General features: G+C 43.4%; 2 protein-coding genes across 3 annotated transcripts in view; both read left to right on the forward strand.

The window, feature by feature from the left end:
- The first annotated feature begins 25,349 nt into the window (after positions 1 to 25,349).
- Positions 25,350 to 58,916, forward strand: LOC139661243 (pleckstrin homology domain-containing family H member 1-like). The gene is made up of 30 exons (XM_071539669.1): positions 25,350 to 25,413; positions 30,450 to 30,633; positions 37,660 to 37,722; positions 38,536 to 38,685; positions 38,780 to 38,863; positions 39,259 to 39,340; positions 39,737 to 39,919; positions 40,576 to 41,372; positions 41,864 to 41,942; positions 42,865 to 42,956; positions 43,188 to 43,335; positions 44,668 to 44,804; positions 45,382 to 45,492; positions 45,804 to 45,890; positions 46,327 to 46,485; positions 47,669 to 47,749; positions 47,994 to 48,173; positions 48,908 to 49,019; positions 49,965 to 50,077; positions 51,366 to 51,542; positions 51,852 to 51,949; positions 52,062 to 52,239; positions 52,914 to 53,069; positions 54,274 to 54,371; positions 54,756 to 54,897; positions 55,161 to 55,303; positions 55,764 to 55,893; positions 56,240 to 56,323; positions 56,993 to 57,139; positions 57,718 to 58,916. Exons 2-30 carry the CDS (start codon positions 30,490 to 30,492, stop codon positions 57,868 to 57,870), a joined length of 4,308 nt encoding a protein of 1,435 aa, XP_071395770.1. The 5' UTR covers positions 25,350 to 25,413; positions 30,450 to 30,489; the 3' UTR covers positions 57,871 to 58,916.
- A 2,783-nt stretch (positions 58,917 to 61,699) lies between these two features.
- The window catches only part of slc25a21 (solute carrier family 25 member 21), an 82,946-nt gene continuing 72,556 nt past the window's right edge, over positions 61,700 to 72,089 (forward strand). The window contains exons 1-2 of one of the 2 annotated variants that reach the window (XM_071539700.1): positions 61,700 to 61,794; positions 61,891 to 61,985. In XM_071539700.1, the coding sequence (XP_071395801.1) occupies positions 61,916 to 61,985 (70 nt within the window). In that variant the 5' untranslated portion in view covers positions 61,700 to 61,794; positions 61,891 to 61,915. Of the gene's footprint in view, positions 61,795 to 61,829; positions 61,986 to 72,089 lie in introns of those variants that run through there. The other variant, XM_071539691.1, reaches the window with a different exon arrangement.

The following is a 72,089-nucleotide window of genomic DNA, read 5'->3' on the forward strand; positions in this document are numbered from 1 at the left end:
TTGAAACATGCGTCTTGTTTTTGTTGGTGGATATCATTTTAATCTTTGCTAATAATGCAGAGTATGTGATCAGTTTAACATGTGTGTATGTGTATGGGGGTGGGTGTGGCTAGGAGAGCCAATGGCTAGCTCAACGTGACCTGAGAGTAGTCACACAACAGACCTCTAGTCTCCAATCACAGATGTAATCATTCAAGCAGTGTAAAAATAAACTCAATTTAATGATCCTGCTATAGGAGAGAAAGCTAGAAACTGCTGTGATATATATACTGAGATGAAATGGTAAAATATCACTTGTCTACATACATCTGGTTCACTGTCACTCCCCTTTGGTATGGCTTTCAGCACAACTAGGCCTTTCATACTAGCTCTGATCAAACTGTTGAGACTGCACTGAGATCATATGTGTTGAATTTGAACTTCTTTGATAAATTAAATTTAATATACCAATAATCATGCAGCATTCTAACTCTCAGGATAGTTCAGCAAAGCCAAATGACTTATCTTCATTGTGGTCTTTAAGTCATTTGGCAAGCAGGCACAAGGAAAAGAAAAACAAGTTCTCTTTACAGGAATAGGGAAGGATCTCCTCATCTATCTATGAGGCATCAAAGCGATGACAGGCGAAAGGAGAGACGAGGGCAGGGGGGCTGTGAGGCCGCGTGCCACGGCATCCACACGGATTCTCCATTTGGCGTCGTCGACACGTGAAAATCCCGCATGCGGTGCCCAGGGCGCACACTCAGCCCCGCTCACGATACACAATCAGCCCCCATCTCCTCCTGCGCACCGCACCCATGGCCGCCCTCTGAGGACCTGAAACAGGAGACTGTGTCAGCAGGAGTGTTCCTCCTCCCCCCGCACCCCCACTCCCTGGCCTTTGTCTCTTCACAATGTAGAGTAGTACAGTGTGCTCCGACACCTACAGATTCCCCTCACACCTCCTCAGGGAATGGACAGATCTTTAGAAGCTGTGATTCAGGTTCTCTCTCTCTGTGTGTGTGTGTGTGTCACTGCCAGGCAGTGTTTGTTTTTACCTGCTTTAACCTCTTTCCTTGTCTTTTCACAACTCACACTGACCGTGACACACTTTCCTCATACGTCAGGTCTAACTGGTGCAATTTATTTTAAGTTACAGAATATAAATGATAATATAATCCTATAATTACTTCACTGACTGAATATGTTTATATTATGTTATTTATTACCAAGGGTCATCAATCTTATTATTACACTGTATTAATAACCACAGAGAATTTCCACTGAGGTCTAAACATGGCTGAGCCCCAAATTCTTAAGTTCTCTTAAGGGGCGGGGTTTTCCCAGAGGGTTGCCTGTGCTGGGCCCTGATTGGCCGATAGAGACAGTTGCATGGCGGTGAGTGACAGCCTGTCAGAGGGGATCCATCGGGGGACAATGTGCCCAGTGAGAGGCTCAGAGGTCAGCCTGCTAACAACGGCTCCACCGATGGAGGAAGTTTGTTTTCTCGTGAGGAGCCGCCCTTTCATGTGTGCCACTCATTATCAGAGCGCGTGCCCCCCGCTGCCCCGAACAAGGCTCTGTGTGTGTGTGTGTGTGTGTGTGTGTATGTGTGTGTGTCTGTGTGTGAGTGTGTGTGTCTGTGTATTTTACCAAAACCCCTTTATATCTTCCAGTGACCCTGTTTTGCCAGAAGTAGAGCGCATACAATTGGGAATCCCTCTCAGATTGACCTGAGCTGATCATGACTGGCCTGTGTTTTGTTTGGCATCAAAAAAGGCAGGAAAAAGGGCAAATGAATGCCCTTGTCTGTTTTAACTGGCCAACCTCCATCACTTTCTGTAGTTTTCCTATTGCTCTCCCAAAGCTACAATAACCACAGCAAGCATCTTTTCAATTATTTCCAGCTGTCTCTCTTCCAAGCTTTTACATAATCACTGTTGCAAAGGGACATACATCTTGAGTAACACTTTGTAGATATGGCATAGTTCCTGGAATGTAGCTACCCTTGGGGTGATGTCAATAGGGCCAGATATTTAGGAGTTGCTAGAGAGCAGTAAAGTCAGTAGAAACAGTGGATGTCCTGTGGAGGAACAGACGAGTAAAGATCAATAGCGAGAAGATAGAGAGGAGTGTTATATGGAGGAGAGCTCAGATAGACACAGGCCTCTTGTGTTGGAGATGAGAGGAGGACTGCGGGGCCGGGGCCGTGTGAATTCATGTTGTTTGTGTGAGTCTGTGTGTGCGTCTGTTTGAGCATGCACATGTGAGACTGCCTGCACGCCTATGTGTGTATGTATGTGTGCATGAGAATGTGTGCATGTGTATCCGTGCATGTGCGTGGGTGCAATGCATGTGTGTGCGTATGGGTGCATTTGGTATGTGTGTAGATCAGATGTGGCCTTTTCTCTGCAGCATCCCTGGAGAAGAAAGCGGCTCAGTGTCCTCATGCTGTCCTGGGTCTATCGTCTAGTCTGGTCTGGTCTGAAGCTGGGCCTGCATGGCTGGGGCTCTGTGTCTCTGCACGCTGAAGCCCGGCCTTGTTCCCAGCTGTTTGTTCAGCTGGCCCACCAGCGGGGACACCAGGGACTCAAAACCCCCCTCTCAGGCCCGGTCGGACACCTCCGCCGCCGCACCCACCCAGGTCACCAACCTCCTGACCCCTCACCCGGGGGTTATTTGCTCTGAGGCCATCGTTCAAGAAGGGCGTTTTGTTCGGCCCTCATTTGGGCCGCAGTCCCTGGCTTAGGCCCTTGTCATCAGTGCCATTGATCTGCTCCAAATGAGCTGATTAGGGGGCCTGTGGTTTGTCCTGTTGAGTGGGCTGGGCTGAGCTGGGCTGAGCTCGGCGGGGAGGGGGCGGGGTGGGGGGTATGTTTCTGGGGGTACGGGGATGAGGGACAAGGGTCAGAGTGCATGCAGAGCAAACACAGTTGGGCATTCACGCTCGAAGATGCAACATGAAATTAGTGGTTGTTTGAAGAGGATTGGATCATGCCTGTTTGGTTGTGTTTGTTATGTCAGGTCTAACCCCTGTGGTTTCGGTGATGCTGCAGGCGTCCCAGCGCTCTCAGATCAGCGTTGTCTCTGACAGCGCTCTCTTTGATTTTCACTAATGAACATCATAGACTGCTTTCACCATGCCCTTTCACTTTTTCAAGCCTTCTTACAGGCCTTATGCATGGGTTGTGTATGTGTGTGTGTGTGCCATTCTCTCTTTGAAGCTGTTTTTTAAAGGTTATGTGACGGTTTGTGTGCGTGCATGCAGAGATATAGTAGGCTATGTGTGCCTAGGTGCATGCATGCGTGCGTGCATGCAACATTGTCTGTGTGCGTGCATGTGTGTGTGTTTTCATGTGTCTGTCAGTGTGTATCTGCATGCTTGCACGTCTGGCTGCAACTGCATGTGTGTGTATGTGAGCATGTGTGGGTGCATGTCTGTGTACATTCATGCATGTGTGTATGTTAGTGTTTGTCTCTCTTTATCAGAGAAGAGGCCATATAATTACAGTCTTAGTGTAATCTAACACTCCCACCACTCCCTGTATAAACTGAGAGTCCTCTCCTCCTTCTAGGTCAGGGATTAAGGACGAGGCCCTGGTGAATGAGCAGCACATAACTCTGGGACACACACAGGATCAGGCCCTTAACACTCGTCTGGGGGACATCAATAATGTCAGAGGATTGGGGTTTGTCTAAGACCCAAAGATAAGGAGACGGGGCAGTTAATGACAGACCAAGAGGGGTTATCTACAATTACTCAAACAATTAGTCCTGAAAGCATAAACAGGGGAGTAGTTATTTGAAATAATGAACAGTATTGTATATCAGTGTAATGTGGACACAATGCGCACATGCATGCTTTGAGAGTCACTTCATCTATCTGATCTGAAACGAGACTGGGGAATACAATGAGGCTTTTGTTTTGTGCTTGTTTACTGCAAGCTGATATTTTCCACAAATTGAGCTAGTTTATGGCGCTATGGTGCAAAAACTTTTCTTCCAGTGGGATAGTGAAACAGCAAATGTGTTGGAAGGAACGTCATGTAATTACCCAGTGCAAATGAAGCCGTCTTCTCCTGCCAAAGCTCTTTTTCAGCTGGGCCTCTGTGCTATGCTGTGTCATAGGTCAAAGTTTACAGGGTTAGGGTGGATGCTGTGTCCAGCCCAGCAGCCAGTGTCCTCACATCCATCTTCATTAGAGGTCTGGAAGTACTCAGTGACCAGTCCTCCCTCCTCCTCCTCCTCCTCTTTTCAAAACTATCTGTCCATTTCTGATAAACAGCTACATCAGGAGAGAGGGCTTAGCAGTGTCAACACAGAACTGCATGACACGATCCACCAGGGAGATGCACTCTGCAGTAAACAACACCCACTGCTTCAAAGACTGCGTCTCTACAGGGACATTAAGATGGAATTCATTAAATGAGTCATGCAGACTTTCAATACTGTTTGTAATTAGCTAATTTCTGTTTTGAATTTTATTTAGATGTTGCATTGCTAACATTATTAGCGATGGTTGATGATGACAGCATAACTTAGCCTTGCATAAATCCTCAGATGAAGGCATTGCAACAGCCAATGTGTTCATCAACAGGCAGACAGCACACTAAACTATAGATTGCAGATGTAAAAAAAATGTGCTGCCTTCAGACCAGCTGCAAGTTGTCACTTTCCATGCATACATCACACAATGTAATGCCAAATTAGAACAGACTAGAAAAGGGGGTTTCTTAAAGGTACACCCTTAAATAAGGAACACATCTGTGAGTCTAGTTTGGGACAGCATAGATTTATGCTACCTTTCAATACAGCATATGTTACAAACAACATATCTTATGTCAGTGCTGCCATTAATGCATGCTGTGTTGAAAAGTATCACAAATGTGTGTTATCCCAACCTAGGCTCACAGATTTGTTGAAAATAACACAGTGTATACACTGCCTTTTTGGCAGGTAAGCTCTATGATCAACATAGTGTTGTGCAACAATAACTGGTATCAGTTTAACTTCTGTTTTCATCATTTAGGGTGCTACACTTCTTTTGAGATTATGTAAAACTAGTTTGTGTGGTTCATTACTATTGCAAATAAACATTGCGCTGAAGCAACTGTAGCAAACTGTTGCAAACTAAATAACTCCTTGACAAACTGATATGAAACTGCTACCAATCTTCAATATCTACCACCTACTGATAGACCACAGTCCCACGGTGGAGATTTTGAACTTGCGTCACACTCAGGGTGGGAAACTCTACAGCAAGTACAGTCCAGCTCTGTCCTACTGTTGTGTATCAAGATGCAAATCATACAAATGTCAGGAATTGGACAGACAGAGATAATTTCATCCATCCCCCACTGAAAAATGTATTAGGTATGTAGGTCCCTACTTATGTCCTTACTTGTATGTTGAATAAATCTAGTTACATGCCAATCTTCCAAGTATAGTTTCCCACCCCAACTGTAACCTAAGTTCAAAATGGCTGCCATGGAAATAAGGTCCCTAAAAAAAAAGACCCTATCTGCCAAAATGTCAGTGTGTTCTTCCAAACCTTTTCAGCCTTCAACCTAATAAATGAGAACTTCATTCTCTTGTCCCGGGAGAGTGGCTCATGAAAACATGAGTGCTCTTGTCATGTGGTGACCCACTAGCCAACTCAATTTGGCTCCCAACCCATAGTTTAGGAAACCATGAACTACTAGACCATAGTGGAGCAAACCAGATCCAAACTAGACTAGACTAGATTGGATCAGACAGGACTAGACCAAACCAGACCAGACACAACACATGTGAGGAGACTGTCCCTCTTCCTCCCCAAGGTCTTTATCAGAACAATGACATCACTGTAGCTTTTGTCTGTCTGTGACATTACTAAATCTGTGGTGAGGATGGGGGTGGGAGGGCAGAAAGTAGAGGAGAGATGAAGGGAATCAAGAGAAAGAGTGAAGCAGTTCAAGAGAGAATACGCAGAGAGAGCGGGAGAGAGAGATACAGAGAAAGAGAGAGAGGTGGAAAGACAGATACATTGAGAGAGACAGGCAAAGTTTTAGAGAGAGAGAGAGAGAGAGTAAGAGAGCCTCGAGCTGTGGCTTGGCTGAACTCACCATGAACCTCGGCAGATTTATTTTCTCCGGAGCCTGTTGCTCTCTCGAAGGGGGCCAGATTTACATGCCTCTCCCTGGGCTGCTGTGAAGCTGGACTGGGGAGCGGAGGATGGAGGGATGAGCGGGCTGGATGTGATGGAAGCTTTTTGCAGGTTACGGAGGTGAAGGAGGGTGGGAGAGGAAAGAGGGGTTTCGCATTAAGGGACGCAGGGAGTCCACTTGCTGATTTGCTGGCTTGCTGGCTCAGTTCTCTCGTTGGTGTGTTCCCTGGCCCTCAGTTTCATGTGCCCTGGTGGAGCGTTGCTTACCAGCTCTGCTTCCTAATTAGAAACACTCCCTCCATTAACCGGGGTGTTTCATTTTAAACCCAGTCGCTGCTATTGACAGGGTTGGTGTGAGCCGATGGAGGCCCGGTCTCACAACTCGCCCCCAGGAACCTCTGCGGTGACATATGTGTCTTTGTTCCCTTACCATGAAGGTTATGTCATTTCTAACACTGTTTTTATATTATGTACTGCTTGACAAAAACAAAAACACAGACTCAGATCAACATGTACACACACACAAACACATCTACTTCTGACAAGCCTCCTTATCCATTTCAGGTATCACAACACACATTTTTTATTATATTAAAGGAAAAATCCACCGTAAAACACTTGATAAAACAGCTATTGGCGACGTACCTTGCATTCCTGGGCCCATTTTGTTGTTTGGTGGTGTATTTTTCTTATTCCCTCTGATAATTGGCCAAATGTAGGCAGTAAATCAGTAAACCAGATTTTGATGTCAGTCCCTCAGAATCAAAGAGCAAGAGCTTCTTTCTAGATTTACCATTTTGCACTGACATTCAACAACCATACAGGGAGAAATCCATCTGTTATGACCTTTAGTGGCTATTGATGGAGGAGGGAAAGCAGAAGAGGCAGAGAAACCGACAATAATGCAGTGCAGCCACAAGACATGCTGTGTTTTGAGAAACTCTCACTTTTTCACAATTGGAAATTCTCGCTCTCTTGTGCTATCACTATCATTATTGTTATTGCTCTCTCCACCTACATGTCTAACCCACAGCTGAAAGCAACAATTTCACGCCTGTTGTCTGGGGGTTGTTGAAAGTCATTCTGGGAAATGTAGGACGTAGAACTGAAGTTGAAGTAGACGAGGCAGTTTGAGGAAAAGTGGGCACATCATAAAAGTTAATCACAGCCACAAAATAACTCCTGGAATGCCCCGAATATCACAGATTCTAACATTTAATATCTAGCACTGTAAGAGCTTACGAGGATGAATTTTTACTTTAAGGCAAGTAGAAGATACTCTTCCATATAATGTCTTGTTGGAACACCATGGCAATTGTCCGTTTTGTATCCAAAAATCTACTAGACACTAATTTGAGCGGGATTTCCGCTTTTGCTCCGACTGTACCACATGTAACTGTAGACTATAATGCAGTATGCAAGCTCACACTCGAGCCCGCTGTGGAAGAGAGGGCCGGGGAAGCTATTAGCTAGCTGTCCTGCACCTCTGGCTCAACTCTCCGTGAACTGCTGGTGGAACCGGGGGTCAGCCACATTGGGTTTCATATCATTTCTCCTCCCCCTACTCCTGCTGTTTTTGCTGGGGGTGGGGGCGGGGGTTGTGGGGGGTTTGGGAGGCTGGAAGGTCCTCAGCTCCTGACCCCACAGCCCAGGGAATTGGCTGTTCCCTCTGTCTGACAGGTAACGCTCAACACCCCTGGAGGAGCGGCCCAGCCGTGACCCAGAGAGTGAGGAGGTGTGAGGGCGAAAGCGGAGACAAGAGATAGAGGTAAGGCATTAGACTTGAGCCCTGTTCGCACGGGACTAATATGGCCTGGGGTCGTCCAGTGATTTGAAGTAATTGCAGCTATCTTCTGGGATTTTAATCCCCTACGGAACTGACATGTCTGTAATTTGTAGAGTAAAAATTCCAGTGAAAATTATCTGCCATATTTTGGTGAAGGCCCCCCGATGATGCTAATCCTGTGCGAACTCTTGGTAATTTCAGCCGTAATTTGTTTTTGGCAGCGATTTATTTTTCTTCTTCTTCTAGAGGCTTAATCTTTCTCCTGTCATGAAAAATTGAGGAAGTGGTGGAATCTATAGAGGAAGGTTTTGAATGCATTTTTGGCACAAACTTTATGTTTTAATTTGCTAAATCCAGCAAGAAAGTGATGAATTGTATCATCTTGACCTTATACAACTGTACCCAGGGCACAGCAAATTTCATTATCCCATGTGAATGCATTTCACGAAACACTAGTGAAATATAGTAAATGGTAATACTAGTCCCATGCAAATATAGCTTTTGCCATATGTGTACAGATACAGTACTGTACTTGGGCTTTAGACCTGTAGACTAGTGCGGTCATGTGTATAGAGTATATGAAAGAGAGTAGAGGCAGATGGAAGATGATTTTACAAGTGACATTTCAATCATAAAGTCATCCAACACCCCATTATTACAGTCATGCACACTCCCAACGGCACCCAAACCACTCACATACTGTACACATACTGTACTGTGTGTACTTACAATACACATACGTGTGCGCACACATGCACACACACACACACTCCAGCACATTTGAGGCAAGAGTAGGAGGAGCAGATCAAAGAAGATGTGGTTAAAAAAGAACACCCAGGGACACCCACCTCCACATAAACAGGGGATCTCCTTACCAAAAACAAAGAGGCCTGAGCAGCCAGCCCACATCCAGCGGAACAGGGAGGGTTGGGGAAGATGGGAAGGAGGGAGAGAGGGAGGGGGGGGGGGGGAGAAAACATGTTACACAGGCGGAAAGGTAGAGCAAAATCATTCATTACTGTAATTACAACCTGAGCCCACTTACTCTTTCATTCAACGAGAGGAGAGGAAAAAAGAGAAGAAAGGGGGAGGAGGGAGAGGAGAGATTAAACTGTGTTTCGCCCAGAGAGGTGTTTAACACACGCTGGGAGATAACTTGTCCTATTTCTTTCTTCTTAACACACTCATGCACACGCACACACACACACACATACATGCACACATTCACAGAGGACACACTCTACAGGGGTTCCTTCCTTAATCAGTAAGAGTGATGTGGTTTCTGTCAGTAAATGAAATGAGCTATGAAAGGCCTGTCTTAAGTGTCTTCATCACAGTATTTATTTTCCCTCCCTGCTTTGAGTCAGGATGTCCCTCCCTACCTCCCTTTACTCACTACCTCCAAAGCAGAGCAGTGTTTGGACCTTTTATGGGTTTGCCTACTGGTGAAACATTTCTTACTTTGTCTGCAGTGCTCACCTTTGATATCGCTGTCTCCAGATTTCATTCTGGACAGTATGTGGGATTGTTTCAGTGGTAAAACAGCTGTGTAGTTTGTGTATTGTTTTAATTTAATCATCAAAACTGCGCTGACAGGTTTCTCTCTTCAGCTTTGTAAAATACAATGTTTTGACATGATATAACTTTATTTGTACAAATAGAGTAGGTCCGCACACAGAAATATGCTCCACCTCTGAAATTTGTTTGAACATTTTTTGTCCAGCACTGATTAGAAACTTGGATGTGTGTATCAAAACATTTCTTTGGATTAACTTTATTTTTACCCATGAGGCAATTCATTGTATTTCAATTATACAAACAACACACAACATTATCAAAAATAGCAGATGCAACAAGAAGCAACAATAGCTCAAAGGAGAAAAAAAAATGTAATATAGCAAAAAAGTATATAGGCAGAAGTTTGTTTTTCGTTGTAAAATGGCTATTTCCTATATCGCTTTTACATGACTGATTATAGAGTTTGATGGCTCGGGGCACAAAGGTATTGCTGCATCTGTTTGTGGGGCATTTTATGAAGTAAAATGACTCACTTTGTGAGCTCAGCTTCCAGATCCTTGTCTTTTACAGCCTCTCCTCAATGTGTTTACCTTGTTCTCTTGTCCTTGTCCCTCAGGACCTCTTAAACACTGCCAGTGTCCCTCTGGGGAAACAAACGTGACAGAGAGGAAGGGAAACAGTAGCCTAATGTGATCTGAAGACAACGACAACAATGCCTGGAAAGTTCACTTACCGAGCCACCTTCAATGGCGGTTTCAGCTGAAGCTATTTCCAGTCATTCAGAATACCTACAGGTGTTTCATCCATGCCAGGAAATAAGCCTCAGGCATCTTGTAGCATTCATTCAGAAATATGATACTGTAAATACATAGGAAAGTACATAACCTACGTGTTACTGTGTCTATGCATGTGTGGGTGTCTGCATGTGTGTATATTATTAAGTACCCTGTGTGTGTGTGTGTGTGTGTGTGTGTGTGTGTGTGTGTGTGTGTGTGTGCGCGCGCGTGTGTAGGTGTGTGTGTGTGTGTGTGTGTGTGTGCATCTGTGTGTGGAAAAGTGAGAGAAAAAGAGAGACTTTGAAAGAGAGAGAGAGAGACAGACTGTAACACTGTAACATTTACATTTAAATAATTCTTTGAACTAGAACTAAAACTGATGACAACCAGTGCTGGATAATTTATGGTGTTTGCATCCATGATACTGCATGTAGGCCAGTGTGTTAGTGTGGGTCATAAGCCTCAGTTGGAGTCTCTGCCCCACTGATTTTCTACAGAGCACAGGGTTTGAAATTCTTCACCCAGAGAGGCTGCGTGTATTTCTGTTCACAACCACTGCAGAGACAGAGCACAAGTGGCACCTAGTGGACAGACCTAGTACTGCAACCTCACTGTCACTAGCCATGTACAGTAGAAGGGCTGCTGGGAGAAGGCTTTGCTTGGTTCCTCGCTGACGTAGTGGTACAGATACGTAACAGATACGTGTGACCTAGCAATAATAGATACAGACAAGCTGGCAGACAGACAGGTAGGTAGTTAGGTAGGTAGATAGATGGATAGATAGCAACATTAAGCAACTAACAGAGTTCCCTAAATAGTTGGTTCCCAAATTGCACTGGTCACGAAAGTTGCAAAATTATTTAATGTAGAAAGGGGAACAATCTTGAAAATCCCAATAACGGACAAACTGCATTGCCAAAGAGGAAAAGTGGTCACAAGTCAAAGCTCACCAACCAGCACTGACACTGACACAGACACTTAACAGGACAGTTGCTAAGCATCACAAAACTATGGCGTCAAAAATTACCACAGCACTGAATAAACACCCATGTCGCAACAAAAACTGTATACTGTGAGCTTCACAAAGCTGGTGTTTGTGGCAGGGCTGCCTTTCAGAAACCTGTGATACATAAAGATGCATAACATGGTGTAAGGAGCACAAAACCTGGACTCCTGAGCAATGCAGAAAAAATAGCATCAAATTAGCCTTCTTTCACCCTTTTTCCTGCATCCGAATGAATTTGTATTTGGCTTGCCTTCAACCTACAATATCTGTTGCCAACTGTTAAACATGGTAGTGAATCTTTAATGATAATGGTAGCCACCTAATGGGAGTCATTAGGTCCCATGATTGCTCTGTGCGGTCACATAACGGCTAATGAAAATTAGGCCTATTTTCCAGAAGCAAGTGCACTCTATGCTGCAAACTGTTCTCCCATGATGTCCCCATATTCTGAGATGATAATCCCCCCATACATACTGCAAAACAAATTCAAGAGTTGTTTCATGAACACGAGGATGAAGTCAAATACCTTCCATGGCCTCCACTATCACCAGATCTTAATAAGATCTCCAAGAACTGGAGACTTTGCCTCTTGAAGAATGGCCTGATATCCCACTACACACAATTCAGGACTTGCATGGCAGCCTTCCAAGGAGGATTGATCCTGTTTTGAAGGCAATGGGTGTCTACTCCTTATTAGGCACTTGATATTCATATATTGCCAGGTGTTTCTGTTTTTGTACACCTCCTGTACATACATGCTGCACATGGTTTGACAAATGATGCAATACTTCACCTTTTTTCAGAGAGAGTATCTAGTGGTCAGAACATCTGTGTTCGTCTGTGTGTTTGTCTTCCTTTGACCTGGAACTACTCCTCTTCCTTCATAGATGTTGAGCCCCCACGTCTCTCTAAACAGAATCCAAGTCTCAATGGCTGATTGTAGCTACTCCTGCCAAGCTAGGCCTCTGATCCTCTCGCCTTCCACCTGAGAAACTGCTGGTTCTGCTATGGCCCATTTGGTTATATATATAGACACACGTGTGCATACCATCTATATAAAAACGCATATGTGCCGTGTAAATACAGATACACACACGCACACACACACAAACGTCCAAGCGCACATGCAGAAGTGTACAGCAGCCTCTCGCCTTCCGCTGGTGGTGCAGCTGGGGCCCAGATGTGTACTGTACTCTAGGTGCTGCTGAGCGCAGGATGTTTTGCATTCCCCGTGTGGAACATGTGAGGCGTTCCTGTGGGCCGTCCGTCTGGCTGCATTAGCCCGTGTGTCATGGGGATCTGTTTGCCTCGGCCCCTTGTCGGCTGGCTCCAGGGGTTTGGGCACGTCCGTTAGCATGCTAATTCACGGCAGATGTGGGGTGCTGAATCAGGTGGTGAGAGGAAACCCCGGCCAGGCGGGAGGGAGACACAGGCTGCCCTGTGTGGCGGCCCAGCCCAGCACAACACAACACAACCCTCCCTGGCTGACCCACTCTGCTCCTGCATTAGTCTCAGCTGCTGTGGAAAATGGTATTGTATGATGTATATACAGTATGTCATATGATGGACATTTTCATACAAAGCTTACAATGACACGAGTGCACGCGTTTTTAGTACGGGTGGCCCCAATGGTAACCAAACCCTAAACACAGGCAGTGTTAGTGTCATGCTCTACTCATTGAGCTACAAAACCACAGAATGCTCACAAAGGCCCAATCTGTAATTGCAGTGCCGCACCCCCTTTTGAAACACTGTCACCCCATTATTGGCTTTGTTTACATTGTAAATTATTGGACTGAAGACATGAAGACACTTTGAAATTTGCTGTATGAGCTGTTTTATGCTAGGACTGACCAGATGTTTTACGTGTACTTTGATGCTGTTAAATGTTTCCTTTCATGTTGAAAAAATAGACTAGAATTTTGAAAGCAAAGTTTCAAAATTATTATTTTCCATCTGCAAGTCAAACTCTGGAACAACAAAACCATAGATGGTTGAATAAATACCAGATTGTATTATTTAATCACTATGAATGGTGAACACACACGACCATCCCTGCCTAGTCCCTTCTGTTCCTGGATTAGTCTCGGTCGGTGTGGAGAATCTGCACTTAAGGCGGCACGAACGCCATTCGTGCACACTTCTGTCGGCACAAATCCCAAAGAGGAAGTCAGAGAAACACAGAGAGGCAGAAAAACAAGCAGGAACTTATTAATATGGCAGATTTTATGTGTAACAATGAAGAAGTGGTAGATGTGTAGTATGGAATGATTGGATGAATGTGTCATGGTGAATCTCCGTGGTTTTTGTAGCTGACTTGTTGTATGACTGGCCCCACTTTTTCAAATGGCTCCAGCCACAGTTCTGGCTGCAGTGGAGGGGTGGTTAAGATGCAATAAACACAGCAACTGAGCATAAAGTGGCAACTTTGGCACAGTACATACTATGTACAAGCACAGCCACAGCACCAGCATCCACCCTAATCCTGGTTTGACTCATTCTATCCAAACTTGTACCTCTTCCCCTGCCTGTCCTTCGTCACTACGCAGTATGCTGAAGTCCCCATCCTTTCCCCCTGGACTTTCTGACCCACTGTCCCTGTGATCTAGTCCATCAATGTCAGTCACTTATTATCTAGTCCACCTCTTACAGTCCTTCTCACTCAGACCCATCTCTGTCCATCATCAGGTCATCTCCCCAGCCCATCTTCCCCCATCAACCCCAATCCCCAATCTCTCTCTCTCCCCAACGCCTTCCTTACACTCCAGTACCATCTTCCCCAGGCCCTGTAATCCAGTCCCCCTGCCACTCTACCCCAAAACTGGCCTCTGCATGTGCCGCTCCCCTTGTTCCCGTGCCAAAGTCCCACGACCATACAGCCAATTCCTCATACACTCAATTCCAATCTTTTCTCCTCGGTCCCTTGGTCCCCCAGGCAAGTCTGCCGTTGGTCGGCCTCTCCACAGCTGGCCAAGAACAGATTCCAGCCAGACCCGAGCAATTGTGGCCCTCACACCACCTGCTATAGGGTCATGGCCATAGGGTGTACTTAGGATGTACTGTGTGTGTGTGTGTGTGCGTTAATGCACATGTGTGTGCATGTATGTGTGCCTGTGCGTCTGTGTATAGGCGTATGGGGGTAGAGGATGCTTTAACACACACACATAACTGACACAGCATGGGGCTCCATTGTGTCCTAATCAGTATACCAGGAACTGAATAACCAGTATGTCCTCCATCCTTCGCTCCAATTGACTGAATACGACAAGATAGGGAGAGCTGGAATTCTCCTTTGATCAAAGCGTCCGTTATTCAATGGGATGTGGCATTGCTGGGGGTTTAGAGTGGGAGGAGGCTTGTAGGCCGAGTGCAGGGAGAGAGAGAGAGTGTGCTCAATTGTCTTGTCCCTTTCTTTTTTTTGGGATGCAGACCCCCGCTGCGAGGCCGATACCGAGGTCGCGACCTTTTGCCCCCCCCTTCCCCTGCGTCGCCGGGGCAGTTTACGGCTCATACTTGAAGGACGCTGGCTGTCATGTCTAACTGTTGAACAACCCCCTTTCAAAGATTCACCCACACTAACTGCCTGACACACAGAAGCACTTCTTTTTCTCTCCACCCTGGTTCGTTTAGGGAGTTGGAGGGTGAGGTTTTGGGAGGCGTGGGTTGGGGGGGGTTTGAGAACTCATTTGTTTGAGCTTGAGGAGGAACTGGTGGAGAAGTAGATTAAAGAGACACCAAAATGACAAGAATGGGACAAAGGAGAAATTGACCATGTCAGTGTGAGTGTGTGTTAGTTGTGGCAGCATCTGCTGCTGGGAGTGTGGTGATAGTTCTGTAATAAAGACCGGGTGTTTTCTGAGAATTGGAGGAGGGGTGAAGGAGAGGGGGAGCTGTTTGTTTCATGGTTTCTGAGAGTCTCAAAGGCATGTGTGACTGTTAAAGACGTGGTGTTATTGACCCTATTGTTAAGTCTGTGTACAGCCAAGCCATCAAAGACACTTGAGGAGAACATTTGGTCATTAACAGAACTGTTGTATTTGACAGCTGTACAACATATTTTCCTTTTGGAAGTGCTACAGCAAGTAATGTTCTCTTTGGTTGCTATCATGTTTTTCAAAGGGAAGCTATAGTAAAGATGGTTCATACAATTCATCTTTTCCATTTACTCATGTAAAGTGAGGAAAAATACCAGTGTTTGGTTCCAAAATGAGATTTGAAAAACATGACACAGAGTGTTGCAGAATGATTACTAACATAACATCAAAACAAATTATGGTACTTTTTGAAGCATTGTAGGTAATCTAAGTCCTTGGTTGAGAAAATGATAACACTACAGACTGGATATATTCATTAGTCAGACAAATTAGCTAGTTTTCCACTGAGAAAAAATAACATAAAGGTTATTTCTCTAAGAAACGGAAACATTCCAGAACTAAAAACATCTACAAAACTAAATAGAATATTAAGGCTAATAAAATGTTGCATCTGAAATAATATAACTGATACATGTTTCTAAAGTTTCATATCAACTGGCAAACTGTGTTGAAAAGTGTTTGAGTGAATTAGTAAGTGCATCTTAGCAAGGTTTTATTGCTGCAATAATTCAAAGGGATGTAAATTTTAAATATGGCATCAAGCTGCCATTAGCGGGCTCCAAGCATATGGGGCAAATTATTTGACAGTGAGAATAAGCTTGATTCATCATTTTGGAAGAGTTCTCTGAGCCCGTCCCAAACGTGCATGTGAAGTTGGGTTGCTCCAGCAACAAGCATTTTGCTTGACTTCCTGTTTGTGAGTCTTTGCTGTCAACTTCATTTGTGCACCATGGCCAAAAACGGTTTGGGTTTACATAGGCTAACTGTAATCTAGGAAGTCCATATATGATGTGTGCAAAATTTTGATCAAATTGGATTGGATCAAAAATCATGCATATGCATACAGAAAGTGCATGGGCCCCTAAAAATGAAAACTAGTTAGAGCTTTTGACATACAATACAAAAATTGAGAAAATCCATCTATCACTGATTTTGTGATTAAGATCAATTTCCCATGAATCTCATCTTTTGCTTGGATTTGTAAGCACAAAATGTGTGACTCAGAACCTTCTTACAAACAAACTTTCCCTGTGTAACAGAATGGCTGCAGTTCTGGCGGTCCCTTGTGGTCAATAGTGCAAACAGTGACATGAGTGACACTACACTTACTGTCCAGCAGAGGACAGCATGCACATCTGAAACTATCAGGACAAAATGAAACGCTGCGGCTCCAACAATACAGCATACCCATTCATCAAAACCCACGCACTGTTTCTGTCTCTCTCTCTCTCTCTCTCTCTCTCTCTCTCACACACACACACACACACACACACACATTCTCTCCCTCCCTCATTCACTTGGTCACTTGTATATTCTGTCTCCCTCTCTGTCAGTCTGCCTCTATGTTTCCCTATTTAGCTCTCTCCCTGTCAACTTTGCTAAAGTTGTGCACCGATAGACAACGCCACACACACAGGCAAACTGTATTATGGTCTGGTTGGAGCTGTGCAGTATAGAGCTGTTTTTCCTCTCCTCTGTTTAGTGCTGTCTGCTCAGCCTGAGTCTGCTAAAGCCATCACTCTGCCCCCCTCTAACCTACGCCCTCTGTTTTTCTGCTCACTCCAAACTAGCATTCCGCCTTACTCTTTCCCTCCTTTCCTCTTTCTCCTCCTCTCCTCTCCTCTCCTCTCCTCTCCTTTCCTTACTCTTCTCCTTATCCCATCATGTCTCACCTCCTTTCTCATCTTCCCTCTACTCCTGTCATCTTCGCTCTTCTCCCGTCTCCTCCACCTCTTCTCTTCTTTCCTCTCCCCCTCCTTTCCCTTCGCTTATCTCTCTTCCCTTCTCTCTCTCTCTCTCTCTCTCTCTCTCTCTCTCTCTCGCTCTTAATTCTTCCTTTCCTAATCTATCTTATTCTCCTTTTCTGTAGCTGAATGCTGTCAGAGCCATTGACTAACCCAGGGATGACATCAGCGTCCAGCTCACTGAGATGAAAGAGAGACACCTGATCTGTCCCACAAAAGACAGCCAGGGTGGGATGAAGGAAATGTGTGTGTGTGTGTGTGTGTGTGTCTGCTTGTATGTGTGTGTGTGTGTGTGTGTGTGTGTGTGTGAGTGAGTGAGGCTCTTGAGTTGGTCTCTCACTAGGCCTATTCATATTTCTCTCTCTGTCCCTCTGAAAGAAGACTTCATCACAGCAGCTATCCTGAGGCAGTATGAGTGTTGAACTTTATGGGTCTGGGCTCTAAAAATCAATAATACTTCATTATTTTATTGATTTTACTTGTACTGATTGTTTGGCACTCATCACTATTGTATTAACTGTCCTTGCCTGGTCATTGGGTATAATGGGTATAAGGGTTATGTGTGCCTGATGTCCCCATCTTGTTTCTATCTTGAGCACACTGACACAAATTCCTACCAATCTTGGTTGATATGGCAGTAAACTATTGAATCTTGAATCTTGAATCTTGAATCTTGAATCTTGAATCATGTATGGCCGCTTACTCCATTTTTTTGCCCCCTTGATCTGATTTTCAAGGGCATTTGGTCCTTTTTGTGGCAATTTTATTGAACTATGAAATAATACATTTGTACTGGCAAATAAACACTCAATTTGTGCCGTTAAGATTTGTTTTATTTTAAATCATATCCCATCATGTAAACGGAGACACCCAGAACACACTGGAAACAAAACCCTGGTCATAGCCTTCCATGAATCACCTACGGTGGCCCACAGGGGACAGTATTTGCATTAATTAATGCATGAATATATGAGTCAAAGAAAAATTGAGGAAAGGGTGAACTGCACATGAACGGCATTTTACGAACTTTCAAGGGCATTCATTTCTGACCCTGGTGTGTATGAATGTGTAGGTATATGTGTGTGTGTGTGTGTATGTGTGTGTGTGTGGTGGGTTTACAAGTCATAGGCCTATCCTATTCCTCGTCCCTTGAAGTCATGTGCAGACGTCCGGTAGGTCTCTTTAACAACAAAGCCAGTTTGGTGTGTGTTTACACACAGCCGCCCTCTGTGTCTCCGCTCCTCCCCTCCAGAGGCTCTCTGGCAGATAACAAACACCTCTCAGCGCTGACTGACCAAGGGATTTATGGCCTGGGAGACGGCTGGTTTAGGGATATGCTTGTCCATTAACAGTTTCTCACCAGGAGGTCATTTTGTGCTGTTTTCTTCTCTGTCAAAATGTCAAACAGCAAGTGACAACTAACAAATTATGTTCAGTCTCTGCAGTAATAGGAATCTGGGATGAGTTGCAGAGACGATGCTTTCTGTATCTGTTTTCTGTTCTGTTCTGTTCTGTTAATATGTAATTTAGTAGACTCCAATAAAGCATTTTGAATGTTTGTGTGCATGTGTGTGTGCATGCACTTTTGCTGTACACGTGTGATGAGTGATGTCTTCATGCTAAATCAAGACTGTCACTGTGAATGTGTGTGTGTGGTATGTTTGGTCCACCTTACAAAAACAAGGATGTGTTGCCGCTAATCCCTCTGAGGCGCATTCACACTTTACTCTGTATTCTCTCTGGAGGAAAAAGGCATTACGCTTTCAACAGGTGGGACATGGCGAGGGAATACCCCATACGCTGTGTGAAGGTGTGTGTGGGCTTCACACCTTCTCTGAAAGCACACACCTCACTCTGTGCTGCCCTCACACCCACAACAGATGTACTCACACATCCGCACACACATCCCCAGAGGGACAGCAGGAGGAAGCGTCTCTTCCAGCTATGGTATGTCATTTAAACTTTGAAGTTGGAAAGGAAAACACCGCAGTATTGATAACACACACCGAATAAAAGTCTATTGAAGCATTAGTAGTTTTAACTCCATCAGTTAAATTCATGTTTTAGGATGGTGCTAGGTAACTAAGGGTGTTTCTTTGGATGGCACATAAACCTCACATCCTCTCTGGCCATATTTTCCTTTTCAAACATACAGTATCAAAGGCTTATCAGAGCAGGATCTTATCATCTCTGCATGCAAAACACTCTCACTGTTTGGCGGCTGACTCTGGCCCTGCCACAGGGCAGGACTGCAGCCAACTTCTCCCCTGACAAGTGAAGCCTGCAGGCTGGAGAGCCACAGTTTATACTGCTGGGTTTTCTCCATTACATGCTCTCATACTCTCCATTGTCCTCGAGCATTCACAGCTCCTCATCCATGGGGTTTCACAGATCATGTGACATTGCCTCATCCTCTGTTTGCAAAACGCCCTGCTTGTCTACCTCCACCCTTTTTTAAATTATTTTTCCCCCTTGTGACAAAGATTTCTAAACACACAAGCATGCTATCTGCAATTTCACTCACAATCTCTCTCTCACTCTCTCTGTCTCTGTCTGTCTGTCTCTCTTTCTCTCTCTCTCAGTTGATCTCCTCCAGTGTAAACAGAGAGTGTGTTGCGCCCGGATAGATCTTGTCTGTCCTCGGTGTTGACTGTTTTGTCTGTGGGAATCACCATGATGGATTGAGATCCCCTGATGCCTGCCTCGTCTGCAAGCGGACGTTTCCACTCACCTCCCTCACTCTGTTTTGACAGTCTGCAAACAGCGCTAGTGTTTGGTCTGGTGTGCGACCCCAGCCCCGGTCTTTCAAGAAAGACAGTGAATGCAGTGACACAGAATAATAGTATTTGGTTTGCTGCTTTACTGAAGATTTGATATTTTATTGTCTTGACTGGAATTTGTGGCAGTACAACTCAGACTTCATACAAGAAAAAAAACACATCCAACACAGAGCTTCAAACAGTCTGCCTTCCTGGGGTCATTGTTCCAGAGTCGGAGGGTCTCTAAGTGAACTGCATTGTGGTAAAAGAGACCACCCCATAGCCGTAGAGACAAACTTATTAAGTTATTTTATCTTGTATCCAGACTTCTCAGGGTTATTTTAGGAAATTATCTTACTGCACTGGCAGATAATTTCACCGGTTTCAACAAATTTGACTTTTTTTTCAGAATAATGTAACTTGTTTCAGGACATTTACTTGGTAAAAGTGAAATTGTCTTTGAGAAAGTTTTGTTGTTTCAAGATTTTCTTCATTGTTTTATGATGATGTCTTGAAAGAAATCATATTGGCATGTATCAAGTGAAATTTATTGAAACCAGCAAGATTATCTGCCAGTGTAATGAGATAATTTGACTAAAAATATCATGAAATAAGCTTGATACAGTATGTCTGGAAACAAGTTAAAATCACTGGACAGTTTGTCATTTTTTTGCAGTGCAGGTTCACTCCCAGCAACAGCTACCTCTACCATTGTCAAAGAGTCTTTGAGCAAGACACTGAACCCCTCCCTCTGGTGAAATGTGTATGTTTTCTCAGAGGGAAATGAAATACCGAATTGCATAATGTAATAAGGTGATGGAGTATGCTAAAAAAAAATCATAAACGACAGAAGGTGTTGTCAGAGTGAAATGCTCAGTATAACTGTGAATTCATGACCGCAGGACGTGAACGTGGCGAGTTTCACAGCTTTAGTCAGGGTGGAAAACTATATTCAACAATTGTGGTGTGGCGGTTTGCGGATTGGCTGTGATTTGCACCCCAACTGATTGTAAACATTTTGGCTGGATCACCTATAGTAAATCTCTCTCCACAAAGCATGACCGCGGGATTCTGCATCGCAATTTAAATCTTTACACTGTTTCATCGAGCTGGTTGGGAGAAGACACGCATGCATGCACACACACTCATACGCACTGACATGGATAAGCTCATGTTCAAACACACGCGCTTATGTACACACTCACTCACGCGTGCTTGCTTGCTTTGTAGACACACACACACACACGCATGCACACACTGTCACACACACATACAATCACACGTGGAGCTTTGTGAAATGAGTGTTATTGTGAAGTGGATAAACAGTCATCAATCCTTGGACCTGTGATTTAAGGATCATTGTCTGACCACACTCACACTGTCTGCCTCCAAAGCCACTGTCACCAGGCACTGGCTTACATCTCACTCACCAGCCTCATTTTCCAATAGCTCTTAAGTGCAGATGATGTTGACAATGTGTACAACGCCAGCTCAAACCCCTGCCTTAATGCCTGTTACACATGCCCAATATTGAGTCACACGTTGAGGAGTTTTTGTGTAAAAACTGGAAGGGTTTCTACTATTTTCTCTCCCAGCGGTGGCCAAAGGAGAGATGACCCCTACCTGCAACTTTAGCCTTTGTTAACATCAGCTCATACTGCAGCTCATCAAGCAGACCACACACCGAGCAAGAGGAAACACACCGTTGAAAAGAAAGAGAGAGGGGGGAAAGAGGCAAAGGAGAGAGGAGTTAACGGTCTTGTTATCACAGGGGGAGAAAAATGAAATGGTGAGTAGTTTTTTCCGCCATAAAAACTCATAATGTATGTCCACCGACTCCCCCTGTGTCAAATCTGTTATCCTTTGCATCTCTCATCCCCAGCGCTGTCCTCTCTCACGTTGTTGCTGTTAAAGTGAGTTTGGTTTATTTTCTTTTTATATGGAGTTTCCATCATGCTCCACTCCCTCTGTGGTTCCAGCGCGGCTGGCCAAATGGCAATAAAATGCTCAAAGGACATCAGAGAGGGAAAAGGAGACCTATTTGTTAGCCTAACAAAATCCACAGTAGTTAAATAACCAGTCAACATGTGAAAAAGGGGCAACGCTCAGCCTCAATGCTGTTGTGTGGACAAGACAAGTGGCCAAGTCCTAACAGCAGCTACAGCGGAGTATCTAACCAATGCCAGTGTCTTTGTAGGAGACGGTCAATAGCACTGCAGCCAGTCAATTGACCTTTGACAACTGAATTGAGTAACCTTTATTTATATGGGCAACACTCTGAGAGCGGAGCACTCTTTACAGATGTCCCCTGTATACAAGGCCAAATAAAGCGCTGTTGTTGTTGAAGTACTGAAATATGCAAAATACAAGAATTCAGAATGATAAAGAAGGATGCATTACAAAACAGGAACGCTGCTCAAATAAAAGCATAACGCTGCAAAATGCAAGCAAAGTCATTATAAAAACAAGAGCTCCCAACTGCTGTATTCACGCAAATTACGGCTCTAAAATGTGAGAGTGGAATGACTGAGTCTACGTTGAGATTTTCCTGTAGTCAGTTCCATTTGGACATGAGATGTATGAAAACTGAAAGCAGATTTTCCTTACTCTATTGTGGCCCGTGGAACTTCTAAAACTAAACAGTCCTGACAAACCCGCACGTCATTTGACCTACTGTCTGTGTGCCCCATAGTCTGACTCCCACCATTGAAGAAGACTTATGGCTGATGGACTACATGTGTGTCATCAAGGTCCAGTTTATCATCATAGTCCTGCTGGAACACATAGGACACCAAGGCTGGTTTCACAGACTTGGATTAAGCCTGTTTTATATGAAAGAAGTTGAATTGGGAATTTCTACGATAATGAATTTCATAAAAAAAAAAAATTATGACAAAATAGTGAAGAATAATAACAGTAGACATTTCAGTGTGCGGGTTCCTCTGTCGTCTAATGTTGTATTATTCATGTGAACCTGCGCACCTGAAGAAACCAACAGCTATTTTGGCAAGACAGCCGCAGTATCAAACACTGTCATTCAGCACTTCATCTCAAGTCTTCCATCAGTGTAAACCGGTTCACTCAGGTCTACCAACTCTGCTCAAAGACCCCAGTCACAGTCAGGGTCATCACACAGATCTTGACTTATGGTTAAATGGATATAGCACACACGTTAACCTACGAAGACTTGGTGAAACCGTCTCTATGCCCCTTCTTCACTGTCCTGTCCCCCCTCCTCATGGCATTGGCAGCTCTGCCCGGGAGTAGGCATGTAAACCATGTAAGCCTGACACCAGTTGTTTTGACTGAGAGCAATGAGGCACTGACTTATTGTGCAACACAAGGCAGAGCCTCAGCCTGGATAGCTATAGCTCTGAATGCCTGCTGTAAACTCAGCCCAACCTGACCAAGTCCAAATAGTGTTTGGAAGTAGTTCCTATAACGTTTGTTTAACCCACTCAGAGTGCCAGGTGGGTGGGGTTAATCACATCAGAAATATCCAGACAGTGTCACATAAACAGCAAAGTCATTAGTGTTAACTATGGGGGTGTAAAATTAAACTCTATGCCAGTGTTTCCATAAGTCCACACCCATAATGATTAATTAGTAATTAAATCAACCCAGAGTTGATTTAAGACTTTTGATAGTTTTGAACACTCAGATCAGATCTTTGAGTAGACAAACAACTCTCCAATCAACACTGGTCAACTCAAAATAATTGTCATTGATAAATCAACACTTAACACTGGAAAATTTGCTGTGTAAATCACAAAAGTATTCTACACTGACTTTCAAATATCTCTGGCACTTGTTGTATTGTCCTCAGTGGCATTCCCCACTCTTCTGGTAGCCCAAGCATCCTATAACAAAGGCAAAGAATTATTTCCAAATACTATTTGATCCTGATCTGGCTTCAAAAGACTGCAGCTGCTTATGTGACAGGAAAAGCAGAGCTAACATCCCAGCACTGCATGGACTGGGACTGGGACTGAAACTGGAACTAGGACTCGGACAGGGACAGAGCATGACAAGGTGCTGAGGGAAACATAATAGTGTTTAGAATAAAATAGAGCAGGGCACATTAGCAGAGAGCAGGCACACTGAGAAGCCTGTATAGCCTACATATAGAAATACACAGAGGCCCTATGGAGGGGGGGTGTACTGAGCGTTTTGCGTTGCTTAAGTGTTTTTATGTGAGCATGTGATCTAATTTCCATGTAATGCCCGTCCACATTTTGCTTTGACCAGCAGTTGAGGAATACTTGTGGTTATTTGTGATTTGTGTGTTCTCTCTCTCTCTCTCTCTCTCTCTCTCTCTCTCTCTCTCTGTATGCATGCATACTGTATTTGCGTGTTATGTGTATGGACAAAATATATCCTTCACTGGACACAGAAGGGTGTGTCACACCGCTGCATGCTTGTTACATTAACACACAGACTTCTTGCAGCAGCTCTATTTGAGACCGTATTACATTTTGATTAAAAAATGTTCTGGGTTTTTGTCACTAAGACTCTGTTGCACTGCTGGTGTCTGTTGTATGACTTAATCTCTGGTACTAAAGTTGTGAATTATTTATTTGGGTGTATCACGCAACAATGTAAATGCTCAGACAGACATTATAAAATGTTCCAGATGGAGATGTGCAAGGACTACAGAGAGGAAACCGATCTCCCCACCAGGGCCACAAGACTGACTCTTTCATTGGGCCCCATTTGTTTCTAAACCATCCTGCTGATTAAAGCAGCTTGACTGTGAACTATTTCTGACATTTTAAGTTGAGTGAATCCTTGTGAGGGTTAGAGGAGTGAAGGCCGAAGCTCTGGAGGGAATCCGAGGCCTGAGCGCACTTGCATTTTGTTGCTAAAAGCCTTAAACCTTTCCAAATTATCCCCTCACAAATTTTTTACTGCCCAGATAATGATTCATTAACAGTTGCAAACTCCCACAGCACCACCACAACTTTTGATTCCAGTAAAAGTCTGGGGAGCCTGTAAGCCATTCCCAATGAACAAACATAATGAGGCTACTTAAAACCTAAAACTTGGAGTGAAATACTTTTCTCTGCTCACTCACGGTGGCCCTTGGAGTTTAAATGAAAGGTACTGCATAGATTGCAAGCAATTATTTAACTTATCCAATGTGTTATAAAATATATAGGCTATCCCTATGGTCTACCGCGGGGCATCAGGCTTATGCTTTCAACTCAAAGAAATCTTCAGAAGATTGTGTTTACATCCTGAGAGGGAAAGCCCAAGCCGAGCCATAATGCAATATCCTGAGCAGCTCCTGCACACAAGGGGGCCTGACTCCTGGAGAAATTTGATCCTGCATTGGGCCCTTTAAAGGAATATGGGATGAGTCTGTTGAATGGGGCTCTGCAGCGGCAACGTCCCACTGAACTCTCCGCTCCAAAGAAACACAGAAGGGCAGCGGGAGGGACGACAGCAGAGGCATGCGAGAAAAAAAAGTCAAAAGAAATGAATGAGCGGCAGTGAACGGCAAGTCGAGCGAATGCAGAAGTTATGAGTCGGACCGCGAATTACCGGGGAAGGTGTACGTGAGCGGAGAAAGCCGACTGAGGGGGAGAGACAACAGAGTCACAAGGTAAAGTATGTGGAGGGCTCCGCTTGAACCAGGAACACTGACTTATCTCTTTGGAAGTCCTCTGTTGGATGACTGATTTTAAATGCACATGCCGGGACTAAACTAAACTAAGATGCGGTTGCCGGTTTGGGACAATAACCTGAGGAGGCGCAACTGCAACTGCGTATTTTGAGATATGTCTGATGTGTGGTTGAACTTTCTGCTGACCGACGGTTTTATGGTTGCTACTTTTCTACTTAACCAGCGCCTGTCTGGCACACCTGTTCCTTGTGGCCTTTTTTGGACAAAATCTTGGCCACTACTTGCCCTTGCAGCGCTTCTAATAACATTTATAAAGGCTATATTAAGACTTTCTACACGTGAAGCAAGAAAAACCTCTGTGCTTAATTATATTTGCATGACCTTTAGGGAGAAATAGCCTGTGTGTGCATGTATGTGTGTTGTAAAGAGTGCACCCATGCGTTATCAAAGCCATTTGTGTATCTGGACAGGGATCCTGAGTAGGATTTACTCAGGATCCCTGTCCAGATACACAGAGACTGTCCATACTGCTCCATAACTCAATTTGACTCCTGTAGTATAGCCATAGCTGTTATTTAAACACCTTCCCAGGCTGATATATGGACAGAGGATATATATTCTGTCCCACACTGTATGGTTAGGGATGTCTCTCACTGTAACTCACCCTGTTTCCCCCCCCTGAGAGCCCAGACTTTACTGTAGTGTCTGTGTGGCGGACAGGACAGGAGTGCTGCGGAGATAGATGTTTACACCTCAGTACGGAGGAATGTCAGGGCCTGTATTTACGGCTGAGACTGATAATGAGTGTGGTCAGTTTACCGAGGCCTGTCATTAACCTGCGCTGGGAGAGTTAGGCTTCCCTTGCTGGCTGAAGAAGGTAGGGGAAGAAGAGGAGGCGGAGGGGGGAGGGGGAGGGAATGCGAGGAGAGGTGTTGGAGGAGGCGAGAGGAGAAGTGGAGGAGGAGGAGGAGGAGGGTGGAGAGGTGTTGGAGGAGGAGAGGGAAAGTAGAAGATGAGGATGTGAGGGAGGGAGGAAAGGGAGGAGGAGGATGAGTAAGACAGGATAGGCAAGATGATTAATGGGAGGAAGATGGAGGTGAGGTATATTCAAGTCGTAGAAAAACAGGATGATGTCTTCCAGTCTTCTGGAGTCTTCCAGTCTTGTGTTAAACTTTCCTTTGAATCTGTGTTATTACGAGGTAACAATAAAAAGCAGGGTACATACTGCAGCTTTACACCAGGCCTCTGCTTTTAGTTATTTATGAAGTTTTTAAACATTCTGCATAAACCATTTCCAAGAATAGGGTCAAGGGTTAAGGAATACTTAACTGGATGACAGCGAACATTGGAGACTTTTCCCCTTTGTCTTTATTTATAGGAACAGTTCCCAACTGTAGCTGTAAAATGGGACCAAAATAGTGCGGCACTAATTTAAACACAAGTGTGAAGCCGACTTGACGGGGCGGGAGTCCAGAGAGACAGAGAGAGAGAGAGAGAGAGAGAGACAGAGAGAGAGACAGAGAGAGAGCGACAGAGGGAGAGAGAGAGAGAGAGAGAGAGAGAGAGAGAGGTCTCCTGTGCTAAACAGATGGGGCCACGCAGGAGAAGATAAGAGAATACTTAGCGCACCCCGCACGACTCCTCATGCTCTCTGTTCATTTGTCTTTGTCTCGTTTCGTACACACAGAGATCGGCCACGCTGACACGAATTTGCGGCGGGTGACCCAGATTTTACACACATGCTCCTGTGCTGCCTGATGGGAGTCGTTTTGGGGGAGATGCCAAAATCTGGGGAAGCCAGTTGGATCTCTGCAGAGACAACAACAGCGGGGATTTGAAATGTCTGGTGGGGATGATATCACTGAACCACCTAATCACTTACATCACCGCAGCTGCATGCTCAGCAGTGTGTGTGTGTGTGTGTGTGTGTGTGTGTGTCAGTGCGAGTCTGTGTCCGTGCGTGTCTGTTTCCAATCTGTGTGTGTGCCTCTGCATCTGTGTGTGTGTGTGTCTGTGCTCGCGTAAGCAAGCTCTGAAGACTTACGGCTGGCCAGGGAGTGTGTGTTTGAATATGCGGTGATTAAGGAGGCTCTAGTCAATGGAATGACCGACTGGAGACTTCTACTTTTGCTCCCTGCGTCCTCTAAAGAGCAGCAAACACACACTCTCAACCCCGCTTTACTGAGCTGAGGGGGAAAAGGTACAGTCAGAGTCATCAAGTGTTGCAACAGCTAGAAAGAAACATCACACGCTTTAACCGTCCAAACAATTTTATTACAATCGGTGATAGCTTCCACATCTTGAGCAAAAACTCCTCTGGATATCAAATCTCACTCAGTCAGACGAATAATACAGTATAACTGTCAGTGTAGTCAATGGAAAGCGGTTGACGGCGATGGCAGCCTCTTTCAGTGGAACTTGTAGCTGTAGAAAGTATCCTGCTGGGATCCTTGTGGTGGGGTTTCCATTGACTTGTCTTCCCCAGTGTTTTCTCTGGCCCCGTCTGCGTCCATGGTCTCCCAGTTAGATGGAAGTAGAGAAGCTCCCAGGGCCTCCTTGTCTGTCTGTAGCCAGGAGAGGAGTCACCATACTGGGCTCTCCAGCTCTCTCAACCCCCCCCCCCCCGCCAGCCTGTCCCGGTGTGGCCCGCCCTGGGTGGCCCGAGTGTTACTAAACATGGATCTACCGTGCAGACGCTGAAAAACTTGTGTTTGTTGTTTTGGCTTTTTCCGTCCACCTGAATCTTTCCAACATTGGCATGTGCCAGATACTGTAGAAGATACTGTAGAAGAGAATAGTACTCATTAGTTCACATATAACAGTAGCCTCACTGGAAAATTGTCTTCTGCGCTTCTATAAACCGTCCCACAATGGAGGGTTACGCTCATGCAAGTGGAGAAAATGACTCCGGTTTATATCTCAGCTGTAACAAAAGCTAAAGGTCGGGCTGCATTACTCCCACACACACACACACACACACACACAGTGCAGAATGACCTCATTTTTGACAGGCTAGCTTTGTGGGGCTTTTTTTATACGTGTGCACATTTTTATTAGATTCAGGGAGTGAGGAAGAGATGTGACTATTTGTAAACACTGGTTGCCTGCCTTCCTTCCTTCCTTCCTTCCTCCTCCTCCACCTCAGTAGAAAGTCTAACCCAACTTCAGTTGGGTTCCTGGTACCGGTTGGCGTGGGCTGTAACACCCCCCCCCCATGTTCAACAACCTGGGAGTGTTAAAGGAATTGTTCCGGGGAGAATTAGCATAGCGGTGCTGAGAGTGTTTAACCAGCAAATGGCTTGTTTGCACCCAGCTGTTTTAGCTCCCGGAGGAGAGCCTGGCCTTGTCTGTCCTGGCTTGCCCCGGTGAGGCCCAGCTGACTTCTCCTCTTCCTCTTCTCCGCCTCTGTCTTCCTTCACTTGGCCTTCATATCCCCCGGTCTGCCCCAGAGAGAGAGAGAGAGGGAGACGTCCGGAGCTGGACCTTGACTGTCCAGCCTGGGCGCAGCGGTCGGCTGGCGAAACCTCCACATGCATGACTTCTGTAATTTGTTTGCTAGGCCTGTATTTATGAGCATGCTAATTGTAGGGAGCGCCATGGTGCAGTTATAGTCGCTGGACTTTGAACGTCTGCTGTTCTGCTGACGGCGTCTGGCTCTACTCTGAGCCTGTCTGTCTTTCTGTCTGGATGTTGTTTGACTTAAGCCTGTTTTCCCTTTTCTGTGTCAGGGCCAAACTTACTTGAAGTTCATTTGGTTGCATTGTTACTTCGTATTTTCTTCACAAATCTTCCATTTTCATAGTGTATAGATTCATACATCGGCATCTCAACATCATTACTGGGCTGTTATGTGTTATAACCTCAAAGCTGCTTGTTATGGCTACTTTTATCTCGGGATAATCAGGTTTTTATTGAGTTCACACAATAGGGCCTGAACCTTTGTGAATGAGTATCCGGCCAGAGAAAAATGGCCACTAGTCAATCCCTCTCAGGTAAAAATAACTTCAGCTCCGCAGTTTCCCACATTCAGCACTCGGCCCCATTCATTCTCACACATTCTTTCCTCCTTTCTTTGCCTAGGCGAGCTCACAGCCCCCCTCTCTAGCTGTGATGGGACTGTCATGCAGAAAGACACTATTGTGCCGCGCTGGATCCCGTTTCACTCCTGCCCTGTAATTAAGAAGGGATTGCATGGCTAGGGAGTTGTGGGTGGGGGAGAGACCCAGGGATTGGGTTAGTAGGTAATTTGGCTAAAAAGCAGAGCACCGACCTGCTTTGTAGCTGGCAGGCCTGGGAGCCGGCACGCATGAACCCAACTCCCCCACTGACACAGAGCCTCCCTGCTGGGGTTTTGTTCAGTGTGTGTGGGCATGTGGAGAGGGAGAGACTGCGAATGCAAAGGAGGGAAGGTATCTCTCTCTGGCTCTCTCTCTCTCAACTGTTTTTAGTGTATTTTTGTGTGTTCACGTGAGCGCAGCTACAGAAAGAAAGAGCGAGCATGTGTGTATATACTGTATGTGTTTGTAGAGTGGGTGTACGCATGTGTCTGTGCAGTTGTGTGTCACAGAGCGACAGAGAAAGTGAGAGGAAGCTTTTATTCAAATGTGTCATCGTGAACTCATCGTGAGTGTTTGCTTTACTCACGTTTCCTCGGTGAGTCATGGGAAGCGTGGTCAGTCGGAAGCATTTCAGAGGTTAAATCGCTATTTTTTCCTCCTCTTGTGCTGTAAACGAAACCAGAAGCCGGACTGCTAGAGGAAATACCATCACATGATCGCTTGCATATGCATATCCTATTCAAAGTGACACGTGTCATTTGTTTGGTTCCACTACTGTCATTTTATTATGTGTATAGAAACATGTATATTATATGTATACAAAAAGATTGAAGGCAAGGCTATCATTTACACTCTTCATGAGATCACAGCAAACTCAGCAACGCATCACAAGTCAGATAAACCAAACAAAAGCACGCAGCGCTGACTCGACTTGTGCTTTCTGTGCCGTGTCTTTAGGTCCAGTCTGAGTTCAGAGACAGCGCTCTGAAAGTTTGCCATGGCAGACGTGCTGGAGAGCGGCGGGGCGGGAGCCGTCGGGACGGCCAGCGTGGATTGGCAGAAACGCTGCGTTGCCCTGGAGATGCAGCTACTGAGGTTCCGTCTCCAAGCGGGGAAAATCCGAGAACTGTTGGCAGAGAAGGTAAGAGAGAGAAAGGCATTGTGGGTAGTGTAGGAAACTGCAGGGGACTGCACACAGAGATTTATGATAAGAATTTTAGTGCATTCTAGTTGAATTTATGATAAGAACGGTTGGTTTATGAATGCTTAAAGAATAGTTAAGAGCTTTTAAATCCATCCATCTCTCTGTAGGGTTACGTACATCCATTCTCTTGACACTTATCTGGGTCAGTGGCAGTGGCCCAGACATCCTTTTCCCCTACAACTTCCTCTTCCTCCAGAAACCTGATTTGTATCCATGATCTCATATTTTTTGTCAAAACGCAGAGCTTGTGATCATAGCTTAGGCGTCAGAATAAAGACTGACCGGTAAATCGAGAGCTTTTCTGTGTCAGCTCAGCTCTCTCTTTACTGTCACAGTCTGGTGACTACAGCCACTACATCTAAATGGCACAAGTTAGGGGGTTGAAAGTGAAAGTGGCACGCTCAACTTCAAACACTTGAACCGAGTAAGGTGCCAGGTTCAGAAAAATACAGAATATGAAGGATATACGTTAAGGGTTACCGCATGTATAGGATTAAATCAGTTTCTGTGTGTTCTGAATGAGATCTTTTCCTATTTTGTTCATCTTATTCTGTGTCACATGTTTGACCTGATGATTTGACCTGACATTGATTTGGCATAAATAACTTGAACTGTATCTGTGGCTTTTTTAACCGCTTTACTACTGCGAGAATCAGATCCAGACTTTTCACGCCGCTATGACAGTTATCTGCTTTGATAATTGTATGACTGCTGTGTCAGAATGACAGATGCAGACAGATATTCTGACCAAACACTGTGTAGCTCACTCTGCCCCATCCTCTTCTCCCTGTGGTGTACCGCTGTGTGTTTTTTTTTAGATGCTTTCTGGCTCCGCTGACCTTGGCGTAACAGTCAGACATGTTAATGCATAAGGAAGCAATTAACGAATGTGAATAAGATCGAATACAGGTGTGTTTGTGTGTGTGTGTGTATGCGAAGAGAGATGATTTTACTCAGCTTTTTGGGTAAACACTTGGTCCACTCATCCTGTATCATCAGAGGTTTGCTACAATTTCTAAGCCAAAATGAATATTTAACAATTTACTCATCACTCCTGGTGCTTCGCCTCAGGGTGGGAAATAACCGCCCGCCACCAGCCAAATGTTGATAATTCTTTGGCTGTGGTAAGCCTAACTACCAGACACTTTGGAAGGTAATCAACCATCATCAGGAGGTTCTAATCTGTTCTAAAGATTTGCTGGTAAAATACAACAAGATGTTCATACAAGTGGAGGGAGGCAGAGGAGGATGAAATCATCCACTGTAGGCAGAAGGAGTAGTTTCCTGCCTTGCCTCTCCTACAGTTTTGGGAGGGTTTCTTTGTAGCTGTGAAACTGGAAGTTCTTTATTACCTAGTAAACCCAAATAGTTGTGTGAGAGTGAGTATCTCAGAGGTGCTTTTGTTTGGAGTGTCATGGTGGTTTGCTTTCTGTATCATCTCTAATTCTGGAGCGCTGGAGTGGTTCTTTCAGCCAGTCAGCAGGATGTTTACAGTCCAAACATAACGCTGTGGCTGATAAGAGCAGGACGACTCCCTACTGTGTCCTCTGTCAGGTTCTGTCAGACCTCCAGCTCCTCCCTTACACACACACACACACACACACACACACACACACACACATCCCCCACACACACACACACACACACACACATCCCACACTAGTCTTGCTCTCCATTTCTCTCTCGCACACTCTCACTTTCATCCACAAGTACACAGTTACTCGCTCTCTCATTCTCACTCTCACACTCACCCATACACCCACACACAAACACACACACACACACACACAAACACACACACACACACATGAATACACAAGTGCAAACACATAAACATTGTGCACATTGTTAAATGTTCATTTTGGCCATGCTGCGAAGAATTGGAAGAGGTTCAAACTTTCTGAAAGTGGGCTAATTATTCTCCCACTCTCTTTTTCTTTCTCTCTCTCTCCCTCATAAACACACACACACACACACACACACACACACACACACGTACGCGCACTTATACACATATTGTTTAATGTCCATATTATTGTTAAATGTTCATTTTGGCCACGTTGCCTAGAATAGGAAGAAAAGGAGTTAAAACTTTCTGAAAGTGGACTAATTATTCTCTCACTCTCTCTTTCTCTCTCCCTTTCTCTCTCTCTCTCTCACTCATAAACACACCCACCCACACACACCCACACACACACACGCAGCACTGAGCGGGTAAGTGGAGGCCCGTGCTGCTGAGTGTGTTTTTCTGAGGCGGGGGGGGAGGGGTGCTGAGTGACTACCATTCCGTCATGTTATTGCTGTTTGGAAAGACTGCTTCACGCTCTTCATCTCCCCTCTTGCCAAGTTAGGAGTGTTTTACGCATTGACCCACTTTGGTATGGAAAAACATGAAAAAAAAAAAAAAAAAAAAGTTGACGTGGTTGCCTGTGACATGGCATTTATCTCTGGAGGCTGACTGTCAGTGAGAGAGAGGGAGAGAGAGAGAGAGAGAGAGAGATGCCCCACTTGCCTTGTGTGGAGTTTAACGGGAAGACCACTCTGGTCAAGAATTTGTATAAGTTACTGCTATGGATTAGGAAAGCCCAATCAGCAGTTGTCAGTGGGTATAAATCTGGAGCTGCTCCATAAAGAAGGAACTGGGAAAGTTCGGAAAAGTGGAGCAGCACCTAGAGGGATTTCCTGGGGATGCACATATATTTTCTGGTGCAGAACTGACAACTATACTATAGAATGAGCTCATTTGTGGATGAAAACACAAACAAACAAACAAACAAACAAACTGTTGGCCTGCAGAATCAGTCCTCTATTCACTGTTGAGCAGCTCCAGACTTTATACCGGTTGACCTCAAAAGTTTGAGTCCTAGCTCTCTGGTTTACTGGGCTGTCCTAGACTATAGAAATAACATATAGGAATTTTTTAAATTGAGTGGTGCTCCACTTCAAGGTTTTCTATTTCATTACTTGGCTAATCTAATACTGGACAAATTAGATTAATCTCCTCCATAAGCCTCACAAGGCCTGAGGGGCGACAGGCACACTATCGTTTGACTCGGGCCAGTGGGATCGCTCAGTGGGGAAGTCTACAGAAAGGTCACTGAGTTCAGGTTTGTGTGTATAAACATTTATTTTCATGGCAGGATTTGTTTGGATCAGCTTTTTTTAATAGACCAGCCACTTCACTCTGTTTTTGGTGCAAAGGTTTTTAGCTAGTTTGAGTTGACGGAGACGGAGCATATGGTGCTTTGTGACCTGTATTTAACCCTGGGAGTCTGAGGGATAGGTAGGTAGGAGCTAGCTTTCTTGCGAGGTTTTGTGAGGAAAACGTTTGAGTTGGCAGGCAGGAGGTTTTAGAGGAAGGAACATAGATGCAGGAACACCTTACTTATATTGAGTTGCACCTTTTGCACAATGCCTTTCTCAACTCTCTGAGGGATTAAAATACTCTCATCTTCATCTACATGTCTCTAGATGATTTAATATGATTATAGCGGCTTTAATAGATGAAGTTAGTAAGGCATCACAGCTTACCTGGAGGCTAGTATTTGATAGAAAGTGCTGGTGGTCCTCATTTTGCACACTCTTTTACTCTTTCTCTCTCAGTATCTTTATTTCTCTTTCCTTCATCTCTTCATTCTCCTCTCCTTTTGGCCAGTGGGTTTTAACATTAATGATTGAGCTGGAGTCATTACTAACCATCAGCTCTGTATCACAAGGGTTAATGATTAAAGTCAGAGGGGCAGGTGGAACAGTGAGTGAATTTGGAACAGATACTTCACAGTGAAACTATTATCAGATTACTCCTTTTCTGCCTTCTCTGCTGTCTAAAAGTAGCGCATAAAAAAACTGAATACTGTCTTTGTCAAAGGGAATTTGTGACCTGTGTTGCTGATGCGTACAACTGGGATGAATTACGGCTACGAAGCAGCTTTTAACATCCACTAATGTCAGAACGCATTAAACAACAGCTCTAGGTTGCAGAAAAACAGATTTTGCCCGCTTTGCTCTCAAGATTTTCAAATCTAGATTTGGAAATTGCCTGGATTGCACTGAGCTTGAAACTCTATTCTAGTCTGGACGCAATCCAGCCACAATGCACACATGAGCAGTGTAAAGAGATGGAGAGGAAGAGTGGAAAAAAGAAATGCGGACCCAGATTTAAATAAATACAGCCGCGAGAGATGCTTAGCAGACATTTTCAAGTATGGCAGTATGATCGACAGCGATGTGATGTCATAAAATCTGATCTTTAGTATCAGATCTTAAAAATCACACTGAAATGAAAAGTGTAACTGCAGCCTTTGACTTTAGCCGCCAATTTTCCTCACTGTCAGTTTGTCCCTGGCAGTGAGATAGGACAGAGGAAACAGATATCTAGCTGTGACAGAGCTATTAGCTGTCTGGGGAGGAGATGATCTGCTGTCTCTAGCCTGCTCTCCTCTTATCTGTCTACCTCCTTGGATCCTATCAGTCCCTCTGGATTCCACACTAAAGCAGGGAAGACCAGCACTCTCACACTCTTACACTGAAGCAATGCATTCTGTAAAACTCAAGATATTTCAACATATATTTGACATCTCATTTTAATTTCTTGTCCTGCCATGCCAACATTTATCCTGTCCCGCCATGCAAAAATCTATAACCATTCTGTAATATTCAATTGCATTTTAGGATAACAAGCATACATCGAGGGAGTGGCTCATTCTGCTAATACTTGGCTTGATGAAACACGAACCCCCCCCCCAACCCCCCATTTTCAGCCTTCCCAACAGCAGAGGCTAGTATGTGAACACATGCTGGATAGCTGACATAGTTGTCCCACGCCTGCTCAGCGACTCAGGCCTCACCTGTTGGACTCTGCAGTAACTAAACAAGCCCAAGAGACACAGAGACAGACAGACAGAGAGAGAGACTCTTACTGGCAGCGCTCTGGTGTGCAGGGTCTGTATTCATAACCGGTAGCCTAAAGGTTATGGAAGCAAGTTTGTTACCATAAGGTCACCCATTTGAATCGTCAGACTGGGTGGGAAAATCAGGGCGGAGAAGGTAAATATGTAATGTTCTCCCCTCCCTCACCTCACTGCCAACAAAGTGCCTTTGAGGAAGCCACTTAACCCCCAGTTGCGATGGCAAAGCCGTTCTCTGCATAAACAAAGGCTGAAAAAAAGCTTTGAGAGTGCTGATATCACAGCAGTTTTTCTTTTCAACTCAGTATGAATGAGAGTGACTTGAAAGACTTAATGCTGTGACCCTAGATTAGCACTCCTACTTTAATGGAGTTAATTTATGACTATATTGGCCAGGACTTTACATATACAGGCCTCCAGTCAGTCTGCAGGCCTCTGTGTCAGCCTCAGTCTCACAACTCAATCCCGTGACTCAAGGTCCAACCCCACCTCCACCTCCTGACCTCTGACCTCTCCTCCAAAGGGGATGTGTCAGCTCTTTAGGCTGTCTGATGACCAGTTAGCACATCTGTCCCGCTTTATGACTTCTGACGTAAATTCACCTAAAGTGCTTGCTCGCTTACTGCTATTTTTGTTTCTTGAATGGAGGATAAATACTGTTTGCTCTCCTCTGGCTTAGCTCAGTAATGCCTTTGACTCACGATGGAGGCTTTTGACCTTGAGGTGAGGACTCATCCAACCACTAACCACCAACCTCCGCCCACACCTCCCCCAGCCGATGCGTCCTGGCTTTAGCGAGTGTTAATCTGGCCGTCAGGCAGCGTTCAACCGGTGTGAGTGGATTCTGGGAATCAGGCGGCCTTTATGGAGACGGCAAAAAGACAGAAAGACTGAAACAAAGAAACAAAGGGAAGGGAAACAAAGACGATGAGAGGAATTCAAATACTTTCCTCAAGCAGAGTGAATCCATTAGTGTGTTTGTTCTCCTTTCAACTGGGTCACTGAACTCAGGGGAAAGGGCATCCTGTGTCAAACTGTGTGTATGTGTGTGCAAGTGTGTGGAGGTATGTGTGTATTTATGTGCACGCGCTGTGTGTGTGTGTGTGTGAGCATACATGCGCATGTGTGCATACTTGCAGAATGGACAGCGTTTACCTTTGAAAGCATGAGTATGCATGCTTGCACAAAAGGTGACGCAAGCATGTGCACACACAGTAGTCACAGAGTTTATTGGTGCTCTTCCATCACACTATTATTTGGCCGGGGGTTAGTAGTGTGAAAGATGTGCAGCTTCTCCAGAGGGGCTTTCTGTTGCTTCTATGCTTTGTGTTTACATTACTTTGCCCCTGTGCTTAAAGTACCGGTCCTTGAGAAATGGTAAAACATCTGATCTCACAGGAGATAATCCTTCTCGTCCCGCTCTCTCTCTCTCTCCCTCTCTCTCTCTCTCTCTGCACTTGGCTGATGTTTGACCCTCCTTCCTCCTTACTGAGTTCACGTGTTGCCCTTCAACTTGCTGTCTCCACCATTTGTTACTGCTACACTCGATGCAGTAAGATTTTCTTGATTAGGAATGCTTTCTGGTACTTGAACGCAGGTCTCAAAGTTGCTCAAATGAAGTTTCCCTCCCACATTCCCACTACATTCACCTTTTAAATGTCTTCCCAGGGGGGAGGGCTATTGTAGGTAGGATTAGTGTGTGTGTGTGTGTGCATCCATGTGTGTGTGTGTGTGTGTGCGTGAGCTCAGGCAGACTTCTGGCTTGGTGGTCTGTCTGTCTAGCAGGGCCTTTTGTGGCAGGTTGCAGGATGTGTCTTGCCAGAACCTGCAGCACTCTCTGACAGACCTTGAAGCTGAAGGCGTTTTTTTAATTAAATGTAACTATTGTGGAGGCAGGCGGGGGAGTCCACCTCTACCCCAAAGGAGTCATTGGGAGCTCTGGATTTTCCCGTGACCACCCCTAACCTCCCCTCCCCACCCACTTCCCTTAGTACCCCATACAGAGACAGCTGACCCGTGTTGGAAACCATGGTAACCTCTTTTGTCTCTCTCCCAGATGCAGGAGCTGGAGCAGAGGGTGACAGAGGCTGACCAGCGGGCCGAGAGTGCCGAGAAACAGGTACAGCGGCAGTTTATTCAACCCTTTGACCGCAGGATCTAGTTCTGGGCATACAAGAAAAAAACAGATCTTAAAAATATATATATGTAAAAATACATGCTGTCATGACACTGTAAGCCACTTTGGATAAAAGTGTCTACCTACCATACTTATATTATGTAATGTTTTATCCCAACTAGACATCCTTTCACTCCACTTTCTAAACTGAAAAAAGAGAAACAAAGAATTAACTAAACCTAATTGTTTTCAACTTTGTCACATTCCCATAGGCCATGGTCACCTTTTCCCTCAACAGAATATTCTACATTTTTTCATTGCAAAGCATTCAATGCATTCACTGATGTATAAATGAATCCCAAAGATGGGATCAATAAAGTTCCATTACTATGGAACATCAGTCCTGCACACATTCAGTTGGATATTGTGTTTGTTAGTGGACACCTAACAGCTAAGGGGGAGCTAGCCTTTTATAGGGCTTAACATAAGGGGTCAATGGATTTATTTTGTGCTTTGGGGATAAGAAACCCTACACCTTTCACACATACTCTCTTTGTCTTGTTCTGTTGGGTTTAATCACTAATTTGCTGTCATTACTGGGTGTTCCAGGTGTTTTCTGAAGGTGGTAATTTGATGGTGCCATTTTTTTAAAAACCACAAAGTCCCAAGGGCTTGGAAAGCTTTCTCTTGTCAGAGCTTAGAAATGTATCCTTGGTTTTTTCTTCCTGGCTTTGTCCTCTCCAGAACAATTGGAACCTACCATGCAAATTTACTATCTTCTGGTTGCACATTCACTTATCTTATTATACATTTCAGATCCACGTCATGGAAGAAAAGCTGAAATCTGCAAACATACAAACCAGCGAATCGGAGAGCTCATTGTATAGAAAGTATCAGGACCTGACCAACCAAGTTCAAGAAAAAGATGCTGTGATAAAGAGATTAGAGATGCAGCTGGAAAAACAGGTATGAAGCCAGTGGATAAGGAACAGAAATGCCCATTTATGTTCATAAAATGTAGGTCGTAATAATCTGCAAACCCTGTTTTCTTTGACTACAGATCTTAGTCAGAGCCCAGGAGGCAAAAATCATTGAGGAGAAGGCTGCCAAGATTAAAGACTGGGTCACCTTCAAGCTTAGAGAGGTAAGCTCAGACATGTATAGTTAAACCCCTGACTAAAGAAAGAGCCTTGTGGAAAGCTTTCCCCCTGCTCAGAGACATTCTGTTCCCACTGAAACAAACTAGAGATTTTGTTGATTTGTGGTCAAACAGTGAATATAAACAGATATTAAAATGCCTGGTCATCTATGATAACAATTGTTGGCATGTAATATATAACTGTTTACATATTACTGTTGTCAGACAAAAACATTTCTCTCCAAAAAAGTCATGAAGCGATGATATCAACTTTCAGTTAAAGAAAGAAAAAGTAAAACACCAAACCTGCAGTTATACGTTGTTTATTGCAATAGTAGTGGCATATGCGTGCCTGCTGTCTTTAAGTTGTGTTTTATTTTATATTGTGTGTTGTGTTGTAGATGGAGCAAGAGAACCAGCAGCTGAAAATGGCCAACCTGAAGCAGACTGAACAGATCATGTTGCTACAGGACAAACTACAAGGTGATTTTGAATTAACTACTAGAGGACTGTGGGCTCGTCTTTATCGAGCATTTCAGAGTAGTCAATAGAGAGTCAGTAGAGTAATCAATAGGGCTCCAGATTGGAAGTCAACTTAGTCTATGTATGATTTAATTTTAGTCTTCTTTTGGTCTTTGTTATGCGCTGTTGGTTTGATCATAGCACATACTATTGGTTGATTGTAATATTGTCAATCTAGGAATTTAAACTTATCCTACTGTTACACGCATTGTAAGTCGCTCTGGGTAAAAGCATCAGTATTTGCAGTATTTATAGTATTTTTAACATTTGATTGGGCATGGATTCATTTATTATGATATATTTCCAGCACTTTTGTGGGAAAGAGGTTGAGTTGCTGGCTTTCTCTTTCTCCTCCAGTTCTCCTAGAGAAACCTGCATCCTGTGGATCCCCCACCACCTCCCCGCTGCTGGATACCCACCTGGTGCCCAGCAGCCCCCTGTATCCTCCCAGCTGCCCCGGCACACCACCTGCCCAGGATGAGAGCTGGAGACAGCCGAGTCCCCGTGGGGCCGCCTCCAATATTAAGACCTCACCAACAGGTGTGCTGCCTATTCATATTATTTTGGGATGGGTAAAGGGAAGCTTTTGAAGCAGTGGGTGTGTTCTTTAATTCAAGCTAGGAAATGGCCCATAAGGAAAGACTTTGAGCCGGATGGTTAACCTCACCAAAATGCACCCATTGTTTCCAAAATGTCACTATGCCCATTCCTAATCAGTGTTGGCTGATCAGTTACTTTGTAATGCATAAGTACTCACATTACTTTTTGTGGTGACTAATAACTTAACATGTTCGTTTTTTGATTATTTAAATGTTTCTTTCATATTATTTCATTTTTTGTTAGCGCAAATAAAGAAAATAAGACGATAAAAGTTACAATGAGGTGTTGCATCTCATCCAGGCAACATGCTGCTAATTGAAAAATCACAATCTAAGTATGCTTGATATAAATGAGATTGGCTTACTGTTTCACAAACAGAGCAATAGTCTTGCATTGCATTTTATAACAATGATTGATAACACATTTGGCAGCACAAGCCATATTGCTCTGGCATGTTTTAATGAAGTAAATTAACCAACTACTTTCCCAACATTGTTCCTAATATTACCACCATCCACTCTCGCCTGACATCATTTTCTTCCATGGTGTGGAGGCTGGATTAAACATAATGAAACCATACTTCTGTCTCCTTGAAGATGTGAAAAGGACTGCTGAAGCGGCCAGTAAAGGGATCTGCCAGGTGGACCTCGCGGCCCACGATGCTCTCTCTCAGGGTCGGGGCAGGGAGGGTCCCAGCAGCCCGGTGTCCAGCAGCGGTCCGGAGCTCCCGCTGGGCCCAGCGCCTCCCACCAGGGAGAGGCCGGAGGGCCGGGCCGGGGGCTCCGACCGGGACAACTCCTCCGACGAACTCAACAGCAAGTTCCGCTCCCAGTGCCTTCACTCGTCCTCATCCTCCTCATCTTCGTCCTCAGCGTACGAGATGGCCCACAGTCCCAGCACCCCTGACACTCTGATTGGCATGTCACCCAAAAGCCCGCTCCTGTCGCGCTCTCCCTCCACCAACCACCCCTTCCTGACTCTCCCCCAGCCTCTGGCTCACCAGTCAGGCACCAGCATGACTTTACCCAAGGTGCGGACTCCGCTGACCCCCAGGGACAGCATCCAGCTGGTCAAGAAGCACTACAGCCAGCCACAGCCCAGCCTGGACAGACTGCACCACCTCAACGTTAACATAGACATCATGACCCCCTCCTCCACATCCTCCACCCTCCAGAGCAGCGGCTCTGCCACCTCGCCCTTCGCTCAGGTCGTGGAGGAGACGGACATTGATGATGGGCCACCTGACAGCATGGAGGGGGTGGTGGAGGGGCCGGGATTAGAGGAGCCATCCCATGACGGAGTCTCCTTTGTGGGGCTGGCAGAAGAACTGGAGCGGCTGGATCCCGAGGTTCTGAAGCCACCAACTCCTCCCTTACATCGCTTCCCTTCCTGGGTAATGATCCAATAGTGTTATCAGCTCAACTTCTGTGTTCTGGCTGTATTACTTTATGCTGTCAAAATCATACTGTCAAAATTTCAACTGATGGATACCAAGGCAACAGACATTTACTGAGGCAAATTACCCAGTTGCTGTCGTCGAGTGAAATCCTTGTAACTAACTAACTGTAATTTTGGTGATTTTCATGTTTTCACTTCAACTGAAGGAAAACGAATGAGAAAAGTCTAAGACCTCTTGGGCTTATGAAAATCTTTCAGAACACACTGGATAAGCTCAAAAATACATTTTGATCAAGCTAAAACAAAGTATCATTATATATTAACACATTTCAGCCTTTGCCAGGTACACTGAAAGATTTTAGATTTACCCGTTGAAGGTCTCATGATCAAAACATCAATATATATTATCTAATAAGGAGTTTCTCTGATGAATGTGTAAGTGAAGACAGTCTGGAGGAATCTTTTTGGCTTTGTCAATCCCTGCAGGAGAGTCGTATCTACGCTGTGGCTAAGTCAGGAATGAGAGTATCAGAGGCCGGTCCTGGAGCCAGGGGCCCCGGACGAGGTGAGTGTCCTGCAGGGAGAAACAAGAAACCATCCTCTCGCTTTTCACTGACAAACACAATCCCACTGTTACAATGAGGCATTCACCATGTTCCTTTTTAAGTCTAAACATTTTAATTTAATTCTGTATAATGCAATGAGGAAGACAATGAATAGCTCTTTTTCATGTTTTAACTGGTGTCTAACCCTCAGAGTGTGTGTGTGTGTGTGTGTGTGTGCGTGCGTGTGTGTGTGTGTGTGTGTGGTGGTCGGGGCGTGGGAGATGAGTCAGTGCTGTGAAGTGACATGTCATTCAGCTGATGCTTAAACTACTGTGGGGGGTGAGTGTGGTCGGTTCGGATCTGTCATTGCTGCCTTTGATGTCACTTCCTCTTACCTGAGGCTCCGAACACCTGTGCAGGTGTGGGCTCCTCTCTGGGAGGCTTTTAAGATTCCCCCCCCCCCCTTTTTAAAGAGCCAAGGAAGAACAGGGGGAGAATAGAAGGAGAGGCTGCTTTTTAATCAGCTGTGATGAAAGGATGGGGGCCAAGGTGTAATTACCGCTATGCTTTCTGTCCCGACATCATCCATTTTGTCAGGATGTAGACAGAGGGACTTGACAGCACTCAGAATATTGAATTTATCGACTGCCAAGCCTCTGTTGTGGATTAAGTCATCGTTTGCTTTCAGTTCAGTTTCCTCCTGTGGCTTTGCCTTAGGAGCATCTGCTGTTGACACATTCTGCACACTGCACTTTAATAAGTACCATGAACCAGCTTTACTTTGTTTGTGTGAAAGAGTAGTGGACATCTTTTTTTTTCACCAGTTTGTACATCTGGAGTCCGCATACCTGCTGCTAATAACTACAAGGGACTGAAAAGCAGTGCAACAGTCTGATTTTTTGCATCTGTAATTGAATAAATGTTTGCATGTGTGTGTTGCAGGATCCAACTTACCCCAGTATCCAGCAGCAGGTCCATTCACACACTTGATCTATAAGAATATCAACGTACCTGTGTATACAACACTGAAAGGGGTAAGGGAAATCTGTACTTCATATTGACCACAGCCTGTAAACTAAATTTTGCATTGCAGTATGCTATATGTTGTGTAATATGTGAGATATGGTGCTCATGTTCGCCCCTCCCCTGAGTTAGTTGTGTGTTATAAACGTCAGCGCAATTTCCACCTGTACTGAAATGACTTAAATGTGTTTTTTTTTGCCTTACCTCATCCTTTCCCCCTCCTGTGTTTTTTTGTGTTTTAGAAAGCCACTCAGATCAGCAGTGTGCCTCTGCCTGATGATGAGTCTGGGTCGGAGGATGACAGCAGCTCTCTGGCCAGTTTGCGGACCTCCACCCTCAGTCCTGACAGGAAGGGCAGCATCCCAGGGAGCCCGCGTGCCGTCAAGAGAGGTGAGGATTGCAATGTAGGCAGAACAGAAGCAGAAACAGAATCAGCTCCACGTGTGCCCAAAGGTGGCATTAAAGGGAAAAATCAACCCTGAAACACTTTAACACTGTTAAAAATCAGCTATTGGCGATGTACCTTGACGTGACATCACATTGATTGATCTCCAGTGCAGCTACAATGGAGTTCCACAGCAGTTTCGGCTGTTTCAACTATCGAAAATATCAACAATGTCAGATTTTGCTGTCAGTCCCTCAGACATAATGAGCAAGGGCTTCTTTCTAGACTTAACATTTTGCATCAACAATCATACAGGGAGAAATCCATCACTGAAGAGGTAGGAAGACCAATTTAATAACCTAATGGACCGTAATGTAATGCAGCCACAATGCAGCCACAAGATGTGTTGCGTTTTGAATAAAGAAAGTTCTGGGAAATGTAGAAATAGACAAGGCAGGTAGAGGGAAAGTGGGTAAACCAACAAAGTAAATTACAACACTTCACTTCAGTGGCTACACTGACATTCAACACTGACACAAAATAACTCCTGGAATGCATTGAACATCACAGATTTATTATATCTAACAGTGTAAGAATATCCGAGAGTGGATTTTTCCTTTAACAGCGAACAGCTCTCTGTCTTCAACCACCTGTTGCCTGCTGGCCCACAATCAAAAAGTAAAAGTCAGACCATTTGATGTGTTTTGTTTCCCTGTGTTTTTCCCCCTTAGCACCACCTCTACCAACTCTTTCTTACCACGCTTCCACTCAATGCCAGAGGAGAATAGAAAATGTCACCTCTGTGATCTGGGAGAGGTTGAAAATGAAATGCACTTTTTGTTCTACTGTCCGTTATATCATAATCTTAGATATAGGCTTTTCTGTAAAATATCTGCAGGATGTCCTGATTTGTTTTCTATGTCTGATGAATGTAGACTTCAGTACCTGTTTACAGACAAAGTGTTTCACCTAGCTCAGTTTGTGTTAAATGCCTACCAACAGCGTAGGGGGGCGCTTTTTGTTTGATGTGTTGGAGGCACAGTTTGTGCCTCAGATGTGCCTAAGTTATGTTTTATAGCTGTAATGTCTAAGGAGAGGACTGTGCTCATATTTGGTTTGACATTGTTTGACATGTATGGAGTTGTATTGTATTTGTTCTTTCGCGCTCACTATGTTATTGCTCTTTTTGTTATGTTTGTAGTGTCTTGTAAACCCATGCGGGCTGGGCACCTTTTGGTGCATGACACTTTGAAAAATAAATTACTTACTTACTTACTTACTTCTTACCTTGTTTATGTGTCGTCTCCTGTTTTCCCTGTTACTCCGCTGTGCTCCAGGTGTGTCCATGTCCTCCATCAGCTCAGAGAGTGACTATGCCATTCCTCCAGACGCCTATTCCCTGGACAGTGACTACTCTGAGCCTGAACACAAAGTCCAGCGGACCTCCTCCTACTCCTGCGAGAGCACTGGGCCTGTGAGTAGAGCCTTCCTTTCTATTAGTGTAGACCTTGGGCTGTTGCCTCCACTGTATAATTTTCCCATCAAGATGGATAGTGAACTGACCCACTGTCTGCCAGAAAATAATCACATGTGGTTGATGACCCAATATGACTTGCCAGTTCAAATCAACACAACACTAAAGATAAAATACAAATCTAGATAATACAGAAGTCATAGAAATAGGTTAAATAGGACACATATTCATTTTCAGTGCTAACCATTTGCTACATAGCATGAGTGGTTATTTAATTTATTTATTATTTAAAAGAAAATTGCAGAGCCATGATGCGCCATAAATGCAGAATGGGGAGGCATTCTAGCTTCTACTGTATGAAATCAAAGTCATAATACACAAAAAGAAGAGAAGTTTGTATAGGTGAGATTAAAACAATCCCAAGGGACTTCTTAAAAAAATCCCCTCAAAAGAAACAAAAAGAAAAACAAGGTGATAGTGAATTTTTTAGACATTGAATTCAGTATTAGACATGTATTAATTATTGTGCATTTAGACCAGTTGTGTTGACTTGAGGTCCTGTGCTGTGTGTCTACAGGAGATGCTGGAGAAGTCTGGCTACCTGCTGAAGATGGGCAGCCAGGTGAAGGCCTGGAAGCGCCGCTGGTTCATCCTGAGGAACGGAGAGATCCTCTACTACAAATCTCCTGTGAGTCTGCCCCGCTGTCAACCGGCCCGCCCGCTTCCTTCTAAGGATTCGTTGTTTCCACCGAAAACATTGCACGAATATTTCTGAATTCGGTGTGTTCATATGTGTGTGGCTGAAGGCACGAGCACTGTCCAAACACCTTGTAACTGCCAATGTTGTACGACTAGATGCAAAAAGCTCTAATGCATGCATGACTACTGCAATCACTTAGATATCAGGCAGCTCCCAGAAAGTTTCTAACTGGATTGTTATATTGATGTAGACGTAAATAAATGATCCTTGTGTGTGTGTGTGTGTGTGTGTGTCCTCAGAGTGACGTGATCCGGAAACCTCAGGGCCAGATGGAGCTGAACTCGTCCTGCCGTATCGCACGAGGAGAAGGAGCACAGACATTTCAAGTGAGTGGTACACACATTTTAAATGGTTGACACAGGACTCAACTCTTCTTCTTCTTCTACTGCAGAAAATTGGCAGAATTTTAATAGTAGTTAGGACCCTTTTATAGACCTGTAATCTGTAAGACTGTGACAGAGAAAACATAATAAAACCTCTATTCCATTAACAATGAGAGGGTAAATGCAGCTACACAAACACACTCACACACACACACACACACACAGACACACACACACATACCAATACTCTTCTTATAGCATAGTGTCACAGCGGAGCTTTGCATACCAGAGAAGCGGCTTAAGATGACATCAGGTATAGCATTGCCTTGGAATGTTTTCCTGGCTCTTTGGCAGCTGATTCTGATCTCCTCCGACACGATGATGCTATCAGTCGGCTTGGCTTTGCATTTTTCCCATATTTCTCTTCTCTTCTAATCAGTTGATTACAGAGAAGAAGACTTTCTACCTGACCGCCGACTCACCCAACATCCTGGAGGAGTGGATCAGGGTTCTGCAGAACATACTCAAAGTCCAGGCCAGCAGCCCCGTTACCGTGGAGACCACCGCCAAGCCCACCGTGAGAGGCTGGCTCACGAAGGTCAGGGGTCACAGGTCATGATATCATATCATTATAGTTAGTACTCTTTGTGATTTGGCCACTCTGAATGGGCATCCTGATTGCAAATATGTAGAGATATGAAACTATTTTTAGTTATGTGCAATTGTTTGAATTTTCTTTGGATTGTACTATATTGTTTTATTAGGTTTTGTCGATAAATAATTCAAAGTTTCTATGAATCTGTACTACCTCCATTGCCTGACTGCTAGAGGTATGGATTAGCCAGGCTTTCTTTCCAAACAGCATGCCAGAAATATCTCATTTTCAGGCAGAGAGGAAGGTTTAACCTCCTCATTCAAGTGGCTATAGAAGTGTCTGTCGTTGGGGCGGGGAGGGCTGGACAGAGAGCTCTCAGGCGGATTCTTGGAGACCTCCTTCACGTTGGGACACGGCTATAAGGCCGGGGCTGCTGGAATGCTTAGAGAGCCAGTCGCCCCTCGCTCCCCTTCCACCCCCATCTGGCTCTCTCCCTGCTTTTCCATACTGAGGCCTGTCTGTTAGTAAGGTTAAGACAGGGGCTTGGAGACCCTTTAACATCAGATGGGTGTGTGTGACGGGTCTGATAGATGACTGACAGCCTCTTGCTTAGTGATGATGGACTTCCCCTTCTGGCCCGTTGGCTTTGATCTACTGTTTATGACGTGATCAGTGCTCAGACAGGGCTGTTCTGCGCAGTTCACCTCGGTGACCCTGTTTAAGGGATGCACAGCTGGCCTCCTAAAGTGACATCATCGCTCCATTCATATTTCGAAACCTCTTTAAAAGACGTCTGTTTCAAAAAGTGATGTATGTATTATTCAGGAGTTCAGGGGTGCAGCAGGGGAATCAGAGTGGGGATGGACGGCTGTGCTGTTTTCAGTTGTCTTCAAACTTCTGCTTTGCCTTAGAAACCAATGATTTGCTCTCACTGCCAGTTTAAATTTTCAAATTGTCAATGAGGTCACTGGAGGGGGGCGTTCATGATTTGCACACCTACCCGTAGACTCCTGGGACATCTGCTGGTCAGATTTGGAAATTATAGATTTCTGTCACACAAGAAAGAAGATTTTGCTTGAGTATAAAAGGAGAATACAGAAAAGTAGTCCTTTCTACACACAGACAGTGTTGGGGTTTGTCTTGCAGCCTCTCTCACACTTTCTCTCCAATCCTCTCTCTGTTTCAGGTCAAACATGGACACTCCAAGCTGGTGTGGTGTTCTTTGGTCGGCAAAGTCTTCTACTACTACCGTAACCAGGAAGACAAGGTTCACACAGCAAGCCTTTCCCTACCTAAACATGCCCTCACCTGCTTTTCATTTTGTCTGTCAGTTGTTAGTTATTAATCAGACCTTGGTTAAATAGTATTTGCAAATACAGTACTTCTTAGCAGTTGTCTTAATCAGTGTAGAGTACTACATTTGACAAACAAATGAATGTTTTTTAGACTGTAGACAGTATGGTTTTGTGTGATTAAGAACAAACCTGACACTATGTATTGTCCTGGTGCAGTTCCCTCTGGGCCAGCTGCGGGTGCGGGAGGCCTCGGTACAGGAGGTGGACCGCTCCTGTGATTCAGACGAGGACTACGAGGCGGGGAGTCGAGGCTTCCTCTCCTCCCACTGCACCCTGGTGGTCCAGCCCAGGGAGCAGAGCCCCACGTACCTGCTCATCGGCACCAAGCAGGAGAAGGTACTGGAATAAAGAGTGGTGAAATAAATGGTTAGTTAGGGAAGGAGTAGTAGGGATGGGACGATATATAAAAATTCAATATATCGCAATTCAAAAATGTGATTATATGTATCGTGGGGCAGAAAAATGAATCAAAATATTAGCTCCATTTTATTCTGCTGTAGTAATCGTAAATGAGACGGCTTGACCATCATATTTTCACAAGCTCTCCATCCAAATTATATTATTTGCACTTTGTAATGACATTTTTAAATTGTTTACATTCTAGCAAAACAATGCCATTGCTTTGATTTGTGGCTCAGAAATAAACATAATTCTGCACAGTCAGACTTTGTTGTCACTGAACTTTTATTTATTACATTGTTTCATGGTTGTATTGAATCGTATCATGGGATAAGCATATCATCCTATCCCTAGTGAAAAGGCAATATATTCATGTGTGGGTTCCTACATTCATCTTAAGGTACTTGATCCAAAGCTGGACCAAACTGCATTTGCAAATACCTTTTGTGGGTTTTTTTGTCTACTAGGTGCCAGATGGATTTTTATCATGGTATTATTTGAAAGTCATTTTAGTATCAAGTACCAGTAAGGAAGTCTCTGAAACTCTGCACTGTGCAATTATTGCTTCTTCTCCTTGTTTTTATATCTGTCCCAAAGCCTTTTAGTGGAAAACAACATCTCAGGCTACTCATTTCAGTTAATACATTAATGTGTTCTGTTCTTCTACACAGGACACATGGCTGTACCACCTGACTGTGGCAGCAGGCAGCAGTGCAAACTTCAAGGTGGGAACAGAGTATGAGCAGCTCATTGGGAAACTCCTGGACGCAGAGGGAGACCCAGGTGAGAATCCTTATTCTTCAGCAAGCAAGCATCACCAATATCCTGATCAGCCATTTGTGATGCGTTTGTTCAATCTTATTTTTATTTAAAGCAATGTGATTGACCTGTTTTTGTTAGAAGTGCTTTAAAAATACATTTGACCTGAATTCACTTGGCACAGTTTTTCCAAAGTGTCTTCACTTTGGAAATGTAAATACAAAGATGCACAGTCTTGTGGAAAGTTACTTTAAAAAGTAATTAGTTACTTAATTTCATCACTTAATTAAAAAGTAACCAGTCATGTTACAAAGTTACTCTTTATTAAAAGTGACTCGTTAGAGTATTTTCGTGTTATACACTTTGAAAACATGCTGCAGCAATATGGCTTGTGCTGTTGTCAATTATTGTTTTATAGTGCAATGCAAGACTATTGTTTTGTTTTTAAAACAGTAAGCCAGTCTCATTGTATCAAGCATACTTGGATTGTGTTTTTTCAATTAGAAGCATATTGTCTGCATGACATGCCACAGGATTTTCACTTTCTTCTACTTTTTTTTTTCAAATTTGTACTAAAAAAAACATGAAAACAAAAATAAATAAAAGTATCATTCTAATTTTATAAAGTTGCTAATGGATTGCAATAATTTAAACCTTTGGTCTGAATTCTCCTAATGTGTTGCCCCCAACACCGCATCTTCAGATCTTCAGGTTTTGTAAAACCTACCGGCTTTTCAAAGTCCCTGTACAGCTGGATACAAATTTAGTCAGTAGCATGTTACATGTTATTTTGATCCAGGACAACTTAAAGCCTTAATCCAGACTGCAGACAGTGTTTAAGACCGGCATGTGTGAATGTTTGTCAGCTGTTGGGTCACTGAGTTTTGAAACCCAATCTTTCTGTTTTTCTGGGTGTGCGTGCATATGTGTGTGTGTGTGTGTGTGTGTGTTTCTCCTTCTCTTTCCCAGACTCGGTGTTGTGGAAGAGCGAGGCCTTGTGCTTCAGTAAGGAGGGACTGCGCTCCCCTCTCACCACTCTGCCCTCTGAAGCTTTACAGACCGAGGCTCTCAAACTTTTCAAGGTCAGTCTCTACACCTCTCACCTCTCTCTCTCTACTTTCTCCCTCTGTCTCTCTCCATCCTTTGTTCTATTCCACTTACTTTTGCTCTCTCTTCCTTTTTATGTCTTTCTCCAAATCCCCCTCTCCTTCTCTCCTCTCCATACCGCTGACCTACATTCCTGTCTGCCTCTCTCACTGCGAGGGTCCCCCTGTCTGTTCGAGGCATCATCCATCCTACCCCAGCCTGTCCCCACCACAACCCCACCCCCCACCTCCCCATCCCTTCCTTCTCCTGGATGCGCTCCATGCCCCTCTTCTTCTCTGCCCTCCTGCCTCTGAAACAGATCAAAGGCTCAGGGACGGGGGCCTCCAGCTCATTAAAAGTGTGGAAGAGAGATAATGGCCTTGATTATCTGCTCTGATTGAGGCTAACCGGTCCTCTGCTTTACAGCCGGTGTGAAAGGAGCTCCTTTAAAGAGGAGACCTGGGAGGTCAGAGTCCTCAGAGACTGGCAGCAATGGATATAGAAGGCAGGGGAGGAGGGAGGGAGCGAGGAGAATAGGGATCAAGGCTAAGGAGAGCAGAGCAGGAGGAGGGACCTTGATCTTGCAGGAGAGGGAAGATGGAAGTTCCTGTTCCTCTCTTTTCAACTCTGGAGCCCACAGCTCGCCCACCCAGAAGCCCCCTCCCTCCCTGCCCGACTCATGCTTCAGAGACCCGCGGGCGACAGTAGGGCCCAGGTCGCTCCGTGGGATTGGAGGTTGAATTGGTCCGCCTCTCTCTTTGACCAGCCAGCCTTAAAAAGCAGTCCCATACACACATAAAGGAACAGAAAAAGCTTAGGCCTACACTCTTTTCAAGTCTACGCCCCCACCTCAGCACTTTGAAGCACGCGTTCCCGCTCTACTCAGTTCTTTGAAGTATTCACGAATCTGACGAGACTGATGAAAACTAGAAAATGGGTCCTTTGTGTTCACCCATAAGATTGGATTAAATCAGTGGTTGCTTCAAGAAGTAATGACGTTTAAATTTCTTTCCTCACACTGGGACTTGACCCTGGAAAGGACTCTTCTGACCTCATATCATGAGTTTTGTGTTTAAAAATATATTTTTCTGACTTGGTTAGTCTTGCTACCCAGAGTTCCACTTGCTTTGCCGTTCAATGTTGCATTGAAAACTTGGTGCTTCCAGTAAGTTCTGGTGTGTGTTTGCCTCCACCTGTTGGTAGTGCAGTAGTATTACGTTTCAGACTTCAACAATAATGTTAACATAACTGCATGTTTATTAAGATGTCTGTCCTGTTCTACAGTCCTGTCAACTCTTCATCAACGTGCTGGTTGAGTCTCCATCTGTCGATTACCACACGTCACTGGCCCAGAATGCCTTGCAAGTGTGCCTGACACACCCGGAGCTACAGAATGAAATGTACTGTCAGCTTATCAAACAGACCAACCGCCGCACGCCACACAACTACTCCCTCACACAGGTAAAGAGTGGTGTTGTTGTTTCTTTTTATTCTCATTCCATTTTTTATTGTCATTTGGTTTATTCCTGTGAAGCACTTTGCAACTTGTGTTGAGAAAAGTGCTCTATAAATAAACGTTATGATTATTATGAACAAGCAAAGGTAGAGACACAAAAACAGATAAAAAAAAAATATAAACAAGAAATTGAACAAATACACCACAAAGAAAGAGGGCCAGAGCAGGGTTGTATAGAAAAAGAATTGGAAAAAAAAAGCTTACAAAAGATAAACAGTGATGCTATTGTCTCTTCTTCACACCTCTCCCTGCAGTGCTGGCAGCTGCTGTCTCTGTGTGTGGCTCTCTTCCTTCCTCAACAACACTTCCTCTGGTACCTGAGACAGTACCTGCAACGCAACGCTGACCCGAGGTGAGCCGCTTCAAGCCTGTAACCTACTCCTAACTCCTGAAAATAAGGCAGAAATAGTCCCCAAAGAACCTCAGTGTGCAATGAAATGAATAGGTGTCATCTGTCCACACAGGAGCGAGGTGGGGAAGTATGCAGTGTACTGTCAGCGCTCTGTGGAGCGGACGCTGCAGAACGGAGAGCGGGAGGCCAAACCTTCACGCATGGAGATCGTCTCCATCCTGCTGAGGAACCCCTACCACCACTCACTGCCCTTCAGCATCCCTGTGCACTTCATGAACAACACCTACCAGGTAGCACACACACACACACACACACACACACACACATGCATACATCATCTTTCTCACTCTCTCTCTTTCTCTCACACTCATGCTTTCTCTCACAGATGCACAGATTTTCTCTTTTTCTCTGTCACACTCTCTCTCTTTCTCTCTCTCTCTCACACACACACACACACACACACCCTCTTTCACACTCCTGCAGACACACACACACACACACCCTCTTTCTCACTCTCTTTCTCTCATACCCATGCTTTCTCTCAGACACACAGAATTCTTTTTATCTGTCTCTCTCTCTCTCTCTCTCTCTCACACACACACACACACACACACACACTCACACAGCACACACAACACACACACACACACAGTGACACTCTCACATAAGCACACCACACTCATGCAGACACACACACACAGACACATCCTCTTTCTCACTCTCTTTTTCTCACACTCATGCCTTCTCTCACAGATGCACAAAATGTATATTTTTCTCTCTATCACACACTCTCTGTTTCACACTCACACACACACACACACACACACACACACACACAAACACACAAACACATACACACAGAGCAAATACCCGTATATCAAACTCACCTCTGACTCATTGCATTGTATTGTCAACCTCATAACCTCACTTTATTAACATCTTCTTATCATGTTGCCTCTTGTAGGTTGTGGGATTCGACGGCTCCACCACAGTGGAAGAGTTCCTCAACACACTGAACCAGAGGGTTGGCATGAGGAAGCCTCAGCTGTCTGGGTTTGCCCTCTTCACTGACGATCCATCTGGCAAAGACCTGGAGCACTGCCTGCAGCCGTCTGCCAAGGTGAGGGGGGCGGGTCATGGGGCGTGAACTGATGGGTGAATAGATAGAAAGAAACACACAGATACTTCCAAACACACCACTGAGGCATATGGCCTTCTGATATGTAAAGAATCAAATCATTCAAGTCTAATTTCCCACCTGTGCTTGTTTGTGAAAAGCAAAGGTAAGATAGAGAACATCACTTCTGTTTTTGTGAACGTAATGGAGAGGCAACTAACATCGTTTTTCAACAAATGAGTTTCAAAATTGCTATGAGACATGTGCTTTCATTATACATAAAAAGGCTTTAAAACAAAGCTAAGCATTTATCATTAACTGGCAGGGTCAATATGAATGAATGAGGAATAGCATAAGCTGAAGCAATGAGGCTACACATACGCACTATCCTTTTTAAGAGTTTGTAAGCCTTGAGTTTATAGTAAATAAACAAGACTAGGTGGGTCCGGGGCCAGAGTGGTGTTCACTTTCAGGTGTGAAGGGTGTGGGAGTTTACTGTCAGCTTTTCCTGACAGTAACTTAACTTGCCCTCATGCCCCTCAGACTTCCAATTTTCCATTATCTCAAACTGCTAGTAGTAGTGGATGGTCTCAAATAAAAAAAAAACACATGTAAAATTCATTGTCTGTTTTCTGTAAAGAATTCAGAAGGCACAATTTATGTACTCAAATGATGTAAAACTGAACTGAAACATTCTTTCATTGCAGTTAGATCACTTAGTGCTAATAGTATAAATACTACCTCATATGTGAGAGGATGGGCAGTGGGTAGTTTAGGAATATTTTGACAAATTAATGCTATCCAAGTGTCTTTTCCAAGTGATTTTCCAATGTAGGCCAATAGGCACATTACAGCATAGCCCATTCCCTTTAAAATGTCTTATTTTTTTTATTTTTCTGAACGTTGAATCTGTCTGAATATGAATATGTCTTTGTGCACTAATAAGTCATTGTGGTTGCTTTGTAAAACTGTTCCATCCCAACATGTTCAACTGGCCCACACACTCACTGGCCCAATGGGATGGTGAATGGACTACATTCATTATTCTGTCTGGCACACACACATTTTCAGTGTGTCCAACATTTTTCAGCTTGTCAGACAGACCACCATCATCGTCTCTGGCTACTGCCACCTGCTGGACCAGATACAAATACGTTTAAAGGTGCAATATCTCTCTGACTTGTGACCTGTTATTCCTTTTTGCCAGATCTGTGATGTCATTTCCAAGTGGGAGCAGGCGCTGAAAGAGCTGCACCCGGGGAAGTACGAAGGGACGCGGATTGTCCGTCTGACATATAAGAGCAGGTAGGATTTCAGTGGTCACATCTGGTTTCTGTACAAAACAAGAAGGTTCCAGCACACACATACACACACATACACATACACACACACACACGCACACACACACATCACCTCAGCATTTTTCACTGTGTGGTCAAAGGATCATTCTTTAGACAAAAAGAGGTGTTTGTCTTGAGAAAGGTCCTTTAACCAAAATGTAGACCGCACAGTAAAAGTTGTTGAAGTGATACGTGCTGGAGCCTCATGTTTTTGTCAGGATTATAAACTTTGGGGGTTTGATTCTCTGCACCGTAAAGGAGAACACAAGTGGTCTGTGTAATTCCCTGGCTCTACCGAGATCTCAGCTCTGATAAACAGCTTCATGACAGCTTTTTTTTTTGCGTGCAGGCTGTGTTTCCGGGCTCAGGCGAAGGGAGAGACGGAGCGAGAGCGCCTCCTCCTGGCGTACCAGGTGAATGACGAAGTTCATCAAGGCCACTTCCCTGTGAACAAAGAGCTGGCTCTGGAGGTGGCTGCGCTCATGGCACAGGTGTGTAAAGGGCATCTGGGGATACACTCCAAGTTCAAATTCAAGTTAATTGATTACTCACATGGATGACACATTAAAAGAGTGGATCTCACATGTAATTTTCCATCTACAAGTCAAACTCTTTAGTAACACATATGAAGACACCCAAAATGTACGCCGTCGAATAGTACTGTTTCTTTAAAGATTGTTTCTTTAAAACTGGTTGGTTTGAGACAGCAACTCACACATTGACTATCTCTCTTTCCACAAACCTCCATCTGCAGGTGGAACATGGGGATTTGGAGCGGCCAGCTGCCTCCTCCCCCACCGGTTCTCCTCAACCCAAATCTCAGCTGATTCTCCTGCAGGCCTTGGAGCGCTTCTACCCCAAACGCTACAAACAGGACTGCAGCACAGAGCAGCTCCGGTAAAACAAGCTCTACTGTAACACTACTGCACACTTTCTTATCCAGAAACTGATTTCTATTGTGTACGGTTTTGTGTTTACTGTATTCTGCAGTATCTCCTTACAACAAAGGATAAGAAAAATTGACAACTACAGTGGTGTCATTCTATGTCATAATGCTTTATATCTATATGGTAACAAAAATCGTTACATGACGTTTATCATTCAGTATTTTTAAAATATTTAGGTTCCATGCTTCAAAGGTGTTAGGATATGACCAGAAGCGCACACGTTCATAATCATCATTTAGTCATTATTTTTTTCTTTTTTTAGGGTTTAGATCAGATGATGCTACATCAGATACTATTAGATATTGGAGGGTGCTGTTGTTATGAGTTTGTTTAAAAGAAGCGACTACAGATGAGAGTCTAATCTACACTATAATAAATAATGAGTTCTACTTGCCGTCTTCCCCTTTCAGAGATCTGACTGAGCGTCTGGCCACTAAGTGGTCTGTGCTACGTGGGTGCAGTGCATCCGAGTGTGTGAGAATATATCTGACTGTGGCTCGGAAATGGCCTCTGTTTGGAGCCAAGCTCTTCAACGCCAAGGTAAAAAGTTGAAATACTGTCGACTTATTTCCTTGCTTTGTGTTTAATGCTACGCTCTGTGTGATTTATTGTAGGTTGTTATCTGTTAAACTCACTCCTCCAGTGGAAATCCTATCATTCATAATAAACAAGAGTGTGCTTTTGATAGAAACACTATCCTTCATCAAAAGCAAGAGTATGCTTTTCATTTGGCTTGATCCCTCGCATGGCCATCCATCATGCTTGTAAACACAGGACTGGACTGGTTTGAGACTGGGAAGGGAGCTGACCCAGATAGGAAGCTGTAGTCTTTGTTGGGATGAATTACACCTGTAACACGACCTTCCTTTGTCTTCCCTGTCCACAGCCTGTCCCCCCTTCTCCGGTTGAGCAGAGCCAGGTGTGGCTCGCCGTCAATGAGGATGGATTGTGTGTGCTGGACTACACCATGGTAAATCTGCTGATATGCAGCTTTGAAACTGTGTAGAGCAAATACCTCCATCAAAATGGGCCATCTCTGTCCTGTAGTCTTATATAAAACTCTTTTCATTTATTCAGAATCTACCTGAAAAGCTGTTGGTTTATCATTTTTGCCATTTTCATTGGCTTAAGACTCACAGCTTTATAACTTAAGATTTGAGATTCCTCTTTACAATTGTGGTGCTGGCCAGACCGCAGCTGCTGAGGTTTGTTGACCCACTGGTCTGGAATGATTTTTATGCTGTGGTGTTTCAAACACCAGAACTCCACAGGAAAGTAAAAATGGACAGCCTCTGATTTGACGTCCTCGACCCCGAGAGATCCAGCAGTTCCAACATGTAAACAATGTTAGCGTGAGCTCTGTAATTTTCAGCAGCCCATGTTGCTCTATTTCGTTTTTGGTTTGGCGGCAGCCAAAGCTCATGCACTCTCAGTCACTCAAAGGGCAAAATAAAGTGAAACTCGCAATAAATCACTGGGAATTATGTCACGCCTCCTCACACTCGATTTGTCCCTCAAAAAAGCACAAACCAGAATGATTTCCAAAATGAATCCCATAGTCTATTCTAGGATCTGAACATGCGCCCTGTTTATATTCATTTTACTGCATGTTTCACACTGACTATGCTGTCATTTTCAGCACACGCTGGTCACATACTCCTACCAGTCTGTGATTACCTTTGGCGGTTGCCGTGACGATTTCATGGTGGTCGTGAGCCAGCAGAGGGAGCCAGGAGTCGGGAAGAAGAGTGTGGAGAAGCTGGTCTTTGCAATGGCCAAACCGAAGGTAAGTGTCCTCTGTACATCTGTGCAAATGTTCAGTCAGATTGATTTGTGGACAGTCGCAGACCTCAAAAGCGAAGCCAGGTTTCCACTCTGCCGCTCAACTCAAAGCCATCATTTGTCATTTAGCTCAATGATCTGAGGCATCAGCAACCGAGGCGTAAAGTAAATGCGGGTGGGTGGATTGAATGGCCGAGGTGTTGAAGTGCAGTGAGGGAGATCTAATAACCATTGAAGATAAGAGAGGGAATTGTTAGCCCCTGCTTTATCCCTATTCACCTGTCATTAGATCGGGTTACCCTCCACTACCTAGACCTAATGGAAAAAGCAGGTCGGTCCTCTTATTTTATGTGCAGAATCTCAAAGGGGCCTTAACACAGAGTCACATTACTACTGTAGGACATGCTAATAAGGCTGTGTTCTTGACGGCCGGATCATTTTGGGTTCCTTAGGTTTTCACATTGGATTCTAGTGAGCAGTTGTGGGTCTCCAGCTCCCCGGAATCAAATGAAACACGATCGTATCAAAATGGTAAAGCCATTAATCCCGGTCGGATCTGACCTGTCTTTGCCCTCTTCTCAGATCTTGGAGCTGACTCTGCTCATGGCCAGCTACATCAACCACTGGACCCCCAGCCTCCCGTCTGCCTCCCACCAGCCCCAGGGCCACTGGGACATGGACAGCAGGCACTTCCCCTCCATGAACTACACCACCAAGGGCCCGACACTACTGTGAACTGTGCAGACAGCAACCTCCACAAGGTGCATCATAAGAGGCGCTAAAACTGTGTAACTACAGGGTATGACAGGAGAGGACTTTGTGCTAAACACTTACAGAGGCTCGATGACGATGGTTCCCTTTGTCCACATTCATCTGGAGTGTATTGGGTTGCATGTTTAAGTTTTTTATTTTTACAGAAGAGGTACTAGGAGATACATTTTTTTAATATCTGTGTTTCGTATGAAGATTTTGATTTAGAAATGTTAGGGTCAGTCTCGTTAGACTGTATTTATTTCTACAACAAAAGAGTGTTCCAGCTCTGCTTGATTTAGGTGTAAGGTCACTTTCTTACTATTTGTTACATTTTGAACTTGGAAAAAAGACTTTTGAAATAGAATAATGGTCTGAAGACTGGTGTGAGATCCTTTTAGTAGCTGGCAGCTCCTCCAAGTCTTGCCTCTCCTCTGGCCTCCATCTGTTACACCCTTCCAGACTAGAATATTACTTAGAAGTAAGAGGACTTAGCATGGCGTATCACTATGTGACTAGTTATTCACCATGAGTGATCACTGGTACTTGACAACCAACTAGAGTTTAAATTCTGCTGATTTAAGAGTAATTGTGCCATTAGAAAGGGATTTATATGGCATACATTTCCACAGACTCTGGATAGTTTTTCATTAGATTCATTAGATTAGAATCCACATCTAATACTACTTTAATTCTGTATGGTTTTCCTAAAATGGAGGAAAACTACTTTCCAAAGACATCAAGGCCATGTTTATGGAGCCTTTGATAGGGTGTCATTCCCATCCTTTGCATTTGTTTTAACCTACAGAGAGTACCAGATGGGTGAGATTTACCTCACTAGAACAGTTCAGATAGTATCAGGTAAGTTGCCAATAACACAACAGTATACTATACTGGCTCACTAGCAAGTACTTTTCTATTATTGTCAAATCCTTCTGGCACTCGTTGTTTTGCCCTATGTGGCAAATCCCACCCATCTAGCATCAAGCAGGCCAAAGGAAAAGATGGAAAGGATTTGTAAACATTATTTGGTCCAGATCTGATATCTACATAATATTACCTTGAGGTGTACAACACATTTTGCACAAGACAATAGACTAGAAAAGGTATTAAATAGTGATATGTATCTGTGAAATTTTAGCAGTGAAATCTATTTTACTTGTGAATGTTCTAATGTTCATTTGCTTCCGTTCCTCTAATAACAAATTCCCCTGACAGCATCAAGACATATTTTCCTTAGTCAGGTCACTGCAGTCACTCAGTGTTTTCTTTTTTCTTTTTTTTTTAAACAAACAGTCATAAAGAGGAGTGGACAATTAAATAGAGCTACCAAAATGTTTTGAATGACTTGAACTGCTTTTGGATCAAACCACTGTCTTGCTCATTTCCCTATTAGTTATTTATTTCATTTCCAGCATTTTTTGGGCTTTTGCTTAAAGGTAATGTTTCCAGAATTGTCACATTTATATTTGAAAAGTTACATTTTTACTGTTTGCTTTATGTAGCAGAGTAATTTAAGAGCAGAACATGTTTGTTACTTTACCTGTGCTAGTATGTATTATAAAGATGTTTGAAAGATGATGTCTATTAGGGGATGTTACCTGTATGTGTGTGTGTCATAATAAAATAAACGGTACAATCCTTTGTTAGATTTTTTTTCATGGACTACTTTTTACTCTCCATTTTTACTTATATTTCATTTTAAATTATTTTAAGCTTTAAAATATTTGTTATTGCTCAATTTTTCTTTCTCATGTAATGCCACATTTATCCTTTATACTTTGCTGTGTCATGTCTTTATTTTGTGTATGTAAACATACTTTTCATAAAGCCGTTAAAGAAAAAATGCCAACATTGTTACAGTACACAAACTTAAATTCCCCAAAAATAGCATCTGCTCTTCTTGAATGCATCATACTGATTTCCTTGGCCTATATTCTTGCGTTGGAATAAAATTAACTTTTACTAGCTATAGTCGTCACGAAACAAGTTTTTGCCAGTAAGTATAATCAACTCAGGAAACATGGTGTTCATGTGGTAGTAATGCAATTTATCCATTAGTCCAAGCTCTCTTTGGAGAGAGAACACTGTTGTTCTACACTGTCTCCCATATAACTTCTCATTCAGCGTGTCCATAAACTATTCATTTACCCCTGGTGCTGGTTGTATACAGCCCATCCAGTCTACATGTTTTACTGGAATTGAAGTTCTAGGGATGGAAGCAGCTTTGCCTTTCTTTATCCAGAAGGGTCAAAGTGGTAATGGCATTTTCCTGCCAAATGTGTGCTGTAAATCCCACATTTTTATGGCTTGTCTGAAGCTCTTGTTGTTCCATAGCTGCTCTTTTACAAAATGAAATGCTCATTATAGGGCTCACTGCTGAACTGGTGCGTGCCTTCATTGCTCATCAAAAAAGAAAATAACTTCTCTAATTTTTCCATGGTGCAATACGGCTCCGGCTGCATGCTTTATAAGATTTTGAATCAACTTGAATTTGAAATAAAAGATGCCAGTGTGGGACAGATGAGCAGCTGGTTCCAAACCCTAATTTTACTGGCCGACTGTATTATTGCTACCATTATGTATGTTATATCAATTATGGAAGGGGCATGATTTGAGAAGCAATAGCTGTGTGAATGTGTGTGTGTGTGTGAGTGTGTGAGCAAGCAAGCTAGAGAGAGAGAGAAGGGGGGAAGGCTGCTATGATTCTAGGTATGAAAATATAAGTTTTAATCTTTAATATTAAACAGGCATTTAGCCCCTTCATCTATTTGTCCCAGCCTTAAGTGTAATTGCTTCTCCCAGACTGATTTTCACCTTCTTTAATTCCCAAGATATGTAGTTGTAATGCTTTGCTTTGTCTTAGTGAGGCCTACAATACATTGTTATCCATTAAAAAACCCTATTCACTTTAGTAAGTATATAAAAAGCTATGCATATCTTGTCTCAGTTGAGGTTTTAGTGCGTACAGTTTTACATTTTCATCATTGAATCATTTAATACTTGGACAACTTCACACTCTTAAACTCTAAATGCAAAATTCAAAGCTGATATCTCCACTCATTGTTAACATTGTTAAAACAGTCAGTAAGTGATAAGCTGCAGCTTTAGGGGGCGTTGGGTGTAGGCTATCTTACATAACGGGAATGTTTCTTGCGCAAACGGCCCCCGGGCATTTCTGCAGCAAATGTATAGTGGACTTTGATAAATGTAGCCTACAGTACATTTCACAGTGTATGCGATAGTTCTAATCGGCCTGTTCTGACAAGTGTGCCATCAGGTTTCCATTGTCTTATTAATGTTTAATATCTTGCCTGTTGATTATAAAGTAATTCTAAAAGTGGTTTTGAATTATTTACGTTCTTTCCTAAAATAAGACAAAGACAGCGAGACTCACTTGTTTTCTTGATGCATTTTGTTTCTTATTGTTTGTAACAGCCTAGTTCCAAGCAGGGATGCAGTGGGGGTGAACCCAACTATTTAGACTGACATCAATCTTAAAACTGTAAATTCACAGTAGTAAGCAGTGTCAAACTGTTGCATAAGGAATTGGTCTTACAGAGATAAGAATAAATGCGCGCTTTTTGAAAATAGGTCTATATGATCTTTGTATTGGTGGTTGTTTGCCTTATGATGATCACTGACCGGAGGTCATAGTTCACCCACCTTTTTTATTTACAGTATTCTAGCACTTCATCACTGCTGTTAGGCAATGGGAGGTTAAATTTGAACCAGCAGTTTGCTGGTAATTGATTCCATATTAGCCTAGCCTAGCCTCCGCAGCTCTGGGAGAGATATCGCTGCTGCGCTTTCTCCAGCGTGTCTGCACAAAAGAGGAGGCAGAGTCTATCTAATAAACCTGTTGGACAAGATACAACCGAGGAATCTCACATCACAGCAAAACGCCAGGTTGGGTTTTTTTTTCCAATACAGAAGCAGTTTGTTACAGCGCTTGATGGACAGTGTTTAATACTGCTATCTCGTTGTGAATGTTTGCTTTGGCAGGAAAAAAACACCGGAAAACTGAAACATGACAACCCAAAAGCCGCAGAGTTTACTACGGGAAGCATCCCATCAGATTATTGCCGGTGGATCAGCTGGTGAGTTAACAAATTCTTTCTTTGCTACAATTTGAAACGAGTGATTTAGATTACGCAATAGTTGTGAGAGCGTGCTCCGCTGCTAACCTACGAGCCTACAATACAATGTTATCCATTACACGGAACTGAGATGTAGCTACCAAAAAAAGTTGTGTCTTCCTGCTCAAACAGATCGGTTTATCCTCTTGCCCAGACAAATCTGTACATAATGTTTCTAAACGCACATGCGTGGCTAATCAACAACAGCATAAACGATATATCTAGCGGAAGTTCTCATCATTTAACCAAAGATGATATATTGTCAAGACAGTTATCATCCTATCCCTACCATCTAGGAAAAGCAAAGCCCTTATCCGCTAGACCGAAACGTCGTAGGGGCGGGAAATCATCTCGCACATGCGTACAATTGTCTAGAATTTGCATATTAACGAATAGTGCTGGAATGTCATCTGGTTCTGGTTCTGTGAGATTTTTTTTTCTCATGTTAGCCTGCGGTATTCTGTTGGTGATAATGATTTGGCCTAACAGGGAACAGGAGCGGTCTAGGCTGCCTAACGGGACAGACGTCCGCAAGTAGGCAGACGTGTAACATCTTGCCTCACTTGGTACATATTGATCTAACCTTCAGAAAACACTCTGTTCCGCTTCTCACAGTCTGTACTGGGTACGTTGTGTAATATGGTGGACACGTTGCTATCTCGTGTTTGCCGGTAGAGAGCTTTAATACTTTCACGGTAGAGTAGAGAGGTGGAGCGGGGAGGGAGGAGAGAGAGAGAGAGAAAAGCCTAACGTGGAAAAATCCGTAAACAGGGATGTAGTGGAGAATAAACCCATCTAAATTCACTTTATCCAAGGCTACTTTTTATTTGAATAAGGTTTACCAGCCTAACCCTGACATAAATCGTTATATGGTAAATCATAGTAGATATTCATCATAGTAAGGAGTTATATACATGTTAGTATTATATATAGAACTTATGGAAGTTATGTGAAGATAGGGCCTTTTAATGAGGAAAAATCATGAATTAACACTTTTTTTGAAAACATAATAGCCTAAGGCTGTATTTTGGTTATCATAAATCATAGTTTACCCTCATTTTATTTACCACAACATCACTGCCCATAACATGAAAGAAGACACCCTAATCCTAACATCTACTGAACTGTAATCATGTAATAGAACTCATAATTATGAGATAGTTAAGTCAAACTTATGACTTAAGTACGCAACAACTATGTAACACACCCAAGTCTTGATAAATCATAGGCTAATTAAATATGAGAGAACATCTTTACCGCCCCCACATACAGAACATGAGTCATTCTCTTATGATTGTTTTAATTTATATCCTCTGTATTTCAAAGGTGGATATTATGTGTTGAAAGAGTCATGAAATAGCTACAGGTAAAATGCATGTGAAGTGGGGTGGAATGCATGTAGGCCTATGTACTTTATTGTGATTTGCCAAAAGTGATTTGATATATGATGCACTATGATTTGTTGCACTACTCTGTTTGCTCAATTTCAGCTGCAGTTACAGCGATTGAAATCAATGTTGTTATATTGCTGTGTTTTCAAAAAATGTCCATTTATTGCCAATGAGAAGAAGGCTTAGATTGCATGAAGGGATAGTTAATCATTTTACATATCAGGTTGTTTCAGTCATCATACACATTATGTAAAAGGATATGCAAACCAAAAGCAAAGTCAAGGTTAGTAGGTTAGTTAATCATTTCACATGTCCCAATTTTGTCATAATGATGTCAAAGTTCGTCCAACTGCTTATCACATCCTTTTTGTAAGGAGGGCATTTGTAAGTAGTTTGCATATTTCTTGTTTTTTCATGCCTGTTTAAACAAATAAGATCAACTACAGTATCCAACTGTCTCTGGAGTTATCAGGGTGTCTGTCTGCAGGTTTGGAAATCAGGCTTATGACCAGATGGTCACCGGTTTGAACCTCAGGATGGGCTGGGAGCATCTGCATGTGGGACAGTGAATGAGTAATCCTTTACCCTCCATCAACATCTACTGTCAGGATGCTGTTGCGCAAGGCTCTCAGTCCCTCACTGCTCTAGTGGCGTCACTCAGTGGCCAACAGTACAATTGTGGTTGAGCTGGACAGCTTCCAGTATATTTGTGGAACTGTGTGAATGTGAAGCAGGCAACTGAGAAAGAACATGGGTGCTCAGGAAAAAACACTTTTGTGTATAAATAAAGGTCTTAAAAAACACAGTTATGATGGGGACACAAAATAATTTACTAGAAATAATAATTTCTATATCAGTGAGGAGTCCCTTTTGTGACAATTATGACTTGTATTATTATTATTATTATTATGGCTTATGTCATCCTAATTATGAATTCCATATCTCATAATTATTAAGTGTAATAATGGTAACTTTGTTCTCTTCAGCTGTTCAATCGGTTTCGTATAGTCGGTAGAGTGTCGGTTTGTGGCAGGAGGAGTGTCAGTTTTGCAGAGCAAATGCCAAATGTTTGATGCATTTGCCTGTCCTGTTTTCAGTGGGAATTTGCCCTATAACAGATATGATTAATATGATGTTCCTGTGAATTTGGACTTGTCTGTGAACATGAATAACTACTGCAACAGAAAAAAGACTCTAAAGTGACAAAACCTGGAGCTGCTCCACTGTCAATATATAGGAGACTGACTTTGTGTATGTCTTTGCTCTTCAAACAAAACAAGCTATTTCATTGTATTGTGAACAGCTAAGAACCAGAAACTGTACCCTCATGCCTTCATGCTGGGTATTGTTGCTTTGTCCGCAAAGTTGATCCACCATTCACTGCCAGTGAAGCACCTCCAGCATTATGTTTCTAAACAGAGTCTCGGCTCTTGCTTCTAGCTTTGGAATAGATTTTTTTCTTGTTCACAAACCATAGTGACACAAATCTGAATCCTGATTGTGAAGATGTTGAACATACGTTTTTAAAAATGATCTTCTAAATAAGAAAACAATGGGATGAAGAAAACTTCTTTGGAAATTGACTTTGTGGCTTCAGCAGATGAGTTATTCTCCTCAAAATCTCACAGTGGTGAATTACAAATATGAAGCGTGTGCATGTGTATTTGCTCTCAAAAGTAGCACAGGAGTGTAATTTAGTGTAACATTTACATATTTACCTTTTACCAAGCAAACAGTTAAAGGGGAGATACATCTGTTTTTTTACTGTCCCACCAGCAAATATCTGAGTTGGTGTGATGGGGCTGTTAATCAGTACCAGTGACTCAACAAATACTTTCAGGCTGAGATGTCTGGCTTTCAAAACTCTCTCTCTGGCCTGTACTCTCTCTCTCTCTTATAAAAACTCTCCAACCAATGGCATTTCAAGACATTCCCGATCTCTTCCCTCAACATACTTCTCACATATTTTGAACTGCTCAACAATGGAGAACGGTGCTACATGTAAGCCACCAGTAACGCAAGACATCTCTTCTATGAAGGCTTAAGAAGCCATGCCATCCCACGCAGTCAAGTTCATTGTGATATATTTTACCTCTTCACCACAGGTTTCTGTTGGACCTCTGCTCTAATTAGCGAGCTTGCTCACTTCCATTGTGAAAATGTGACATTATTGCAATACGTGCCTTTCCTACTGGTCGCTGATAGAGGTCGATAGAGGTCCATAGGTTGGTTAAAGCAGTAGTTGACCCCACAATTCAGTCATTATCTACTCACCCCGATATCAGTCGAAACTCCATTGAAGTTCGTAGGACCACCAAAAACACAGTTACACACATTGGCCACTGTAGCTCCAGTGGTCCTACAAATTTCAGTGACGTTTCGTCTGACATGGGGGTGAGTAGATAATGACTGAATTACATTTTGGGGTGAACTATTCCTTTATTGCCCCTTTAACAAACAATCAACTCATGCTTCTTAATTATGCAGTATTCAGGCACGACTCGTCTCAGCAGTTGTTTTATGAGACTTGAGGTGTTGTGTGTACTCTGGCATCGCTGCGTGTCTCTCCCCCCTGGGTCTGAGAACCTGCTGTCCTGACACCCGCCCCCCCCCCCCCCCCCCCCCCCCCCCCCCCCCCCTCCCTCCCTAGAGGCTGAGGGGCCCTCATCTGTCCTCACCAAGGAGGATGATGGGAGCAGTGTGCCAGACAGGCGCTGAGCAGGGGATGGAGGCTTTAACCCTGAGCAGAATGACCTCAGTCTTCCCTCAGCCTCCACACCAGCCTCTCCTGTGGGTGTCGTGTTTTTTTGTTGGGTTTTTTTTGGGACCTAATTCACTGTTAACGAGGTTGGAGAGAGACCAGTGTTAATTTATGTGCGACCCGGTCACAGAGCCCGAGTTGTATGTGAATTAAAGGGGGGGAAAACGCTGCCTTTGGTGCACAGTTTGGCTCTCTTTGGCTGTCTGGACAAGCTGGAGTTATTTTTACCTTGTGAGAGGTCAGATCAGCGCACCGGCCGAGCTCCACCTCTCTGTAATGATTGGTTGTTAGGAACTAATTTTCTCTCCCTTGGCATAAGCTTGCACTCAGTTCTGCACCGGTCCTGCTGCAATGTGATGAGTGCCAGAAACAGTGTGTGAAATCACCTGTTTATGTTACTTGTAGAACGTATTTGTTGGGTATATGGTTGTGGGATTTATTACCAGGGTATTTGCAATAAGTCTAAATGTACATTTTTATTTCATATTTTAGACAAAAGTATGTTTTATTGTGCAGTGTACGAGTGTGCAGCATGCATGGGTAATGTAGTTCTTCAGCATCAAAACGTGCATTTATGTTTTAACCACAAGGGGGCAGCAGTTGCACACCATATCTCGTCTCATAGTAAAGGGGTGTTACAACTCTTTAGTGGGTGTTGCGTTTTGGTGAATCACTTTTTGCACAGGCTACAGATGAGGAGAGTGTGTTGGGATGCAGGCAATTAAATTGTGCTGATTCTACAAAATCATTTTTATATGCATTTTATGTTGTGGAATTTGAAACACATATTTTATGTATAACGAGCATTTATGTTGTCAATTAAATAAAAAATAAGTAAATAAAAAATATTTGTATTCTTAAAAATATAGTGCTTACACTATAAATAAACAGCCTATACATTTGTGAATAAATCTATCCATGTATATATTACGAGTTTGACATTGTAACGTTGTAACATTTGTAGTTCATGGTTATTTCCTGAGTAAATGTATTTTTTATATTCCTTGAGTAAATCGATCCCACTCTAGCAAATGGAGTGTGACGACATGAGACAGACGCCCCGGGTATGATTAGGTTTCTCCCAGACTGTCAAGAGCCTCGTTTGAATTACTCTCCAGCTCTCTTGATTTAATTGGTTTTAAACAGTGAACCTGAAATTAGTCGGGAAAGAACAAATAAAGCCACTTAGGTTAAAAGAAGGAGAGGAAGAAAAGAGTAGGGAGAAAATAAAATAAATAAAGTTAAACAAAGTGTGTGTGTGTGTGTGTGCGTGCGTGTGTGTGTGTGTATGTGCGGGGGGGTTGTTATGAGGATTATTCATTGACCGAGATGGCCGTTACCATGAGAGTTTCCTCCCTGAGCCTCGATTGGCTGCACCAATCAGAGCTGAATTAGGCCTAATATTTATTTCCAGAAACAATTGTACATGCTTTAGCGGGGCTTTGATTGAACTCCCAGCGGACATGTTGTAGACAGATGTTTAGATGACCTCATGTTTGAAGTAATGTTGATTTTGGAGGGGTGCTTGGCCTGTTCCTCTAAATCAGCTCCCTCTGCCTCCCATCCTCAGACTTGTGTATCCCAGTCTGGAGGGGGGTGGAGGCTGGGGGGGGGGTGCGGGCAAAGGCACATCCCTCATATTTAATGTGTGCTTTGGCTCACATTAAATAGGAGCCATTTACATTTTCTGTTCCATCCTTGACAGACAGATGTCCGTGGGGTTGTGGATGGCTTGGTTAAAATGAGGCATGATAGTGCTGAAGGATGGCTACTTAACTGGACACATCTGTCTTTTGTTCTCAATGCTTCTCTTTATACGTGTCTCTTTCAAGCCAAGGCAAGGACAAGCCATCAAGGCAGCTCTTCCGACAGGCTTCTAAACACGAGAGGAGATTGTATTGATTATTTGAAGCTCATGAGTAAAAATCTTTACTGGCGATTGAAGCGTTTTTCTCCCGCGTTTTTTTCAGTTGACTGATGATCTATTTTTTGATAGGAGTGATGTCAGAGGTTTAATTTGAAGGGAATTTCTTCTGATGTTTCTTTATGAAGAAATTGCATGCTGCGGGGTGTATAATTAACGTAACCCCTCATTTAATATGGGAAAACTGGATCAGAACGCACCAAGCATTCCAAAAATAAACAAAAAAAGATTTATTATCTCCTTCAACTAATTACCGTTCCCGGGAAATGTGAAGGATCACAATGTCATAAGAAATTAGTTGACTGTGAACAGGCATAAATGGTAATTAATCTGCTAGAAATGCCTCGCATCCCAAAATAGATTTCATAAGACCAGCAGGTAAACTCACACTGAAATGTTGATGATAAAATAATGAATGCTTTTGCACAAGTTCTGTGGTATTGGTTGAGATATTTTAAGTCAGTGACATAATTAAATGCGGTATGAATTGCTCTCATAGCTGAAATCCATCTTACAGGACAAGGCTTAATAAAAAATAGAAAATATCCCTGCATGCCGAAAGTGATCTATAGTGAGTGCATTACTACTCATAGACAAGACATATTTTTTATTATCGGAATTTTCCTCCTTATAGGAAAGAACTGTACTCCTATAGGCTAATATATTTTAGAAGGATGCTATAAAAATATCACAGCAAATATATAATATAGCCTACTGTATATATGCCATAGAAACTATACCATAGAAGATACAAAAAAATGCCAAAAATGACGATAATGTCACTATAAACCCACTATTGAACCACATACACATTACAAATCCATAGGAATATTTAAGTACTTTTCGTTAGGGACAGATATTTACCTCGACCCATGCTTTACTCTAACGACCTTGGGCGGTGGAAGTCTTGTGCAATTTGGCTGTCTTCCTGCGCCACAATCAGCATACATAATGATGACTGCAGTATATTGGCAGCCTCTTAAATCAGCAGTTTGTCTGAGGGAAAGAGCGGCGCTGTGCAGCTCCAGCAAAAAACCCCCAAAAAAAACAGTTTCTGGATTTCTAAGTCTTTCACATTTTTTAAACATAGTCTATTGAGCGAAAAAAGCATGCTGCAATTTTTTTTTTTTTTCAGAACAGTATTTTATTTCCCCTGTTGTAGCCTATGTGTAATGTAGCGGACACCAAGGCACAATTCTTTCATAATGTATAGTATTTCTGTGCTTCACACATTACATCGCCACTCATCATCATCTACATTTCAAACAGTTATCAATCAAATCCTAATCACCGTTCGCCCATACTGGATGCCAGACAGTTCCTCAGGTGATGCCTCTCTAGCTCTTCCTCATTTTCCCCAACACTACTTCAGGATCTTCCTCATCTGACAGGTCTGTCTGAGTCTCCCTCAACAATCATCGTCAAAGTTATCTCTGTCTTTGCGCTGTCTCCTATAAATCTGAGTGCAGCAAGCAATAAAAATGTTCAGTGAATCCTGATGTCCGCTATTGCACCTCTTAAAATAAAAAAAACCTCTCTGAAAACTGTATTAAACTGTTTCTAGGATGTTCGCATAGGCTACAAGAAGAAATCAGAATAGGCCTATTAAACTCACAAACACCTAAATTAAATAATATGCTATTTTTTTTTTTACCTTTCCTCTTTCCATATAATGTTGAAATGTCATTCTGTAAAACCAGATAGAGGTGATATAAAATGCTTATGTCCTCTTTAAAGGTACAACAGGGTGCAGCATAGTAGCATGTATGGTTTGGGAGATGCACTGTAAAGCAAATGTCCCTCCAGTGGACACAAATGACTGGCTGTGTGTCATGCAGGAGGCTGGAGGAGAGCTGAGTTTCGCCGGGGCTCGTGCTGTGATGTATGACCCTCCGTCGCGCTCACGACGTTATCTTAATGACATGATTTATGAAAACGGCTCACTGGCGGAGTTGGGGGACCGGAGGAAGCCAAGCGTGGGAGACTCCTCTGTTGTTACCGCAGAGGGATGTGAAATGCTTGTGGACGCAACACACAATGCACGAGCACGCACACGCGCGCACATGCACGTTTACACTAGCGTGCCTTTAGGCCTACAGTGATTTTGGAACAGCTGAGTTGTTGTTAGGCAGGGAGCGAGTAGAGTGGGTTATTGCTTTTAGGTGGCATAATGTCATTAAAACGAAAGCAAATTTTCAATAAATCTTTCATTTTTAATAGATAATAATTAGCTAATAAACATAGCCTAGTTAAAATGTTACTCTTCCACGAAGCAACATAATAGCGGCTAGTGATTCCTTTTATAAGATGCAAATGCAACATCACTGCATTATTAATATAATTGAAAAACGAATACAAATGTTTAATACATTTTTTATATTAATTGATAGCCTAATAAATTAGATTCTTCCGCCAAGCAAAATAGTTCCCGAACAGTGGCTAAACCATAGGGCTAAACACAGCGGTTGCTAAGCTATGTTCTGTAATGTTGCGTTCAGGTCATTATCAGATTTACCATATGAACTGCAGACTGGGAAAAAAAACATTTATTTCAACCTCCTAGTGGTAATTACAAGTAGGATATATGGGAATTTTTGTGCGGGCTCTGATATCTCCCATGTGGCATTACAAATTGCGGAAGTATCTCAACACAAGCAAAGAACATAGCAGGGAATCCACCGATGTTGGCAGATAGAAATCTAAATTATCAGATATATTCGTACAGTCAATCCTACTTATGAAAAGTGAGCAACATCTGCTGCAGTTTGTTTATGGTTGATTTCATAAAATTCATAAATAAAAATTATTTTGGGTGTGCAGCCTACGTTCCAATGAGCTAAAGTTGGAACTTAAAGTAGCCTAGCAACAAAATGTCATCCTGTTCCTCTTCTTCCCATATGAGCGTATAATGTTCATGTCAGATGGGAAGAACCGTAAGAATGGGATGACAACTACAACTTGGAAGTGTTCACATGTAACCCGTTCGAATGCCCATATTCAAAATATTTTTTATTTATGAATTTTATAAAATCAACCATAAAAAAAGTGCAGCAGTAGCCTAGACTTGATTGTATTAGCCACTGTGAAAACAACTGATTGTCTTGGACAACTGACATCGCTGGATTAGCTGCAGTGTGTCGACACACTTTCGCAATTCGTGACGCCAAGTGGGAGAAATCAGAGCCTGCTAAAAAGTCCCATTTATCCTGCTTGTACTTAGCTACCACTAGGAGGTTGATGTGAACGGTTTTTCCCAGTCGGCAGGTTGTATTTATGGTAAATCTGATATGAAATGAACGCGGCATATGTAGGCTACTGGTATGAGCAATGATTTTTGGTTAGTGCATTAATATCTAAGTCAGCTGTTATACAGTCACAGGTGCATGTTTATCAGGTATTTTATTTTACACTTTAAAAGTGACTCAGCCAATAAGAAGTGAGCGCCGGGACTTTCTTTTTTCTAACCTTCTCTATTAAACCTCATGGTCAGGCACAGCAGTACACAAAGGCCCAGGACATTTGTCATGCTTGCAAGGCCTTTGAGCAATAATAATAATTATACTGTTATGGTAAGAGCGGATTCAGGAGGATAATTATGATTGCTCAACATGGGAGGCTTTCCCTGGATCATTGCCTCCTATTTAGAAGAGGCAATTATTAAAACCAGCGCACTGCAGGAAGCACACTGTAGCTGATGTTAGATTATGGAGGTACTACAGTCACTGCTTGTGTCAATAACAAGCCTTTTTATCACATCATTGTGTGACTTAATATCACATAAGATGATCACACAGCTCCTCTACACCAAGTCAAGTCATTATTAGGAGCACAAGGGATATTCAAGCAAGAAAAAAGGCACGTGCTGAACTGGGAAGAGGACAGATGTAAAGCAAACACTGAGATCACTCAGAAATTCCATGGCAATAGAAAAGTGAAGGCATACATAGTACAGCACATGGCAACAATAATATAACTGGGAGGGAAATCAG

This window comes from Centroberyx affinis, unplaced genomic scaffold, assembly GCF_046629955.1.
Source record: "Centroberyx affinis isolate AG114_WGS23_722 - 3 ecotype Tasmania unplaced genomic scaffold, CSIRO-AGI_Caff_v1 ptg000205l_1, whole genome shotgun sequence".
In the NCBI taxonomy this organism is placed as follows: Eukaryota; Metazoa; Chordata; class Actinopteri; order Beryciformes; family Berycidae; genus Centroberyx; species Centroberyx affinis.

What these genes read in the sequence shown, in the direction of transcription:
- LOC139661243 (XM_071539669.1), top strand. Translation starts at nt 30,490, where the DNA reads ATGGCAGACGTGCTGGAGAGCGGCGGGGCGGGAGCCGTCGGGACGGCC. An exon ending in TCGGCACCAAGCAGGAGAAG is followed by an intron (nt 48,174 to 48,907) that starts GTACTGGAATAA and finishes TCTTCTACACAG; the next exon opens with GACACATGGCTGTACCACCT. An exon ending in GTGTGCTGGACTACACCATG is followed by an intron (nt 56,324 to 56,992) that starts GTAAATCTGCTG and finishes TGTCATTTTCAG; the next exon opens with CACACGCTGGTCACATACTC.